The sequence below is a fragment of the Oncorhynchus kisutch genome, linkage group LG8 (genome assembly GCF_002021735.2).
Source record: "Oncorhynchus kisutch isolate 150728-3 linkage group LG8, Okis_V2, whole genome shotgun sequence".
NCBI lineage: Eukaryota > Metazoa > Chordata > Actinopteri > Salmoniformes > Salmonidae > Oncorhynchus > Oncorhynchus kisutch.
In genome coordinates, this window is record NC_034181.2 from 39,364,632 (window position 1) to 39,436,514 (window position 71,883).

At 43.7% G+C, this 71,883-nt stretch overlaps 2 protein-coding genes and 2 long non-coding RNA genes across 14 annotated transcripts; 2 read left to right on the forward strand and 2 right to left on the reverse strand.

Annotated features, from left to right (window-relative positions):
* Nucleotides 1-814: 814 nt before the first annotated feature.
* LOC109895699 (uncharacterized) lies at nt 815-5,952 on the reverse strand. Of its 2 annotated transcripts, XR_004210814.1 has the most exons (5): nt 4,958-5,935; nt 4,628-4,733; nt 3,248-3,291; nt 2,792-2,902; nt 815-2,642 (listed from the first exon to the last, which is right to left on the reverse strand). It is a non-coding gene; the product is annotated as an uncharacterized LOC109895699 (long non-coding RNA). The 2 variants fall into 2 exon arrangements; XR_002256019.2 differs by lacking the exon at nt 4,628-4,733 and having other exon boundaries at nt 5,460-5,952.
* A 3,059-nt stretch (nt 5,953-9,011) lies between these two features.
* LOC109895697 (annexin A1-like) lies at nt 9,012-17,810 on the forward strand. Its single transcript, XM_020489609.2, has 13 exons — nt 9,012-9,439; nt 10,120-10,205; nt 10,708-10,798; nt 11,606-11,700; nt 11,866-11,979; nt 13,115-13,205; nt 13,292-13,371; nt 13,462-13,518; nt 13,636-13,729; nt 14,436-14,531; nt 16,548-16,606; nt 16,931-17,053; nt 17,416-17,810. Exons 2-13 carry the CDS (start codon nt 10,146-10,148, stop codon nt 17,473-17,475), a joined length of 1,020 nt encoding a protein of 339 aa, XP_020345198.2. The 5' UTR covers nt 9,012-9,439; nt 10,120-10,145; the 3' UTR covers nt 17,476-17,810.
* A 2,743-nt stretch (nt 17,811-20,553) lies between these two features.
* mfsd3 (major facilitator superfamily domain containing 3) lies at nt 20,554-58,193 on the forward strand. Of its 10 annotated transcripts, none has more exons than XM_020489608.2 (6): nt 20,554-20,656; nt 23,360-24,125; nt 40,618-40,765; nt 46,683-46,783; nt 48,375-48,484; nt 56,678-58,193. In XM_020489608.2, exons 2-6 carry the CDS (start codon nt 23,435-23,437, stop codon nt 56,945-56,947), a joined length of 1,320 nt encoding a protein of 439 aa, XP_020345197.1. In that variant the 5' UTR covers nt 20,554-20,656; nt 23,360-23,434; the 3' UTR covers nt 56,948-58,193. The 10 variants fall into 10 exon arrangements, with proteins under 10 accessions (XP_020345197.1, XP_031686162.1, XP_031686164.1 ...); XM_031830302.1 differs by lacking the exon at nt 20,554-20,656 and adding an exon at nt 20,682-21,082; XM_020489606.2 differs by lacking the exon at nt 20,554-20,656 and adding an exon at nt 20,949-21,078.
* Nucleotides 30,785-31,962, reverse strand: LOC116374848 (uncharacterized). Its single transcript, XR_004210815.1, has 3 exons — nt 31,826-31,962; nt 31,310-31,400; nt 30,785-30,819 (listed from the first exon to the last, which is right to left on the reverse strand). It is a non-coding gene; the product is annotated as an uncharacterized LOC116374848 (long non-coding RNA).
* Nucleotides 58,194-71,883: the final 13,690 nt, after the last annotated feature.

Consider the following 71,883-nt stretch of genomic DNA (forward strand, 5'->3'; position numbering starts at 1 on the left):
CTCAAACTAGACACGTTAATGTACTTGTCCTCTTGCTCAGTTGTGCACCAGGGCCTCCCTCTCCTTTCTATTCTGGATAGAGACAGTTTGCGCTGTTCTGTGAAGGGAGTAGTACACAGCGTTGTACGAGATCTTCAGTTTCTTGGCAATTTCTCGCATGGAATAGACTTCATTTCTCAGAACAAGAATAGACTGACGAGTTTTAGAAGAAAGTTATTTGTTTCTGGCCATTTTGAGCCTGTAATCGAACCTACAAATGCTGATTCTCCAGATACTCAACTAGTCTAAAGGAAGCCAGTTTTATTGCTTATTAACCACAACATAATTGCAAAAGGGTTTTCTAATGATCAATTAGCCTTTTAACATGATAAACTTGGATTAGCTAACACAACGTGCCATTGGAACACTGGAGGGATGGTTGCTGATAATGGGCCTCTAGATATTCCATAAATAAAATCTGCCGTTTCCAGCTACGATAGTAATTCACAACATTAACAATGTCTACACTGTATTTCTGATCAAAATGATGTCATTTTAATGGCCCAAAAAAAACAAGGACATTTAAGTCACCCCAAACTTTTGAACGGTAGTGTATAGACACACCCCTCAAGTATGGAAACACTTCTGAAAGAAGTCAAATGCTCTACGCATTTGACTGGTTTGTGCCCAATTGACACCGCCCCCAGTTAGAGGGGAATAAAGCAGCCTTAGTGTTACAAAGGAACTTTATTTAAACACACAAGGAAGATGAGTATGGGAATGTATACTGAACAAAAATATAAACACAACATAAGGTGTAACGTAGACGCAGGAAGCAGGTGCAGTTAGTGAGTTTAATATCAATTAACCTGGAATGATGCAAAACAAGAGAAGCATCTGACACAGAAACAAACAACACTACCTGAAAACTAGTAACAAAAGAGTGCTATTAGAAGGGTAAACAAGCAGGGAGCAATGAGGTCCAGTTGTGACTGATGAGATGCAGGTGTGCGTGAAGATGGGTTGCCAGGACCAGTAGTTAGTAGACCGGTGATGTCGAAGGGGAGGAGACGTGATCGTGTACAACACCCCCCCCCCCCCCCCCCAGGTGAAAACAGCAATTTACACAACCAGTGTACATAACTACCATGTTACTATCATTTAAAGTAATACACCCCCCCCCGTTAGCATGCACAATTTGTGGGGCTTCCTCGATGTCCAGGCGAAGTGGAGTGTTGTGCGGGACATCGTCAGCCAGGAGACCAGGAACCACTGGCCTTAAGAGGGAAATGTGAAAAGAGGGTGAACTCTGGTAGTTGGAGGAGAGTTATAATCTGTATGTTTAGTTGTTGACCCTCCGGAGGACCCCGAATGGCCCCATAAACAGAGGACTCCGCCTCTTACAGGGAAGACTGAGTGGGAGGTTCCTGGTGGAGAGCCAGATGCGATCACCAGGATCGAACATGGGCGCCTGTGTGGGGGCGGGGGGGGTATTACTTTAAATGATAGTAACATGATAGTTATGTACACTGGTTGTGTAAATTGCTGTTTTCACCTAAGTCTGTACCGAATCCACTACGGCTGTGCACAGCTCATGTTCTTAACCCCACCCTCTACACTAAAACTTGCATGTTCGAAATGAGGCATCTCCGTTCTGAACAAAGTCTCTCCTTATCCTCTATTCTAAGACCAACCCGTTCTTAACTCACAAGAGAACACAGAGGACTCAGAATATTTGGCCACCTCATCCAGTAGAGATCAGTTGGTTCGACACATTGAGACAGTTGTGGTGGATTAAGGAGAAGTAACAAGGTTAAACTTTATAAAGCAAGCCCCAAATCAGAATCTCTGAGCTCGCTCTAGTAACGCTGTGTGTATGGTGACTTGCTCCCTTATTAATACTTTTTGAATAAAGAATATCTGATTGTTAATGGTTCATGTCTCTCCTCATTATGGATTAGAATAACCACGACACACCTCACTGCTGTGATGAACCGACTGCTCCTTCTGAGGCGGATGGCGCTTCGGTCTGGCTTGGAGTCCATGGGGCCAGGGCTGGCTGGTAACCCAGAATACACTGGAAGGTAGTCAGCCCGGTGGATGAATGACAACTAATTCTGGGCATACTCCACCCAAGGAAGGAATCGGGCCTGTCATGACAAATAGTGTCCTCTGCGTCACAATGGAATTCTATAAACTATTAGCGTCCGTTGCTGTATCAACGGTGTGATGACCCAATGATTAGAGTTTGAGATTACCGCCTAAATGACATTCTTTTCATCGTCGCTATGCAAACAAGGCAGAGTTCCGACCACAATTTCACTGTTTGAACAAGTTGCTTAACTAAACAAATGAAAACATGAATTCAAACGACTTTTGGGTACCTTGTTAACATTACAACATGAAATCCATGTCTTAAACATCGCTACGTTACTGGCAAACAAAGTGTAATCTGCGTGACACATTAAAGTTACTTACTCTACGAAGTAAGTAAGTCTCCACTCCATTCATATGCAAATCCGTTTGATTTTTTATCTGGGTCTCACATTATGATAAAGCAAGAAAACTTAACAGATAATGACACCAGTATCTGATGTTATGTAGTTGGTAATGGAGGACATCAGGTGTATCCAGGTCTGGGTGTTAGGCAGAACCCCTAGCTCCTGGAGAACATGAGCAGAATTTAGAGGGAACAGGTAGGAGGACCGAGACAAACACACAGGTTACACTTTACTGTGAGAAAATGTGATGATTAGTGCAGTGTTAGAAATGGGAGATATGTACGTTAACACTTTTGGAAGGTATAGCTTACCTCAAGCTGGTCCCCCTCTGACTCAGAGCACAAAGACTCAGAGTGATCTGAACTCACTGGTTCCGGTGGATGGGACACCTCCCCTCCCCTCTGTCTGTCTAGCGAAGACACCTAGTTAAGGTTATTTGGAGTTACCATGATTGCTTACACCTAGCCATTTGATTAATCAGGTTTACCTTCTAGCTAGACACCTCAATATGACAGACATAACTACATCAGTTGAGGCTGCTGAGGGGGAGGACGGCTTATAATAATGATTCGAATGGAGTCAATTGAATGATATCAACCACATGGAAACCACGTGTTGGATACCATTCCATTCACGCCATTCCAGACATTATTTTGAGCCATCCTCCCCTCAGCAGCCGCCACTGAACAATAGGTATAACTAGCAAGATGGAAAATGGTTGTACATAGCTACATACGTCCAGTTATCTAATAGAAGCTTAACGTTACCCTGAATGGTTGTCGAGATCAGTGGTTTCTTCATAGTACTTCGCCTGTTTGGAAAGATAAAAGAAAAATCTGAGGGATGCCATTGAAGTGCAAGCTACAATAACAGTAGTTAGCTAGAGTTAGATAAATAAAACAGCCACTGTAAATGGCTAGGCAGGCTGAGGTAAATAAGTACAGTAGCTAGTAACGTCAATCTAAAAACAGATTAAATTATTATATAAAGACATGGTAAAGAAAGTGTGTTCTCTTTCCAGTCATCTGAAGCAGCAGGTAGTCAGGTTGTCACCATCAAAAACACCATCCATGGAGAGCAATTCTGAGGAAATAATTTTGCGTGGACTGCGCGAGTGTTTATGCGGTGAAATAGAACTGCCTGCAATCTCCTTCCTTCACGAGCCCTATGAAGTAAAATAGAGCCAAGCAACCAGCATAGCAATGGACGCTCTGGTTCATTTTGTAATCCGGTCAGAATGTTCTCGCAACAGCCCTAGCAACAGAAGCTAGAACTCGTCGAATCCCATTGTGGCGCAGAGGGGACACTATTTGGCATGACAGGCCCACTCCACCTGCCGGTCCTGGCAATGACTCCTCAGGAACCTCCCCAGCTCCAGGTTCTCTCTCCACCTGCCTGTTCGACTGAGGCCAGTACCTGGAGGTGAGGCTGACTGTGACCCCCAGCTTCTCCATGAAGGCTTTCCATACCTGTGATGTGAATTGTGGGCCTCCAGAAGGCCACAGTGCCAGAAGACCTGCTGGAACAGTGCCTCAGTGACCTGGAGAGCGGTAGGGAGCCCAGACAGGGATGAAACGGCATGATTTAGAGAATCTGTCCACTATCAGCAAAATTATGGTAAAACCATCAAAAGAGGGGAGATCAGTACCAAAGTCAATGGACTGACGAGACCACGGACGCTGAGGCACAGGAAGGAGTTGTACTGTTGGAGCGTTGCGGGGGGATTTGGATTGTCAATTCAGGTTCAGATTGTGCTCAGTGGGCTACGTCCTGCGCCAAAGTGGGCCACTAGTATTTATCAGAAAGGGATTGATAGTGTGGGTGATAGAGTGTCCAGTGGCGAGGGATGTGTGTGCCCAGGCCAACAGCCGAACGCTCACCCCTGTGGGAACATAGCTGCGCTCTGGAGGGCAGGTGGCAGGAGTGGGTTTCACTCCAGAGCCTGGCGGATGTCCACATCTACATCCCAACACACAGGGCCAAAAATATGGCAGGACCAATTGATTGGCTGGTGGACACTCACAGGGCTCTCAACCGGCATGGAACCACAGGATACGGAAAAGCAGGTCCTCCGACATCCTGATCACCAAGCGATAATTTTCCTACTTGACCATGTGATGTTGGAGCCACGGGAGATCAAGGATTACCTTGTGTACAGGTGCGGAGGGAAGGCTTTCCTGGTGCATAGGTCCCACCGTGAGGGTGCTGTGATGTGTATCACTGAGCTGAATCCCAAAGGTTCTGTGTCCAGAGCTTGGATAGGAAAAGGAGAGGAGAACAGGTATGAGGTTAAGTTCAGGGAGGAGGCGAGGACCTGGTCGATGAAGTTCCACTAGAGCTAGATACAACACTTGAGCAACAGCTAGCGAAATAGGAACCGTAAAGGGTTTGGCAGAAAACAATGAAAATGGAATACTCATGCCAACCATGGGATATGGAAGGTCACGTGGCCACCCCTCTGCACTAGTGGAACATACCGGTGGATGCCCTAACCATGGAGGTTAGGGCGTACCGGACACCACTGACGCCGGTAACCCTCCTGGCCGCAATAAGGACAGAGCCCCAGCTGTCTCTGGCGATGCCACGGAGAGGTGTTGCCCCTACCTCCATGGGGTTCAGGTTCAGAATGGTCAACAAGGAGGGAGAGAGGCAATGGGGGTACAGACACTCCCAAAGGTTATCCAGACGGATGACCATTGGATTGAGTGAGTCAAAGGTTAAAGTGTCATCTCAGCATGCCAACTGCAGCTTGACCTCTTCGCGCAACCCTCTTCTGAATAGGGTGCAGAGCACCTGTTCATTCCATCCGCTAGATGCTGCTACTGTCTGAAAGGTGAGTGCTTATGCCACCGTGGTCTGGCCTTCCTGCCGTAGTTGGAGTAGGCGCTCACCCCCCTCTGGTGGATGGTCGAAGACCCCGCTGAACCCCTCATAGGAACCAAGATCCGCCAGACAACCGTAGCCCACTCCAACGCTCACCTGGTCTGCAGGGAAATAACCGTGGCAACCTTAGACCTCTCAGTGGTGTGGGCTCTCATCTGATGAGTGAAAGAGGGAGCACTGGAGTAGGAAGCCACGTGATTTGGATGGAGACCCGTCATATTTGTCTGGGAGGGACAAACGGTCATCGTTGACATGGGCGGACTATTGGACAGGCTGGGGTGCTGGCTCGACCGGTGGTGGAGAATCCTCCGGTGGTTGGAGGTGACACCCCTCTGGAAATGTCGAAGAACCCGGAGGACCTCTTCCATAGCCATCCCCAGTTGTGCCAGCTGGTCGTGGTGTTGGAGAAGTAAGTGTCTCTATTTGCTGACCATCTGGGAGATGTCCTGCGTAACTTAACCGCTGATTCCATTTGGTGAGGTAGTATTTTGTAACGTAGACACAGGTAATCAGGACGCAGTTAGTGAGTTCAATAACATGGACCAAAACAAGAGCAGCGCCTGACATGAAAACACAAGCAATACTACCTGAAAACAAATGATAAAAGAGTGATATAAGAAGGGTAAGTAATCAGGGAGTAATGAGGTCCAGGTGTGAGTGATGATGAGACGCAGGTGTGCGTAATGGTGGTTGCCAGGTGTGTGTAAATATGGGTTGCCAGGACCAGTGGTTAGTTGAGCGGTGACGTCGAATGTCGGAGGGGAGGAGTGGGACTAGACATGACAGTTGGTCCCAGGTTTCATGAGCTGAAGTAAAAGATCCCAGAAATGTTCTATATGCACAAAAAGCTTATTTCTCTCAAATGTTGGGCACAAATTTGTTTACATCTTTGTTAGTGAGCATTTCTCCTTTGTCAAGATAATCCATCCACTTGACAAGTGTGTCATATAAATTAGCAGATTAAACAGCATTATCATTACACAGGTACACCCTGTGCTGAGGACAATAAAAGGCAACTCTAAAATGTGCAGTTTTGTCACACAACACAATGCCGCAGATGTCTCAAGATTTGAGGGAGCGTGCAATTGACATGCTGACTGAAGGAATGTCCACCAGAGCTGTTACCATAGAATTGAATGTTCAATTCTCTACCATAAGCCGCCTCCAATGTCGTTCTAGAGAATTTGGCAGTATGCCCAACTGGCCTCACAACTGCAGACCACGTGTAACCATGTAGCCCAGGACCCCCGCTTCTTCTACCTGCACATATTGCAATACAGCTATACACCAAGGCAGCATAAAACATTAGTAACAACTAACTGTTAAGAACAATCTACACTTCACACAACTCACTTTGGGCACGCACACCATCCTAGAAGTCCAGCGATATGAGTGAGTCCAGTTGTTGATGGGCAGAGACAAAGATGTTGCTCTCTACCACTGCTTGAGGGAGACTGCAAGTATTGTGTGACCTGTATGGTCAAGAGGATGAGCAGATGTCCGGCCCCCTAACAACCTTCCTAGCAACCTATCCGGAAACAGCTCCCACAGGTCAGGGGGAGTTTGTGCTAACCTGCTGTTTTTGACTCTCTCTCTCTCTCTCTCTCTCTACGGCAGCTGCTGTTTCGACCTCTGAAAGCTGCAATATGTAACTTTTTGGGCGATCTGACCAAATTCACATAGAAATGTGTGTTATAGATATGTCATTTTCATTGAAAGCAAGTCTAAGAAGCAGTAGATATGTTCAACTGTATGTGCGTAATTTCTATGCTTCCCATTCTTATGTTTCGTTTTTTGCGTCTTTTACTTTCAGTTTTGTACACCAGCTTTAAATAGCTGAAAATGCAATATTTTTGGTTATTGAAAATATATTTCACAGTGGTTTGGATGGGACAATGATTACTTACACTATATATTGCTTGTTTTGTGAAATAAACGGAAAGTAGACTAAATATGTTAGCAACCAGGAAATGGTGTAGTGATTTCTGCATATTGCACCTTTAAGGGAACCCCTTTTGGCTCAATTACACTCCCAGAGGCAAAACTTTCATAGCCTAATGACTCGATCACACCAACATTGGCTTCGCAGATAGAACAATGAGACAGTTATTTCACCGGATGTATAAATTTGAAGCATCCACTTTGCGTTTCCACTCACTACCAAATATACCAAATATGGTAGTGAGAGGAAGCCTACTGGCCAGCTGTGGGAGTGGATTTGGGCAGACATTCTGCATATTTTCTCACTGATGACACATTTGATCTCAATACAGTTATCAACAAACTGGACTACGTTTTGTAGACTTTACCCTTTGCAAAATCTTTTAAAAAGCACGTTGTTTAGAAGGAGTACAAAGGCGAATGGAGTTATTGCACACGTGCACTTCACAGAGGTGGCGTTCCCTGACGGAAATATGAGGATGCACGCTAGAACGCGTCAATTGGATCTTGCTAGTTCGTGCTTGGCTATGCCCACTTCCTTGCTTGTTCTGCCCACTATGACTCATTTATTTCCATTGGAAACGACAGGTTGTGGTCTATCTTGGTTTAGTTATAAAAATCTTTGTAGTTATTTCATTTTGGTACACCTGGGACCAGATTCACAAAACCTTCTTAAGAAGAAATGTCTTAACTGCCATTTTTCCTAAAGACGAAAGTTAAGCAAATGTCTTATGTTTCTTCTTAAGCAAAAAATTAAGAAGAAATTAGATTCTTGAAAATAAAGTTATTGGAAATGTTCTAATTCCAAGACAGCTAAAACGTTGTCTTAAACTCAGGTCAGTGAGAGAAAAAGCAATTGAAAGCAATTGAACATGTTTAGCTAGATAGCTAGCAAAAACGGTTGCCTGGCAACAAACATCTTAATAATATTTGTAATAAGATTTTTGAGAAGAAAATCATTACATCTTGAGATATTGTTGAGTAATTGGACTTACGAAGCATTTTATGAACTTCTTAATTTTTTTCTTAAGAAGCTTTTTACATTTTTGCGTAAGAAGTGTTTTGTGAATCTGGGCCCCGAAGTACATACATTTCCAATAGAACGCTGGGTTTGCCTTGCTGCATTGTGTTGCAGTGCGTCCTGTGTAGTGCGTATGGGGTAGACTAGTCTAGATGATGAGATTATTATTGATAAGAGCGATAATACTTGTATTTCTCAAACAGCAGTCAAGCATCATGTCACCAGAATAAGACCCTTGATGTTTATTAGAAAGGCGCATCAAGATCACTCTGCACTTTCACCAGGAGGTTGGTGTCACCTTAATTGGGGAGGACGGGCTCATGGTAACGGCTTGAGCGGAATAAGTGGAATGGTATCACATACATCAAACACATTATTTCCACGTGTTGGATGCCATTCAATTTGCTGCATTCAAGCCATTATTATCCTCCCACCAGCAGCCTCCAATGTTCATCATAACTTGTTTCATTTGTAGCCTAATAAACTTCATGGTTTCTCGAGTCCTCGTGGAAGGACCACACACCATATCATCTCGTGACTCCAAGTTTATTTTGATATTATTTATAGTTGCGCATCAAGTCCTTTCCACCGACATTACTCGCATAATTCATTTTACTGACACAAACAGACCCCACCATGTTGAACATTTCTAACATTTTACCTAAACTTCCTGTTTCCATCAGAGCTGTTTTGATTTACTCACATACAAAACTGGAATGGAAACGTGGTTTAAGAAATCTATTTTTACCTCTCAATTTGTAGTGTATATATTAAATATGTAATTTGTTAACATCAACTCAAGAGGGTAATTGAACATTCCACATAACCAAATTGTGTCAGGATTTTCCGTATTTTTTTCAATTTTCCTTATTGGACTGCATGGAAACTTTTCCGTAGTACCAGTCATGGCAGTGAAGCGCGATTGTGGGATGCACATTGCTAGGTGGGGTTTATCGTGTGGCTGTATAAATACATGAGCGCAACTTCACAACGCCTCTGCAAGCTCAGTCTGAGAAAGTTTTCCAGTCCCTTTCGTTGGGCAGCCGGTAAAATATCATATTTTTGATTCAATAGACCTACTCCAGGAAATTGAACACCGCGACATCGAGCCCAGGTAACAGTAATTTGTTTGAACCGTGTTAAACTGGGAAACTAACTTGCCCGCTAGCCTACATTCTAAATACGGCTACGTTGTCAAGGAACTTTACTGTACTTAGCCTACATCCTTGTTTGTTTGTCGTTTAGGTAGGCGTGGCTGGCGTAGTAACTTTTTCATAATTATTTTTGATGAATACTTTTATATAGGGGATCCTGTTATGTCTTGAAAACCATTGAACTGAGTAAAATTGACGAAACGGTTAAAGTTTTGGGCGAGTTCTACATGATTCTAATTCTAGGCGTGGTCATCACACGACATTTGCCATACCATTGTGAAATAGATGGGGGCAATTTGTTCTGCGGTGACAAATGCATAATTTGTGCATAAACACAAATTATATCCACATGTTATAGGCATGTTTAATTTTACTCTATGTAATGATGATTATCCTATGTAAGTGGCAGTCATAGCCAAATACTTTTTTTGTACCAGATTCAATGAGGCATAAAGTGTACGAGGTTGTTGGCTGAGTCCACTGAAATTTAATTTGACCAAATTGGTCTTGTACTGTAGCATACTCTGGAAACAAAGAAAGAGCCTTTCATCCCTCCATTTAACACTCAGAAATGCAAAAGGCCTTGGTGTTCAATACAAAGGATGTTATTAATACTGTGGTTATTATTGAATCCCCCTAGTCCTTTCTCTTCAAACCCGTGCCACCATGTCCTTCATCGCAGCCTTCTTGCAGCAGACTGTCTATCTGGGCCTGCCCGATGACTCGGTAAGGTTCTGCTCCACTTTCTAGAGGGAACTTCCCAAATCTGCTCCCCCCCCCCCCCCCCCCCCCCTTCTTGTGGTATGCATGTGTGGAAAGTTACCAGGCAGTGTTTGTACATTTGTAGCTGGATATTAAGGAGGGGGACCGGGGAGGTAGGACAGAAGTGAGACCAAAAGGGATGGCTGTTAAAGATAAAGAAAGGGGGTCCGTCTGAGATGCAAAATAATGGGAGGAGCATACTTGTGACTCATAAAAGGAATTTAGGAGCCCTTCCCTTCCCTTCAGAAACAGTTGAAACCTGGGGAAAACTGCACAATTCCTGCGCTTTCCCCTGTTAGTAACATATTCTTTGTATGATTGTTAACATACTCTATGTGGTATGGGCTGTTCATTTCTTTGCTTCTATATCATATATATCTATATATCTATATTGTTCTGTATTTTGTGAAGATGTACATTAATTCACTGCATGGAAACTAAGTGTTCTCTCTCGAATCTCTCTCAGACCTTACCCAATCAGGGCACTGTGACTCCTGACCCGCATTTCAGTGTCGATGGGGATGTAGGCATCTTGGATAAGGCCATCAAGGCCAAAGGTGAGATTGACATACTCTATATGTCTGTGTGTTACATATCTACTTTCACCCCTAGCTAGGTCCCCGTACCACAAAATGTCTCTGCATGCACTTTTTGTTTTCAATTGAAAGTTTTATTACCTTTTTGTTTCAGTCAACAAACAAAACAATTCACATGTGGCAGACATAAATAATATAATTAAACACATTTCCAGCAGCACTATCATTAATTGTTAGATATTTCCAGCTTTGGCTGAGACGAGCCCATTGATATACATCAATCACACACAATTCCTTAATCACCCCATTCACTCTGTTAAGTTGGAAATATGTGACTCTTGTTAGGACACTAAGTGTATGTCTCGTGTACCTACTTCACAGGAGAGCCATTTGAATGTAAACTATTTTCTTTTTAAATAAAATGTTTTTTTTGGCAGAAATGCCTTCTGGAACATGTGAACTTTCGTGTGCCTTAACAAATGTGTATGCCCTCTGTAAATAAGAACTTACAGTAGTGACATACATTTTCAAACCCACAACCCTGGCGTTGCAAGCGCCATGCTCTACCAACTGAGCCATACGAGTATCGTTTCTGTATTGAATATCGTGATACTAACCCTGGTAGCAAAGTACAAAATTGACTCATGACAACACTAGTGTGAGCATGTCCGGGTCAGTGTTCATTGTTTCTTGCTGGTGAGTAGTCAGGGTTGCTTCAACATTTGGCCGGGGCCATTCAGAGATTTTGTATTAGTAAAAAAAGGGCTCATGGATTAGGCAACATACGCAACAGCCTTATTGAACAAGGTCCTCCATCTTGTGATGTAGGTGTGGATGAGAACACCATCATTGATGTGCTGGTGAGGAGGAGCAATGCCCAGAGACAGCAGATCAAAGCTACCTATGAGAAGGCTAGCGGCAAGGTAAGCTGTGACACACTTACCAACACTGTAGTTTGGTTTAGGATATGCAGCGGGTGGGTGGAGTTTGCACTTTAGAACCGATGGAATGATACAAATTGTGCAAACTCCAGCCTAACACACACACTTGTGTATGACTGTGGAAGAGTGTCACCCCTCTCTCTGCAGCCTCTGGAGACTGCCCTGAAGTCGGCCCTAAAGGGAGACCTGGAGGATGTGGTTCTGGCTCTGCTCAAGACCCCAGCCCAATATGACGCCCAACAGCTCAAACTGGCCATGAAGGTAGTCACTCACTAACTCTGAATATACTACTACTTAGATTACAAACAACTGTGCAGATTCCCTCTTGTTTGGGTAAGCCTAGAGACGGTAACCGAATACAAATATTTAAAGAGTAATCAGTGGTGGGGAAAAGTACCCAATTTTCAACTTGAGTAACCGTAAAGATACCTCAATAGAAAAGGACTCAAGTAAGACACCCAGTGAAATTCTACTTGAGTGAAAGTATTTGGTTTAAAATATATTTAAGTATCGAAAGTATAAATAATTTTATTAATCAAACCAGATGGCACTCTTTTATTTTTTTTATTTACAGATAGCCAGGGCACACTCCAACATTCAGACATAATTTACAAACGAAGCCTGTGTTTAGTGAGTCCGCCAGACCAAAGGCAGTAGGGATGACCAGGGTCAAGTGTTCTGTTGATAAGTGTGTGAATTGGACCATTTTCCTGCCCTGCTAAGCATTCAAAATGTAACGAGTACTTTTGGGTGTCAGGGAAAATGTATGGATTAAAACTTTTTTTTTTTTTCTTTAGGAATTTAGGGAAGTAATGGTACAAGTTGTCAAATATAAATACCCCAAAAAACTACTTCGGTACAAGTTGTCAAATATAAATACCCCAAAAAACTACTTCAGTAAAAGTACTTCAAAGTAATACTTAAGTACTTTACACCACTGAGTAATGAATCAGTTCTAAAGAAGGAGATGCGATGTCGTCATTCTGTATTCTTGGTCTGCTGCTTAGTCACACCCACCCACTTCCTCACATTCAGCCCAGAGTGACTCATTCTGATGTATTATTACACTGTTGTGAGAGGCAAAAAGATGGGACTTTTACAACTGGTGGGACTGTTTTAATATGTGAGGAGACAGTGCTGACGAGTATCTACTGTACTTTAGTTTTCATGATGTGCAGTGGGTGTGGTGTCTGATATAGCGGTAGACTCGAATGAGCTATTATTGAACAAGTGCAGGTAGTCCCTCAATGTTTTGTGTTTGGGGCATAATTAACACTGCCCTGCACTTTCTGTTTGTGTTATCCGATCCTGAACTTTTCTTAGCTTTACGACTGTGACCTGACCCTTTTGTCCTTGTTGACTGTTCACACCCCTCCCCTCTCGACTTCTCTCTCAGGGATTGGGCACAGATGAGGATACTCTGGTTGAGATTCTGGCCTCCAGGACCAATAAGGAGATCAGAGAGATAAAGAAAGTCTATAAGGGAGGTGTGTCTGCAATATGTAAATATGTCTATGTAAATGTCCTGTGTGTGATATTTACAATTAACCAATCATGGCATTTTCATTGCTAGAATACAAAAAGGAGCTAGAGGATGACATCAAATCTGACACAGGCGCAGACTTCAGGAATGCTCTGCTCTCGCTCTGCAAGGTGTTTTTTATTCTTTGTTTATAGTTGGTTTAAAGCTAAATAGTTTGGCACAATTAACATCACTCACCCTCTCTCACTCGCTTACTGTAGGCTACTAGGAATGAGGACACCATGGTGAACCAGGAACTTGCTGACAGTGATGCCAGGGTATGTAGGAGAGGAAGAGAGTGAATGTGTGTCAGAATCAAGGTTGGGCACCGCAAAGAGTCGATGTGTAATGTGAACCCTGTGTGTGTGATGCCCGTGCCTACTGTATCTGTCTAGGCCCTGTATGAGGCTGGAGAGAAGAGGAAGGGAACAGACTGCTCTGTCTTCATTGACATTCTGACCTCCAGAAGTGCTCCTCAGCTCCGCCAAGGTGAATATACACACAAACTGCACATGTATACATACATTTGGTAAAGAAGACATTGCCCAATAAGCTTACACTATTTATTTTCTCACCACCTGTTCATTATGTCGTAGCCCTATAGTGTGATTTGTTTCTGTCATCAGTTAGACCAGGGGTGTCAAACATGTGGCCCAGGAGCACATTCAATCTGGCCTGTGGGTGCTTTGGTAGGGGTGGGGGGGGGGGTTATTTTATATATTCAGTCAACATTTTAAATGACAAATGAAATAGTAAGCTGGCCAGAGTGACAAAAGCGAACAGTCATTGAAACTAAAGCTAACAGTCAGGGAGCATTGGAAGTGACATAGGACCTTATTTTTACTGCGAAGATGTATAGTACATTTGAAGTGTGGCCCTCCGAACCTCAGTAAAGACCGAATGCAGCCCGCAAAATTAGTCTGACACCCTTCCGTTGAAGTCAGGCAACACATTTGTCCAGAATTTATTTTAGACACTTCATACATTTCTTTTCACTGCAAATACCTGCGTGTGGACTTCAATGATAAAAAAAAAAAAATGTAAATGTTAATTTTGGTAAACACACCACAAATACTAATAGAATCTAGATGTGTTTTTTTTCTCCCCTTTTCATACACTGCATGTACAAGCACATGGTTGATACTGTATAATAATTTCACGTACATAATCCTTTCCCACTCTCTCTTTCTCTCAGCGTTTGAGAGGTACTCCAAGTACAGTAAGGTGGATGTGGCAAAGGCTATTGACCTGGAACTGAAGGGGGACATTGAGAACTGTCTGACTGCCGTAGGTGAGCGAACACAGCCAGGACCAAGCCTAGTAATATTCCAATACACAGATTATTTGAGGACATCACCCTCAAGCCATGTATTCTGCTGCATCACACCCTTGACTAGGCCTTAGTCCTGTAACATTACATCATGGGCTCCATTTTCTTCATTCAAATAAGGCCACACTGAGCAAAATAAGTCTTGAGACTAAAATAATCGTCCCTTTTTTATATATAAATGTGGTGGCATATTCATATTATCCAATTACTGATTGCAAATGCCTGTCATTTCATTCCTCTTCTGTTTTGTGAGGACAATGGAGCTCTGTCTGACTTAAGAAAAGACCATAGGAACAGCTGGAAAGTATCTTAGCTGACATTTTCAACCTCTCCCTGACCCAGTCTATAATGTCTACATGTTTCAAGCAGACCAACATAGTCACTGTGCCCAAGAATGCCAAGGTAACCTGTCTAAATGGCATCTGTAGCCATGAAATGCTTTGCAAGGCTGGTCATGGCTCACATCACCACCATCCCAGACACCCCGGACCCACTCCAATTTGCATACCACCCCAAAGGATCTATAGATGATGCAGTCTTTTTTGCACTTAACACTGCCCTTTCCCACCTGGACAAAAGGAACACCTATGTGAGAATGCTGTTCATTGACTACAGCTCAGTGTTTAACACCATAGTGCCCTCAACGGTCATCACTAATCTCAGGACCTTGGGACTAAACACCTCCCTCTGCAACTGGGTCCTGGACTTCCGGAAGGGCCGCCTCCAGGTGGTAAGGGTAGACGATACATCCGCCACACTGACCCTCAACACGGGGGCCCCTCAGGGATGCGTGCTTAGTTCCCTCCTGTACTCCCTGTTCACCCACGACTACGTGGCCACTCACGACTCCAACACCATCGTTAACTTTGCTGACAACCCAACTGTGGTAGGCCTGATCACCTACGATGACGAGACAGCCTATAGGGAGGTTAGAGGCCTGGCAGTGTGATGCCAGGACAACCTCTCCTCAACGTCAGCAAGGCAAAGGAACGGATTGTGGACTACAGGAAACCGAGGGCGGAGCACGCCTCCAGCTACATCAACGGGGCTGTAGTTGAGCGGATTGAGAGCTTCAAGTTGTTATGTCTACGTCGCTAAGGAATTGTCATTGTCCAGACACACCAAAAGTTGTTAAAAGGCACAACAACGCTTCTTCCCCCTTAGGAGGCTGAAAAGATTTGGCATGGGCCCTCAGATCCTCAAAGTTCTACAGCTGTACCATCGAATGTCTTGACTGGCTGCATCACGACTTGGTATGGCAACTGCTTGACATCTGACCGCAAGGCGCCACAGAGTAGTGTGTATGGCCCAGTACATCACTGAGGCAGAGGCCCCTGCCATCCAGGACCTCTATGCCAGGCTGTGTCAGAGGAAGGCTCTACAAATTGTTAGACATCAGACACCCAAGTCATAGACTGTTCTCTCTGCTACAACACGGAAAGCGTTTCTGATGCACAAATTCTGGAACCAACAGGATCCTCTGCAGCTTCTACCCCCTAAGCAATAAGACTGCTAGATAGTTAGTCCGGGGTAGCTATTTGGTTAACTGCATTGACCCTTTTTGCACAAACTCTTCTGACTCCTCACATAGACATTAGAGTCATATCTGTCCTGTTGCCGAGTCACTTTACCCATACTTGTATGTACATATCTACCTCAATTACCTCATACCACTGCACATCGCCGCAGTCCTTGCACCCTGTGTATATAGCCAAGTTATTGTGACTCATTGTTTATTTATTCCTTGTCTATTTTTCTCTGCATCGTTGGGAAGGACCTGCAAGTAAGCATTTCACTATGTCTACACCTGTTTACAAAGCATGTGTAATTAACATTTGATTGAATCCCCTCTACCTATCCCTCTTGTCCAGCCTTAGCCTTTTGGGGGCCTTAAGCAAGTCCCTACCTTGAGACAATTTTGGAGAATGCCCCTTCTTGTCGATGCTGTCACTTGACTGTTTTTCCTTTGTCTTTCAGTGAAGTGTGCTGGAAGCAAGCCTGCTTTCTTTGCTGAGAAGCTCAACTTGGCAATGAAGGTGTGTTAACTGTTAAACATTGTTAGGTTTTATGTACCAGATGAGAGGTTGCTCTGGGTCCTGATCATTATGGTACGTAACAGAAATGCATATTTAAAAACAAAAATTAGCATTTCTTGTTGGTAAAATCCTGGTAGTTTCTCCCTGTTTAGTACATTTTTCTACTTAAGGAATACAACCTTGTTTTAAGATGTGACATTCTACACAAGAACACTGGTTATGCACATACTGTACAAGACAGCACAAACAGATCTGGATTCAGGCTAAGGTGCTTCCACTATCCGGTTATACATCTTCAGTTTGTGTGTCTGTGCCATACCCCAGGGTAGAGGAACCAGGACCAATATTCTGACCCGGGTCATGGTGAGCAGGTCTGAAGTCGACCTGGCCCGGATTAAACAGGAGTACAAGAAGACGTTTGGGAAAACCCTCTCCCAGGAAATTCTGGTGAGCAAACATCTCCACTTTCTTTAGTGGCAATAAAAGACAAGTTACTGTTTTCCCAGATTAAGCATAGTACTGGACTAAAAATCTAATTAAACAGATTGAGAAAGTTTTATATCCAGGACTAGACTTAATCGGGGTCTGGGGAACTGACACCACCCCCTCCGAGTTAAGTAATGCATCACATTGTATAAGGCATTCTGATTACTAGGTCCAATCGGCATCTGGACAAAAGACAAACCATTTGGGAAATATGGCATCTGAAAATAATTGAACTAAAATGTTATAATGGTGTGACATGTCTAAACATGATTGACCTTTACATTTTACAGAGTAACTCTGTGCTCTGTCTCTTACCTCTTTAGGATGACACCAAGGGAGACTATGAGAAGATCCTACTGGCCCTGTGTGGAAGTGACAACTAACTTTCTCTCAGATCTCACCTGGAGCCAATTACCACAGTGCATGACTGCCAATGGAGAATAATGTACATGATTAAATGTCCCCCCCCCCCCCATGCAAAATATTATGGTTCATGACAACTGAAATGGCAGTCATGATTCATTGTTCTCTACCTGCTAACAGCAATGAGCACAGTCAACATGGTAAGCAGCATTGACAAATATTTAGCCAAGCTTCAGCAGACTTGAGGATCTATAGTGCAATATACCAGACACCATTTGTGTCTCAAGAATTTGCAGTGGCGTTGTGCCCTGGATAACTGGTCCTTTGTGCAAATAAAGTGTTTTGTGGCTCCAAATTGTCTGACTTGATCTGTGTATATTTTTAAGTCTCTGCAACATTGCATGTTTATTATTTTCAAAATGCAGCATATAGCTTAAGGTTTAATTTGAGAATCAACAACTTAAGACCATGCCGTGAGCTCAATTCACAACATTGTAAAACACAGGCAGACATGGTATGTGTGATTAATACAAATGAAGGATCTCGATTTGTAAATGGCTTTAATTGTATTAAATCTATAGTAGCTAAACTGGCTTTAGAAGGATGGTCACATGATGTTAGTGCATGTAAAGCAGAAGAGGGGGAGTTTTTGGAGGATGGGCTCATTGTACTAGAATAAAGGAAACTTTATCAAGCATACGGAAACCACATGTTTGACACCGTTCCACTTATTCTGTCCATTAAAATAAGACCATCTTATAGCTGCGCCCAACAGCTTCCTCTATAGTAAGGCCATTTTTTTTGAAGAAGGCCGGAAGAGGAACAAACAGACTTCTAAATATGTAAAGTTGGCCTAATTTCAGTAAAACTTGACTGTCGCGCTCACCTCGGTCATCATGGAGTTCTTTGAAAGCCTTCATGGTCCACATTAAGGCCAGCAGGCCAGGCACACTGGACCCACTCCAACAGATCCATGGAAGATACCATTTACATTGATTTTCACACAGCCGTAACACATCTGGACAAGAGGACCATCTGTGTGTATGCTGTTCAGTAACTACAGTTCAGCATTGTTCCTTTCAAGCTTGACACCAAGCTCTGGATCTGAACACCATCCGTTGCAACTGGATCCTGGAGTTCCTGACGGTAACAACACATCCTCCACATCAACCGGACTGCAGTAGAGCAAGTTAGTTTTTCACTGCTGCTACTCACCGTTTATCTATACATAGTCACTTTACCCCTACCTACATGTACAATTTACCTTGACTAATCTGTATCCCGCACATTGATTCGGTACTGGTACCCCCTGTAAATAGCCTTGTTATTTTATTGAGTTACTTCCAATTATTTTTTTATATACTTAAAAAAAAAAGTTTAAATATTTTCCTGGAATAACTTCGACAGCAACAATGAATATATTTAGTTATCAAGAGATTTCTCACAATAGCACATTGGTAGTAGTCAGTGACATATCAAAGCTAAGTAGGACTGGGCTTGATTAAAACCCTGGATGGGAGACCATGATTTTTTGAAATCCAATTTATTTTCCACATAGATTTCACATCACAATACGTTGACAAATGAAATTGAAAAAACATTGATTCAAACAGTTTGTGCCCAATGGGAAGAAACATTTGAACAGCTTTCTACTACAGCGTTTGAAGGACAGGAAAGAGCGTGGAAATGGACAGCTAGGAAGAAGGAAAGGAGCTGAGTGTAGATGGAAGCAGTGTGGTGAGGAAGATAGGCGTTAAGTACAAAAAAAAAAATAATAACGTACTCCAGTAGCTCAGAAATGTACCCTGATGAGACTGAGGATGAATTACAGTACCTGTGGTGGCAGGTGCAGTGAAGACCGTCGAGTTTGAGCCTCGTCCAGTGGGAGTGAGATTTTTGGAGAGAATGGACCCTTGCCTTCTGGCTAATCCAAATGTGGTGTCAGGTTGGGTGGAGAAGAGTTTGGGGACTGTTGAATCGGTAAAAGTCACTCGAAGTGGACTTGTGATGATTTTTTTGGTGTGTCTTCTGCCCAGAGGGACAGGGTGCTCCGTACCACACGCCTCGGGACAAGACGTGACTCGCTTTGCTCTCCGGAGCAGGGCGCCATTGAAAGGAGTGATAACTGGGGTGGAACTAAGTGTTAAGAAGGATCATCTGAAATTGAAGATTCCCAGTGTCTGTGACACCCATGGTTTGGTGCCACACAGACCTGGTGGAGAGCCTGCTGAAATAGAGAAGACACTGGGCTCGTTTGAGTGGTAAGGCGAATGCAACTGACTGTAGACAAAAGTTGAGGAGTGAAGTCGGTGGAGGTGCATCTGCGAAAACGTGGTTTTCCAACAGCAAGGCTCAGTGCAACATGCCAGTGTTGCCATTGTTTATAAAAGTTGTTCTTTATAATGTTGAAATAAAAATGTCTCCAACCTCGATATCAAAAACTGTCAATTTGATTTATAAAGCCCTTTTTACATCAGCAGATGTCACAAAGTGCTTATACAGGAACCCAGCCTAAAACACCAAACAGCAAGCAATGCAGATGTAGAAGTGCGCAGGCTAGGAAAACTCCCTAGAAAGGCAAGAACCTAGGAAGAAACATAGAGAGGAACCAGGCTCTGAGGGGTGGCCAAAATAAGTGTGTACATTTTACAATCATTGGGTGAGAGAGCCTCAAATATCACTTCATTTTTACATATCCACTGTATAGGCCTACGTGAATTACGGCAAAGTTGGTTCCTGTTTGGCACAAAAACACCCTAATGATTGGTTGACAATAAAGCCTCCCACAATCCAGGCAGGCGATGGCTGCAGGATGAAATTGTTGAAGAGGAACTGCTGAAACTTGCAATCGACTGCAGTCAAACTTCATTAACTTTGATCACATGATTTTTATAAAGTAATTTAGGCGCAAGTCTGACCATTTTTATCACCATGATGCAACACACTTTGAAAGGTGGTGACCAATGATGGTCACTGACTTGACAAAAGTGATCAGCTAGAACACGCCCACTATGTCCTGCTGAGTTTTGATGCAGAGTCTGAGAGCTTTTGTCCCGAACTCATTACAGTGTTTTAGGTGCCAAGCTTATGGTCATGTTGCAGCAGTGTGTAGGAAGAAGATTCCTAAATGTGAGAAGTGTGCAGGAGGGCATGAGACAAAGGAATGTGCAGTATCCCTGGAAAAAGCTGTGTTTGTTAACTGTAAGGGTACCCATAGTGTTGGAGATCAGAAGTGTCTGGTGAGAGAATGGCAGGTTGAGGTTGACAGGATCAGAGTAGTACAGAAGGTGTCGTCTGCTGAGGCAGTGAAGAGGCTGCCGGCTTGGTGTAGGATAAAATACGGCCAAGTAGTGGTTTTAATGGGTGTAGGGCTAGTTGGTAGGGCAATTTTTCTCCTCTTTTCTTTTCCCTCTTTGTGTCACAAAATGTAATGAATACACACTACAGAACAGTAGGTAGACACAGCCCACACAATGTGGCGGCATGCACCTCTAACGAATGTTTGCGGACCGCCGTAATAATATATAAGAAGAAGCGTTGTGACCGAATCGCAACTGTGGTGGTGCTTGGGAAAGATGGCGGAAGTGGATGATGAGTTCGAATCCAGCAGCGCGTCGAAAAAAGTTGGTAAAGACGAATGTTCAGAATGGGCAACAGCAGTATTGAAAACTGGAACAAAAAGGAAATAGTCTAAAATTTGAGTGGAGGATACGTGTATGAATGATAATGAATCACTTCTTATTGGGATGCATATTGTGGGAGACCTGTTTATGTGTCGAAAATGGTGAAGTATACGATGGGAAAAGTGGAGTATGTCAGAGTGACCAGGTGTGGTCTTATTTTGATTAATTGTATTTCTGAAGAACAGAGGAAGATTTCAATGAGCCTAAAAAGAATCTGGACAACATAAGTCTTGTGTTTTGAACTTTGGAGTAGAGCACCCGTCAAAGGAGTTATCTCAGGGGTGACGATGGAACCCCCTGAATATAATTCCTGGTGTGGTTGGTGCCCCGCTTGGTGAATGGGGAAAAATAAGAAAGTCTGTCGGGTTCTGTTGTTTTTTGGTAAAGAGCAAATACCAACGCACGTGAAGCTTGGTTATGTAATATATGCTGTAAGAGCTGTCCCGAAACCATTGCAGTGTAAGAATTTAAAATAATTTGGCCATGTTTCAAGTGTGTACAGATGGACAGTGTATATTGAAGAACGGTGTGTAGAAGGACGACAGTGTTACATTTGTGGTGCCGATCATGATCCCGAGTTCCTGGAGTGCCCTGTAAGGGTGACGGAGATTCAGGGTCAAAAGTTAGAGCGGTCAATCGAATCTCCTATGCGGAGTCAATTCAAATAATTGAGAAAACTAGTGAAGTGATGGTAGTGGACGCACCCTGTAGTAAATGTTTGCTCCCAGTCAAAAGAGATCCTGTGGATTTGTGGCGTTCATTGCCACAGTTATAAATTGTACGGCACAGGTCTCAAATAAATTTAAGACAATTGACATTATTGTGGCTGCGGCAGAAAAGTGTTTGTCACTTAAGGATTTTACATGTGAATACTTACAAGGGGTACTGCCGCCGGAAGACCCGCCCTCCCAGGTTCCCCTTGAGCATGTGTAGGGATCAGATCTGGTTTATTATAGTTTTTAACAGAAAAGTTGTTTGATTTAGTTTATTTATTTCGTTTTTGGTAGCTTGGTCGTTTTTTCTATATATATTTTGTTACATTTTGGGGAATCCTGTTTCCATCCCACACAGTAGATGGCGGGAATGCACACTAAATTGTGCAATCGTCAATATTCCAAAGAAGAAGAAGAAGAATCTGTGAAAAAAACATTCATTTCGCTCCCAGATTTGTATACTGCAGCTACTGCTTTTTGAGCTCAATACAATGATTATCTGTAGATAAGTAAAGTTTAAAAAAAAACATTCTCTGAAGATGGTAATTCCTCACTGCAGGGGCAATAGATAGTGAGAAGTGAGTATTAATGTAAAAGATCTAGTGGACATAGTTGTAGGCAACCTTTTAGGTTTTACGGTAGAAATGTTATATTTTGCATAGTTTTTAAGCACTACTAGCCGTTTGGGAGGCAAATGAACGGCTATTTTAGGTCAACAGAGCCAAACGCCCCGGAAGTATTTTTTCAAGGGCAGGGCGGAAGCTAATCGGCTTCGTCTAACAGATTCACCTATTCCAGTATGTAACAACACAACGTTGAAAATAGATTGCAGTGAGACAAACGTTTTATAATATTTGAAAAATTACGACCGAAATTGCTAGCTATTGGCACGCGCTGATACTTGTTCTAAATTGGATTTGGTATCACAGCGTTAGCTTGATTTTTGGCCATGCATGCGTATTGTTTGTAAGTGGTATGTCTAGCCTATTTACCGAGACATTGTTAGATTAGCTTGCTACTACCTTTAGCTTGCTACTATCTTAAGGTCAAGTTTGGGCTGTAAAGTTGTATCTAGACATTATCCCATTATGTCATACATTTAGTTCAAAAGGAAAATTAACTAGTTATTAAGTTCATTCCTGCTGGTGAAAAAGCAAACCTTCTATCAGCTGTCTGATACATCAGTCTGCAATAATTAATAATGTGTTTATTTTACTTTGCATAATAAAACCCCAAACTATGTTTCTTGCGAGTTCAATTCTGTTTGCTCATGTTAAAATATGTATTTATTTTTATTGTATTCTTTTAAGGATAGTGACAGGTAGAGAAGGAGATACAGAGAGTAGGGAACGAGGTGGGATTTGTTACCCCATTTCCAGGTGTGGTCTGCATGTGTGGTCGAGTCAGCAGTTCTACCACTACACCAGACTCCGGCACCCATTTGCTTATGTTTGTGAACTTTTTGTCAGTGAAATGATCCCCTCTCTCTCTTTCCCCATCTCTCCTAGCCTGATCGACCCATACGATCAGCTCCTGCCGGACCATCGTCATGACTTGAAGAACTGTCCTGTTCCCATTGAATCATGAATGACAAGCTGGTTTTCCTGGGCCTCCTGTACTTTGTCCAGGGAATCCCCTATGGGCTCCAGTCCTCGCTGCTCCCCGTCTACCTCCGTGGGGCGGGCCATTCCCTCACACGCATCGGCCTGACCAAAATCCTCTACTTCCCCTGGGTGCTCAAAGTCCTCTGGGCGCCACTGGTGGACCGTGTGGGCACCAAGCGGCTCTGGCTTGTGGCTACTGTCTCTGGCCTGGCGTTCACCTGCCTCTCCAGCGCCACCCTGTCCCCAGAGGCCCACATCTGGGGCGTGGCGGGGACACTACTGGCCATGAATGCCCTGGCGTCGGTTCAGGACATCGCGGTGGACGGGGCCGCTGTGGGACTGCTGAAGGGCCGTAGCGAGCTGGGCCTGGGCAACACTGCCCAGGTGGTGGGCTACAAGGCCGGCTCGGTGTTTGCCGGGGGCGGGCTCCTGGCTGTGATCGACGTGGTCGGGTGGGGCCCTATGTTCATGCTGTTGGCCTTTGTGTACTTCGGTGTGGCGCTGTTTGTGTGGGGGGCCCCCGTGCTGGATGATGAGCTGTTGAGGGGCCAGGCAGAGGGGAGGAGGGGTGTCCAGTCGGACGCTGTGCATCCCTGGAGGGTGTGGCGGAAGCTGCTGTCAGTACCTGGGACGCCCTGGACCATAATCTATGTTCTCACATACAAACTGGGTAAGTCTGCTAGTCTGTCTGACAACCATGCACACTTGCCTATTGTACCAACTGGAGAAGTAGCTAAAAGTCCTAACACTAAACCTCAACTCTCAGACTAAACCACTGTGAGGCTACTACATGCATAAGAAACCCACTATGTCATAAATGACTAGACCGTATGCCAAAACATGTTTTCTCGTAGTAGTCCAAGAGATCTAGGCTACCATCTCATTTATGTGCGGTGCCCGAGTTGAAAAGCACAGAGATAAATCTAAATTGAACAAAAATATAAACGCATCATGCAAAAATTTTTATGATTTTACTGAGTTACAGTTCATATAAGGAAATCAGTCAATTGAAATAAATTCTTTAGGCCCTGATCTTTGGATTTCACATGACTGGGAATAAAGATGCCTAAAAAGGCAGGGGTGTGGATGAGAGAACCAGTCAGTATCTGGTGTGACCACCATTTGCCTCATGCATCGCAACACATCTCCTTCACATAGAGTTGATCAGGCTGTTGATTGTGGCCTGTAGAATGTTGTCCCGCTCCTCTTCAATGGCTGTGTGAATTTGCTGGATGTTGGCAGGAACTGGAACACGCTCTTTTACATGTTGATCCAGAGCATCCTGAACATGATCAATTGGTGACACGTCTGGTGAGTATGCAGGCCATGAAAGAACTGGGACATGTTCAGCTCCCAGGAATTGTGTACAGATCCGTGTAACATGGGACCATGCATTATCATGTTGAAACATGAGGTGATGGCGGTGGATGAATGACACGACTCGTGAATGAGCCTCAGGATCAGGTCACGGTATCTCTGTGCATTAAAATTGCCATCGATAAATTGCAAATGTATTCGTTGTCCGTAACTTAAGCCTGCCCATACCATAACCCCACCACTACCATGGGGCACTCTGTTCACCACGTTGATATCTGCACACCGCTCACCCACACGCCATCTGCCCGGTACAGTTGAAACCGGTATTCATCCGTGAAGAGCACACTACTCCAGGGTGCCAGTTGCCATCGAAGGTGAGCATTTGCCCACTGAAGTCTGGTACGACGCTGAACTTCAGTCAGGTCAAGACCCTGGTGAGGACAACGAGCATGCATATGAGCTTCCCTGAGACGGTTTCTGACAGTTTGTGCAGAAATTCTTCAGTTGTGCAAACCCCCAGTTTCATCAGCTGTCCGGGTGGCTGGTCTCAGACGATCCCGCAGATGAAGAAGCCGGATGTGGAGGTCCTAGGCTGGTATGGTTACACGTGGTCTGCAGTTGTGAGGCCGGTTGGGCGTCCTGCCAAATTCTCTAAAACGATGTTGGAAGCGGCTTATGGTAGAGAAGTGAACATTCAATTCTCTGGCAACAGCTCTAGTGAAAATTCCTGCAGTCAGCATGCCAATTGCACACTCCCTCAACTTGAGTCATCTGTGACATTGTGTTGTGTGACAACATTTCAGTGGCTTTTTATTGCCCCCAGCGCAAGGTGCACATGTGTAATGATCATGCTGCTTAATCAGAGATGCTCACTTCTTGAGATGCTCACTAACAAGGATGTAAACAAATTTGTGCACAGCATTTGAGAGAGAAACTTTTTGTGCATATGGAACATTTCTGTAATATTTTATTTCAGCTCATGAAACATGGGACCAACACTTTATATGTTGTATTTATTGTTTTACTATATGTTGAATATTCCTGTCACGTCGTCATCTATCTCCACTTTGAAAAGCTTTACTAACTATAGTATAGCCAAAGTTTCATACCATTTAAGGATGACATTTTTCATTTAAATGACTTAACACATTCTCAACTCATTCTCTAGGTAAGTGGGGATTGAAGCGTATTGATCGGGCAGTATCTGGTTGAGTTCTATGAGAGAACATGACAACCTTCCGGGTTGTATTCATTAGTGCACTACGTCGCAAAGCCTTTTGCAACTGAAAACAGAACAAGCATTTCTTATTGGACAAGCTCTGATAATCCCTTCCTGTGTAGTATTTACTAAGGCAGGCAACAGAACACATTTTTAGATGGTTTGCAATGGTGAACACAATTATGCATTTTACATTGGTCCAATCCAAGTAATCCCCTCGCTGTTTCAGTCAGTTTTCTACAGTTTGGTGCCTAAATGAACACTACGCAGTCCCATAGCCGCTTTTGTGGTAAGGAAGACTTGAGAGAGGCCTTTTCTCCATTCAGCTGTGGTCTCATTTCTTACCACCAGATGTCTCTGTTTCCATACCATAGACTAGAGAGCCCTGCTCATCTTGTTGATGAATGAAGGGAATGGGGTTATAACCAGGGATTTGGTAGTGAGTCCAGAACCTACTAAAAGTCCTGTTCTTAGAAAATATGACACTTTGAGCTGTGTGAATAGCATTTATGTACAAATCAACAGGTATGTATTAGACCTAGTGAGATGTTAGGAATGTTGTCCTTTTTAAACCAGTTGTTTTGTAGTTCATATTTGCAAGATACAAATATTTATGGTAAACAGAGTTTGGTGTTTGGTAACAGAAGGAGATTATGTAAGGATTAGGCCTGGAGTGTCTTTGTGTCTGTGGCTCTTCTTTTTTTTTTCACGGAAAATGAAATGGAAGACGCAGCATCACACTGGTGTTTGTGTGGGTGGTGGGAAAACATGCTATTTTACATTTGCTTGTGTGTGCAATTTTTGTTTTTCCTGTGTGTGTGTGTGTGTGTGTATGTTTGAGAGAGCGAGAGTGTGGTAGGGTTGGCATGGTAATCAGATGTGCCCAGGCAGACCCTAGACAGGACCCTTCCATGACACTAATCCATATGAGGGTTCACCAGCATCAGTTCCATATCATTGTTATCACCACTGTCACCTTCTCCATCGCAATCATCGCCATTATCGCTAACATCATCATTAGGCCCAGGATGATACCATCATCGCAATACTCGTTAGTATCGTGTCAAAGAAACAAAACACGAAGCGTATTTAACTTCTTTAGGAGAACAGCTCTAATGTTGGAAACAAACATCATGTTGTCATCCAGAGTCACATGTATTTATTTTACAAGCTGTAGCACATATTTTAAATCACGCAGGTTCAATTGGTCTGCTTCGTATTAAAGATTTTTTGACATGGAAAAAATATTGTCATATTGGTATCGTCACAGCCCTAGTAATCATCATATTAGTTTAGTAGTTCGCTCTTTTATTCAGACTGAAAGGTCAGACTGTTTGTGTGCAACTGTCGGGTGAGACTCGACAATGCGTGTGAACGTGAGCTGGTATTATGTATGTGCAAGGGTGTGTTCGTGTGTCTAACTACATGTGTGAGATTTGGGAGTGAAAGCCCCCCCCCCCCCCCCCCCCCCCCCCGCCCAACACACACACACCACTCAGACCCCTCTCTCCCACGCACTCTTAATGAACACAGTGAGTTTTCTGTGGATGGATGTTGTAGTGTGGAGGCAGGACTGGTGCTGGGATGGCATGAGGAGATGTGAGTGATGGTGAGAGTGTTTTTTCATTTTCTTTATTTAACCAGGAAGGGCTCATTGGGATTTAAAATCTATTTTTCAAGAGCGTCCTGGCCAAGATAGGCAGCACCAAGTCATTACAAAAATTACTGACAAACAACATGAAAAGCTACAAGTAATCTAGTAAAAACCATAGAATTCACAAGAGTATAATAAAATTAAAAACAGCAAATTAAAAACATTGATAGGTCAGGGAATCAGTCTTTTGCGTGTGTCTGTGAGAAGACAGCATGGGCGATTCCTCTGGGAAGTGACCGGGTGGGATTAGATGAGACTGCCCCCGTCCCGTCCTCTCCCCGCCATACACAGCCGTAGGTTGGATTAGGAGGATCGCCTGTGTGACACAGGAGAGATGATGGCAGAGCGTGATGAGGGGGCGAGATGAGGGTTTGAGGTTGGTAAGTGGGGGGAGAGTGTAGTGCAGGGTGTGGGGTTTAATTTCCAGAGAGAAAGAGGACTGCAGGGAGGCTGGAGGGGGCGATGAATTAATGAAGAACCACCACATGGTGCCCAGAGATGCATAGAAAGGGGTGGATAAAGGCAAAGAGGCCTAAAGAGAGAGGACAGTATTAGGATGGTATAACATTACTTTTCCAATACTGTGGGTGGGGTTCCCCCAGAGGTTTTATTTGTAAAGCAAACCCACCAGTGGCCATGTTTGGTTGTCTATAACACTGCTCCCCTGGATTGCCTTTTCAGTGTACGCTTGCTTTGTCAACCCAACTTGTTGACAATACCAGTCAAAAGTTTGGACACACCTACTCATTCAAGGGTTTTTCTTTATTGTTACTATTTTCAACAGAATAATAGTGAATACATAAACTACAAAACTACGAAATAACACCCATGGAATCATGTATTAACCAATTGTGGAGGCCAGGTCATCCTATGCAGCACTCCATCAATCTCCTTCTTGGTCAAATAGCCCTTACACAGCCTGAAGGTGTGTTGGGTCATTGTCCTGTTGAAAAACAAATGATAGTCCCACTACGAGCAAACCAGATGGGATGGCTTATCGCTGCAGAATGCTGTGGTAGCCATGCTGGTTAAATATTGCTTGAATTCTAAATAAATCATAGACAGTGTCACGAGCAAAGCACCCCCGCACCACCTCCTCCATGCTTCACTGTGTGAACCACACGTGGAGATGATCTGTTCACCTACTTTGCGTCTCACAAAGACACAGCGGTTTTAACCAAAAATCACATTTGGTCTCATCAGACCAAGGACAGATTTCCACCGATCTAATGTCCATTGCTCGTGTTTCTTTGCCCAAGCAAGTCTCTTCTTATTGGTGTCCTTTAGTAGTGGTTTCTTTGCAGGAATTAGACCGCGAAGGCCTGATTCACACATTCTCCTCTGAACAGTTGATGTTGAGATGTGTTTGTTACTTGAACCCTGTGAAGCATTTATTTGGGCTGCAATATCTTAGGTGCATTTAACTCTAATGAACTTGTCCTCTGCAGCAGAGGGAACTCTGGGTCTTCCTTTCCTGTGGCAGTCCTCATGAGAGCCAGTTTCATCATAGCGCTTGATGGTTTTTGCGACTGCACCTGAAGAAAGTTCTTGAGATTTTCCACATTGACTGACCTTCATGTTTTAATGTAATGATGGACTGTCATTTCCCTTTGCTTATTTGACCTGTTCTTGCCATAATATGGACTTAGTTTTTTACTAAAGAAGTCTAACTTCTGTATACCACCCCTACCTTGTCACAACACAACTGATTGGCTCAAACGCATTAAGAAGGAAAGAAATTCCACATATTAACTTTTAACAAGGCACACCTTTTAATTGAAATTCATTCTAGGTGACGACCTCATGAAGCTGGTTGAGAGAATGCCAAGAGTGTGCAAAGCTGTCATCAAGGCAAAGGGTGGCTACTTTGAAGAATCTCAAATATAAAATATATTTTGATTTAACACTTTTTTTTTTGTGGTTACTACATCAAATCAAATGTATTTATATAGCCCTTCGTACATCAGCTGCTATCTCAAAGTGCTGTACAGAAACCCAGCCTAAAACCCCATATAGCAAGCAATGCAGGTGTAGAAGCACTGTGGCTAGGAAAAACTCCCTAGAAAGGCCAAAATCTAGGAAGGAACTGAGAGAGGAACCAGGCTATGAGGGGTGGCCAGTCCTCTTCTGGCTGTGCCGGGTGGAGATTGTAAGAGGGGGGGCGCAGGAAGATCACGTCAGTGACTCAACCCACTCAAGTGATGCACCCCTCCTAGGGACGGCATGGAAGAGCACCAGTAAGCCAGTGACTCAGCCCCTGTAATAGGGTTAGAGGCAGAGAATCCCAGTGGAGAGAGGGGAACTGGCCAGGCAGAGACAGCAACGGCAGTTTGTTGCTCCAGAGCCATTCCGTTCACCTTCACACTCCTGGGCCAGACTACACTCAATCATATGACCCACTGAAGAGATGAGTCTTCAGTAAAGACTTAAAGGTTGAGACCGAGTCTGCGTCTCTCACATGGGTAGGCAGACCATTCCATAAAAATTGAGCTCTAGGAGAAAGCCCTGCCTCCAGCTGTTTGCTTAGAAATTCTAGGGACATAGATTCCATGTGTGTTACTTCATAGTTTTGATGTGTTCATTATTATTCTACAATGTTGAAAATAGTAAACTTTAAAATAAAAAAACTTGACTGGTACTGTACATCATTGGTCAGTACATTTAGTAGGGCTACCAAACAAAAACCATTGATTTCAAAGTTTAACAAACCATACAACTCTATGCACAAAGATTACATTGAACAATTTACACAAATTTCACAAACACATTTACTGTAAGCACTTTGCAGATGCAATGTTTGATTACCGAATTACGGTAATGCCTCCCTTCGTTTATGCGACCACGTTTCCAGAAAACTGTTATCCATCTGCTCTGAATTAAGATTTAAAAAATGCTTGCAGAAAGAATGGGGTGTAAGCTATGACACTTCGAATTTGATATTTTTTTGTTTTGGTTATTGAACTGCAGTAGGTGAAGTGGATTTACATCCGGTAACAGAATTACATCATGGGTCTCTGATCTGTACATTATAGAAATACTTAATTATGAATATCATTCTCTTCATGGTGATGTATCCTGAATAGGTACACAAAGGTAGAATTCGGCAATATCTTTATTTTGCATATTTGACTTATTATACTCACTGGCTTTTGGTTGGTCCGGACCAGATCAAATCTGAAACAATCATAGAAGTACTGTGTTTCACAAGTTTGGACATCACAGTGGAGTTCAGTACAGTAAAGTAGATGTGTACTTTACAGTACAATACAGTACATTATACTACGGGATGGGCACAGTTAGTCAAATATCAAACAGGCATTTGTGTTACAATACTTATGAGTTCATTTTTGCTCCATTTACATTTTTTTTAAATATTTTTTTATTTAAAAAATCAGTAGCCGACCAGTGGATGTGTGTAGCTTGTTGCTTATGTTGGCCAATCAAAGGGATAAATAGGTACAATGTGTAGGAAGTGGAGTGAGAGTTCACTAATGCAATGCAAGGTGGAATAAAATGACTGTTTTATATGAAGAGGGTTTGAGAGAGAGCGCAGCATGTGGCCTCAATTAGCTTCTCTAGGCTACTCCAGTCAAGACGGGCACTGGGATGATAAACAACATTGTGGCTGCTAAAAGTTAGCTCGTCTCGGCTGTAGCCAAGTTACCTTGGCGTCTCTCCCCGTCTGCTCACTCCCATCTCTCACACACCGCAGCTGCAGCAATAGAGCGCCAGCCTCTAGCCCTCGCGCAGCAGTGCTTAGGTTAATAGGTTAAAAACATACGTTTCAAACTACATGCGTTTCGGATATCCAACAAAAATTCATGATACTATTCGAATAGTGAAATTATTTCAAACTCCCTTCCCTACATTGTTATATACTCAATGCCTCACTGTACAGTACTGTACTTTTATTTACTGTGCTCTACTTCAGCCCCCCCGCAGTACTGTACTGTTCTCGACTGTGCTCTGCTTAAGTGATAATGCCCGAGAAGCTGGTGTTTGGAGGATATATTGGCAATGGTGTTGTCTCGGGTCGGCAAACCTTGCCAATATCTCCTCCAAACACCGGCTTGGAGGCTATTATCACTGTTATACAACGGGTTATCAACATGTTCAAATAATGATTTGACATTTTAATGAACGTTTATTTGATAGTATGAATAAATATATTTCATCCTACCACAAGGTATAGTCCCGACACATCTAGGGTTGCTTCCTAAGCCTACTGGTCGTTTGTCCGTTTGCCACAGACGTGACGTTTTCTTTTTGTTCTGTATCTATGGACGCGACCCAGTCGTTTGTTCTAAATGTTCCATTGCCACACTGGCTGGCAACGTTCTTATCCCTTGGTTGCTAGCTAGCCAACTACGGCTAACTTACAGGCACGTCAAACAGTGCAGACAGAATGACAACAGTAGCTGCATTTGTATTTGTTTAAGCTGTTTTCTAGTGACATTTATTTGGATACATCCATAATAATGAGCTAGTTAGGCACGATTTCGCCCGGCATAGAAAATGTGCTTACTCGTCAGGACACTTTTGTTAAGAGGAACTTGCTAACAACACAACGAACACAATCGCATCAAACGGAAGCTGGAAAGACCGCAAACTAGCTGCGCTGATTCATGATTTCGACTGGCTGAGAAAAGCGGCCTGCCTGTCTCGTCCCGACTCCCGAAACATTCATTACTATGGGACACCTGGAGATCCATCTAGACAGACCGACAGCAACGTTTATACAAATCTCCACTTTTGAAAGCCAAATGTTAGTCTAAAAGAAATGAGATAATGTCTTGATGCTTTTTATAGTGGAGACCAATTTTATAAAGTGCCTGGCTGGCCTGATGAGACAATGGATTGCGCAGTCAGATGAAACCGAGTAAATAGGCTTTTTAATGTAATCGATTTAGCTGGTATTAACTTGTGGAATAGACACCGGCTGGAATGCGGTTTTTACCCATCGGCATTCAGGATTAGAACCACCCATTGTATAATACTGTACATTACTGTGCTGTCCAAACTTGTGAAACATAGACGTCTATGATTGGTTCAGATTTGGACGTCCATGGCCGTCCGTGTCAGTCGCTACTCAGTGGGTGATGATGCTTGTTACAAGAAATGGAAAGAGGATGGGTGGTAGGTGTCATGGTATCAGTAAGAGCCAGGAGAGGTGACATGCTTTGACCACCAGATGACAAAAAGCGAAAAGAAACCGGTAATGAGCCCAACATAGCAGTATGCCAGTGGACGGGAGGACAGTAGCAGGTGACCCAACTGTGGTTTGTGACTACTCTGTCCCATTGTAGCCAATTCAATTGCAGTAATTCCATTACTGGTTTGTTTTTTATTAAGAATTATTACTTTTGAATCACTTCATAAACTTGTTATCAGTAAAAACACAACTCATCGGTAGGTTTACCTTGTTTACTTCTGTGAACTTTCATTTACTTCCTCCTCATGAGGGAGAGAAATAGGAAAAATGTCTTTAAACAGAATTACAAGGCACATAGCAATGTTAACTAAACTTACCAGAAGCAAATAATTTCTACAAAACTAAATCTAAGTGTTGATATTAGTTGGCAGGGGTTCTAAACATTATTATGTATTTATAATACCCTTTATGACTTTTTCTGGTAGATGTTGTCCAAGACCCCTTTTCCATCTGTTTTACCATAAATCAAAGCTGTTGCTTATTTCTAATTTCTGGGTATGAAAATGGTTGAAAAATGTATATACTATATGCCTTCATTTCTCAAAAATATAGTCTCTTAGCTTTCATTTGACACCCAATTTGACATTGGAGTAGGGTTCTATTGCATCGACAGGCATGACAGACCCGTACTCTACACAGACCTGTACGCCATAACCAATCAGAGCTCAAGTAAGCCTATATGCAAATAACCATTGCCATATATACAGTGCATTTGGAAAGTATTCAGACCCCTTCACTTTTTCCACATTTTGTTGCGTGCAGCCTTACTCTAAAATTGACGTTTTTTAATATTTTTTATAAATCCATCTACACACAATACCCCATAATAATTTTTGCAAATGTATTAAAAACCAATACCTTATTTGCATAAGTATTCAGATCCTTTGCTGTGAGACTCGAAATTTAGTGCATCCTGTTTCCTTTGATCATCCTTGAGATGTTTCTACAACTTGATTTGAGTTCACCTGTGGTAAATTCAATTGATTGGACATGATTTGGAAAGGCACACACCTGTCTATATAAAGTCCTACAGTTGACAATGCATGTCAGAGTAAAAACCAAGCCATGGGGATTGACGGAATTGTTCACGGAGCTCCGAGACAGGATTGGGTCGAGGCAAAGATCTGGGGAATTATACCAAAATATTTCTGCAGTATTTAAGGTCCCCAAGAACACAGTGCCCTCCTCATTCTTAAAGGGAAGAAGTTTGGAAGCACCAAGACTTCCTAGAGCTGGCCGCCCGGCCAAACTGAGCAATCGGGGGAGAAGGGCCTGGTCAGGGAGGTGACAGCCTGTTGGTCACCTTGACAGAGCTCCAGAGTTCCTCTGTGGAGATGGGATAACCTTCCAGAAGGACAACCATTTCTGCAGCACTCCACCAATGAGGCCTTTAATTGTAGAGTGGCCCGACAGAAGCCACTCCTCAGTAAAATGCACATGACAGCCCACTTGGAGTTTGCAAAACTCCACCTAAAGTACTCTGACTATGAGAAAAATATTTTCTGGTCAGGATTGAACTCTTTGGCCTGAATGCCAAGCGTCACATCTGGAGGAAACCTGACACCATCTCTACGGTGAAGCATGGTGGTGGCAGCATCATGCTGTGGGATGTTTTTCAGTGGCAGGGACTGGGAGACTAGTCAGGATTGAGGGAAAGATGAATGGAGCAAAGTACAGAGAGATCTTTGATGAAAACATGCTCCAGAGCGCTCAGGACCTCACACTGGGGCGAAGGTTCAACTTTCAACAGGACAACGACCATAAGCACACAGCCAAAACAACACAGGAGTGACTTCGGGACAAGTCTCTGAATGTCCTTGAGTGGCCCAGCCAGAGCCCGGACTTGAATCCAATCTGAAAATAGCTGTGCAGCAACAATCCCCATCCAACCTGATAGCGCTTGGGAGGATCTGCAGAGAAGAATGGGAGAAACTCCCCAAATACAGGTGTGCCAGGCTTGTAGCGTCACACCCAAGAAGACCCGAGGCTTTAATCACTGCCAAATGTACTTCAATAAAGTACTGAGTCAAGGGTCTGAATACTTATGTAAATGTGATATTTTTTATTTAATACATTTTCAAAAATGCTAAAAACCTGTTTTCTTTGTCATTATGGGGTAAAAGTGTGTAGATTGATGAGGGGGGGGGGGAAACAATGTAATCAATTTTAGAATAAGGCTGTAACATAACAAAATATGGGAAAAGTAAAGGTGTCTGAATACTTTCCGAATGCACGGTACATCTGTGCCATTCACTTTGAACTGGGCTGTGTTTAGGCTACAGTATGAGGGGTTGAGAGTAGATGTGCTTTTTTTTTTTTTTTTTTTACCTTTTAACTAGGCAAGTCAGTTAAGAACAAATTCTTATTTTCAATGATGGCCTAGGAGCAGTGCCTTGTTCAGGGACAGAATGACAGATTTTTACCTTGTCAGTTCATGGATTCGATCTTGCAATCTTTCGGTTACAAGTCCAACGCTCTAACCACTAGGCTAACTGAGATCAAAGCGAGAGATGCATGTAGAGGCACCTGCACATTTATTCATATTCTTTGCTAGTTAGTGAGATATTAGCTCACTTATAGCCAATTTCTAGTCAATAACGAGTGAGTGGTTGCTTCTAACAAGAGCACAAAATTTGTGCATTTCTAGTCGTCGTTGAAAAGCGATTTATTTTTTATTTTTATTTTTTTTGGTCTCTTAAAGGGCCAATATTGTATTTTGAGACCTTGAAAAAGCTAAGTAGCCAATAGGCGGAGCTTTGCGTCATTTGTCTGATTCTCTAATATTGGTATGGGAATAATAATGCATTTTATTTTGTAAAGTGGTGTCTTGCATCAAACACATTTCCAGTCACCTTGTCTGAAACACAAGTGGATAAACAGGTTATTTAAAATATATATATATATTTTTTTAACCTTTATTTAACCAGGTAGGCTAGTTGAGAACAAGTTCTCATTTACAACTGCGACCTGGCAATTGTCAAGCCCTAAGTAGATTGTAGGCCTACATTGAACAACACACATTGGCTGCTACTTTAGGCTGAATGATATAACAGCTATTTCCAGGTTAAAATGTTACGGGATGCTTTTCTCCATTGTTTTTTGATGGTAGGCCTCTCTGGTCGGTCTACATTATGATCAAATGGCCTACTTGGCCACTGTTAAAACGTATAACTTAAAGCGGGTACAGCCTCTGTGTTCACAGTAAATGCCCACCGGAAGTGGCACAACATTTTCATGAAGTTCAAGTTTGCTTTCAGCAGACCTGAAATTTGCCCCCGTGCTGAAGAAAATGAGAGGGAACATTTGGTTATAGTTAATGTGGTTATGGGAGTAAAATGTAGTTGGTAACATAACAGCATTTGTAGCAAAGTGACCCATCTGGGGGTTGGGGTTCAAGTTGCCTTGCTTTTACCCTTGGTCAATAGCCACACACACAGTATTTTTCCCATGCTTCACCCTAGTCCTTTAGTGGGTCAACAAACTCTGTGACACCCTGCACACCTGTAGGGATAGCTGTTAGTGTGTCAGTATGGCTGGTCATGTGAGTGTGTGGGGTCTCTATTCCCTATGGATGGTTTATGTACTGTAGATTTGTGTTTTACTGCTTCTCTGTATCGTGTCCCCAGGGTGGGTTGTGTCTTGTTGTTTTCTCCCAAGTGTCCGTGATCCCCTCTGATCCTGGCCACTTCTGTCTGAGCTTCATGTGACCACTCTGATCCTTCTGTGTCCTCATTGACCCTTCAACCCCCCCCTCCCCTCTCATGCTGATTCCCCCCCCCCCCCCCTCCTCTTCTCTCAATTCAATTCAAGGGGTTTTATTGGCATGGGAAACGTGTTAATATTGCCAAAGCAAGTGAGGAAGATAATATACAAAAGTGAAATAAACAATAAAAATGAACAGTAAACATTACACATACAGAAGTTTCAAAACAATAAAGACATTACAAATGTCGTGTGTGTGTGTGTGTGTGTGTGTGTGTGTGTGTGTTACAAGGGAAAATAAATATGGGTTGTATTTACAATGGTGTTTGTTCTTCACTGGTTGCTCTTTTCTTGTGGCAACAGGTCACAAATTTTGCTGCTGTGATGGCGCACTGGAATTTCACCCAGTAGATATGGGAGTTGATCAAAATTGGATTTGTTTTCGAATTCTTTGTGGATCTGTGTAATCTGAGGGAAATATGTCTCTCTAATATGGTCATACATTGGGCAGGAGGTCAGGAAGTACAGCTCAGTTTCCTCTCCTCTCTCTCTCTCGCTCGTACACACACAAACACCTCTCATTTTCCATCAGCAACCTGTCAGCCCTCCTCTGCCCGCCCCCCTGCACCAAATTCCTCACCCTCTCTCGCTTGAATCTCTCGCTCTTTATTTCTCCCTTTCCTTTCTCAAACCATGTCTGTTTCTCTCCCTTACCCCTTCTCTCTGTTTTGTCTTTCTCTCCCTTACCCCCTTTCTCCCTTACCCTCTCTCTCGCTCTCTGTCTGTCTGTCTGGTCTCGTCCGTCCGTCTGTCTGTTTCTCCCCCTCTCAACTAGTTTCTTCTTTGTGGATGCCTAATGAAATATCCTCTGAAAATGACAATTGTTGCTTTGAGAGTATTTATATAAATGAATAATCAGCCTTGTTGTGTTTGTCTGCGTGGATTTTCAGCACTGAACACTGTGAAGACCGAACCACAGAATCAAGACATGGGTGTAGGAAGTATGAACTGCAACAGTAGTCTGTGGTTTATTAGACATTTATAAAGGCTTATAGTGCTTATAATGGGTTTTTAAACCATTATACCTGCAGGCTCTTGAAGGGCAATCTGCAGTTCCATTAACAGTAAAGCGTTCACCCCGTCAGTGTTTTGTTAAATAGTTGAGCGATGGGGTTGGAGAAATGTAGTCACTCTCAAATGTATAGAATTACAAGGACTGACCATCCATGAGCTCCACATTTATAATTATAACCATATTTTGAGGCTAAACAGTGTTGAAGACCTACATTGCCTACAAACAAAGAAGTCAATCAAGCTTATATTTTGGGATCTGATGGGGTACGACAATTGAACTAAGCCCATGAGTTATAAGTTATATTCTTCAGGAATCAATGGGTGTATATCTATCATTTACAAGTCAAAAAATGGATGTGGAAATCACAGACCGACCATTTATGTAAAGTCTTGCCGTAATTACAAATGGTCCGTTGGATGTTAAAACGTTTCCAAGGTTTAAACTGATGATGGTGAGTAGTAGAGTAGATGAATAGCTGTTGATGTTAGAGCTGCCTCGTAGAGACAGACATAGGAGATGTAGATGAATAGCTGTTGATGTTAGAGCTGCCTCGTAGAGACAGACATAGGAGATGTAGATGAATAGCTGTTAGAGCTGCCTCGTAGAGACAGACATAGGAGATGTAGATGAATAGCTGTTGATGTTAGATCTGCATCGTAGAGACAGACATAGGAGATGTAGGTTTTTTAAAATTGTATTTATTTATTTTACCTTTATTTAACCAGGTACGCTAGTTGAGAACAAGTTCTCATTTACAACTGCGACCTGGCCAAGATAAAGCATAGCAGTGTGAACAGACAACACAGAGTTACACATGGAGTAAACCATAAACAAGTCAATAACACAGTAGAAAAAGATCAAATAGTCTATATACATTGTGTGCAAAAGGCATGAGGAGGTAGGCGAATAATGACAATTTAGCAAATTAACACTGGAGTGAAATTATCAAATGGTCATGTGCAGGTAGAGATATTGGTGAGCAGAAAAGTAAATAAATAAAAACAGTATGGGGAGGAGGTAGGTGAAAAGGGTGGGCTATTTACCAATAGACTATGTACAGCTGCAGCGATCGGTTAGCTGCTCAGATAGCAGATGTTTAAAGTTGGTGAGGGAGATAAGTCTCCAACTTGAGAGATTTTTGCAATTTGTTCCAGTCACAGGCAGCAGAGAACTGGAAGGAAAGGCGGCCAAATGAGGTGTTGGCTTTAGGGATGGTCAGTGAGATACACCTGCTGGAGCACGTGCTACGGGTGGGTGTTGCCATCGTGATCAGTGAACTGAGATAAGGCGGAGCTTTACCTAGCATGGACTTGTACATGACCTGTAGCCAGTGGGTCTGGCGACGAATATGTAGCGAGGACCAGCCGACTAGAGCATACAGGTCATCAGTGGTGGGTGGTATAAGGTGCTTTAGTAACAAAACGGATGGCACTGTGATAAACTGCATCCAGTTTGCTGAGTAGAGTGTTGGAAGCAATTTTGTAGATGACATCGCCAAAGTCGAGGATCGGTAGGATAGTCAGTTTTACTAGGGTAAGTTTGGCGGCGTGAGTGAAGGAGGCTTTGTTGCGGAATAGAAAGCCGACTCTAGATTTGATTTTAGATTGGAGATGTTTGATATGAGTCTGGAAGAAGAGTTTACAGTCTAGCCAGACACCTAGGTACCTATAGATGTCCACATATTCTAGGTCGGCACCATCCAGGGTGGTGATGCTAGTCGGGCGTGCGGGTGCAGGCAGCGAACGGTTGAAAAGGATGCATTTGGTTTTACTAGCGTTTTAAGAGCAGTTTGAGGCCACGGAAGGAGTGTTGTATGGCAATAAAGCTCGTTTGGAGGTTAGATAGCACAGTGTCCAAGGAAGGGCCAGAAGTATACAGAATGGTGTCGTCTGCGTAGAGGTGGAGGGGAATAGCTGTTGATGTTAGATCTGCCTCGTAGAGACAGACACAGGAGATGTAGATGAATAGCTGTTGATGTTAGATCTGCCTCGTAGAGACAGACACAGGAGATGTAGATGCTGAATGTGATGAATATGTCATCATCGCAACCTCTGTTTATCCCACTCATTCTCCTGACACACATTTAGCTGGGCTGTCACACAGCATTGTCAGAACGTTTACGCGTGCGTCGTCGCAGCGTTCCCGCGCGCCGGGAGGTTTTCAGCAGCTTCTCTGAACTCTTTGATTTCCTTCTCCATTTCATGTCAAGGGCTTTCTCTTTCTCTCTCTCTCTCTCTCTCTCTCTCTCCATCTATTTTTGTTTTTCTCCTGGCCAAGTTGTGGCTGTGTGTGTCGTCTCTTTGACAGTAGTCTCTGAGCTGTCACTCAGCGCTCAGTCTTCCTGTCTCTGTGAAGTCACTCTCCATTAATAATGGCGGTGTTGCTGAATATTTTACGCTGTCGCTCGGCAGTACATTATCCTGTCTTTGACGCCACACAGCGACAGAAAGACAATTGTCTGCCTGGCAAAACTTTTATTTCAACCGAGAGCTCTTGTGACTGAGACTTGTGTTGTGTGAGGAAGTTTTGCGTTTTTCTGTCGTCGTCGTCGTCCCCCCCCTTTGGCAGAGGATATAATTTTTCCTGTTGAACATCTATTATTGACACTATCTAGGAATAGTGTGTGCTGTTTCATTTAGAAAATACATTAGCACTACTATAAGTGTCCAGTCAGTCTATTAAGCAGGTTAACTACTTTGTGCACTGTCACCGTGTTCAAGAACATTGGAGTTGTCTTACATTCACATGGAAGGAATACACCATTGTCTTCTTCCTCTTATCGTTTGAATAGCTCTATCACAGGAAGGTGGATTGTAGATGTTTGTGTGTGTGTTTTTTTCCCCCCCCTACAATGGCTAATCCATTGTAGTTGACACAGGACTGTGTTGTAGATAGAATTACAGTTGAACTGATTTGCGACAAGCCTCTCGCTTGTCTAACCTTAACTGGTGTCCCCTCTCTCTTTCTCTCTCTCCACCCATAGGTGAGCAGGGAGCGGTGACCATGTTCCCTCTTTTCCTGTTAGACAATCACATGACAGCACGCGAGCTGGGGTTCTGGAACGGTGTGATCGCCATGGGCTTCTCCATCTGTGGCTCCTCCCTCGGCGGCCTGCTGCTCTCCCAGTTCAGGTAGTGTTCAGGGGCAACACGCCCCTGGTAGCGTTTCCAGTTCAGGTAGCGTTCAGAGGCAACACTCTGATTTCAGCTTTACCTAACTCACATGCTTCCATGACTTGTTTTGTAACTCATTTGAAATACTCACCAGCTGTTTTCAAATAATCTGTCTGTTATCTACAGTACCCATTTCAGCTTCACATGTCTCAGAAGCATCCCTTTCTGTGGCACAGATATCACATCACCTCCACTTCACACACTGGGATGTATATGTGTTTTTTAATGGAAGGGAACACAGCCCTCAGAGCTGTGTAGCCCCTCTCTCTCGCTCTCTTTCTCTCTCTGTCTCTGTGTGTGGCCCCCCAATGTGAGATGTGTGGTATGATAGCAGCATGGGGAGATGCTGTGTACCCTCCAATATTTCTTAGAGAGGTAAGGAGACAGGCCCCAACAGAAACACTAGGCCCTGTAACTTTTATATCTGATAATGCAAAACCATCCACCAATAATCAACAACTTCTGTTTAGGTCAATAGAAATGGTCTTTTTTTACTTTTTTTTTAAAGAGATCATAGATCAAAAACTCAGATTTTTTTTTATACTGTGCAAAATGTCACTCAGTGTAAGTTGAACTCTCTTTGACCTCATCTTTTTTTCTCCCAATAGCCTGAAGTTCAGTCACAAGTTTGGACACCTACTCATTCAAGGATTTATTAGTATTTATTTATTTATTTTATTTTATCTACATTGTAGAATAATAGTGAAGACATCAAAACTATGAAATAAATCAAAATATATTTGAGATTCTTCAAAGTAGCAACCATTTGCCTTGAGTTAACTGCACCTCAGAAATTGCAGCCCAAATAAATGCTTCACAGAGTTCAAGTAACAGACACATCTCAACATGAACTATTCAGAGAAGACTGCATGCATCAGGCAGAATGCCCTGTATAGCAGTCCACATATCGCAGGACCTAAGGTTCTGATTCCACACAAGCAGATCTGACTAGACTACAAAGCTTTCCAGGATTCTGATCAAATTCCTGCAAAGAAACCACTACTAAAGGACACCAATAATAAGAAGAGACTTGCTTAGGCCAAGAAACACAAGCAAATGGACATTAGACCGGTGGAAATCTGTCCTTTGTTCTGATGAGTCCAAATGTGAGATTTTTGGTTCCAGATGTGTGGTTCCCACTGTGAAGCATGGAGGAGAGGTGCTTTGCTTTTGACACGGTCAGTGATTTATTTAGTATTCAAGGCACACTTAACCAGCATGGCTACCACATTATTCTGCAGCGATACGCCACCCCATCTGGTTTGCTCTTAGTGGGACTATCATTTGTTTTTCAAGAGGACGATGACTCAACACATCTCCAGGCTGTGTAAGGGCTATTTGACCAAGAAGGAGAGTGATGGAGTGCTGCATCAGATGACCTTGCCTCCACAATCACCCAACCTCAACCCATTTGAGATGGTTTGGGATGAGTTGGATCGCGGAGTGAAGGAAAAGCAGCCAACAAGTGCTCAGCATATGTGGGAACTCCTTCAAGACTATTGGAGAAGCATTCCAGGTGAAGCTGGTTGAGAGAATGCCAAGAGTGTGCAAAGCTGTCATCAAGGCAAAAAATCTAAAAAATAAGATATATTTGGAAATGTTTAGCACTTTCTTTTGGTTACTACATTATTCCATATGTGTTATTTCATCGTTGTGATGTCTTCACTATCATTCTACATCTGGGAAGGCTTTCTACTAGATGTTGGAACATTGCTGCTGGGACTTGTTTCCATTCAGCCGCAACAGCATTAGTGAGGTCGGGCACTGATGTTGCGAGCTTAGGCTTGGGTCGCAGTCGGTGCTCCAATTAATCTCAAAGGTGTCCGATGGGGTTGAGGTCAGGGCTCTGTGCAGGCCAGAGTTCTTCCACACTGATCTCAACAAACTATTTCTATACAGACCTCACTTTGTGCACGGGGGCATTGTCATGCTGAAACAAGAAAGGGATTTCCCAAAACTGTTGCCACAAAGTTGAAAGCACAGAATCATCTAGAATGTCATTGTATGCTGTAGTTTTTAAGATTTTCCTTCATTGGAACTAAAGGGCCTCCCCTGAACTATGAAAAACAGACCCAGACCAATATACCTCCTCCACCAAACCTTACAGTTGGCACTATGCATTGGGGCAGGTAGCGTTGTCCTGGCATCTGCCAAACCTAGATTTGTCCGTCGGACGGCCAGATGGTGAAGCGTGATTCATCACTCCAGTGAACATGTTTCCACTGCTCCAAAGTCCAATGGCGGTAAGCTTTACACCACTCCAGCCGACAATTGGCATTGTTGCATGGTGATCTTAGGCTTTTGTGCGGCTGCTTTGCCATGGAAACCAATTTCATGAAGCTCAGTGTGGAACTCGGGAGTGAGTGTTTGCAACCCAGGACTGACCATTTTTACGCGCTTCAGTACTCTGTGGTCTTGTTTTGTAAGCTTGTGTGGCCTATCACTTCGCAACTGAGCTGTTACTGCTCCTAGACATTTCCACTTCACAATAACAGCACTTACAGTTGACCGGGGCATCTCTAGCAGGGCAGAAATAGCCAAATTCACTCATTTGAAGGGTCGTCCACATACTTTTGGCCATGTGGTGTGCGTTTTGAAATAAAGCACCTGCACATCAAAGCCGGGCTGAAGTCATTAAGCAGTTATCACTGTACACACAATATCACTACCGTGCCTCGGCTGTAGCGCTTTGAGTACTCCTTTCAATTGCTACTTAACCTTACAGTTTCAGCAATTACCATTACAGCGCATACAGTACCCTAACTCATCCTGCATTACATAAGACCATACATCTGCCCATAGCTTCACTTTATAGCTTCCGCCCTCGGCACATGAGATGTAATGCAATCTATAAATAACATTGCGTATGTATTTTCCCACACAAGGCTTTAGCGTGGATCACACAGCACCATGTCCATCTATAGCACTCACAAAGCTAGATGGGTTAATGATAATTATCAACTGGGTGGTTTGAGCCCTGATTTTTGATTGGCTGAAGGCCATGGTGTTTCAGATCGTATACCACGGGTATGACAAAACATTTCCTTTAATTACGTTATTAGTGTCCGCGTCGCGTCGTGCCTAAGAACAGCCCTTGGCCGTGGTATATTGGCCCTATACCACACCTCCTCTGGCCTTATTGCTTAATACTACAATTAGCGTCAATCTGAAATATGCCCTATATGAAGAGAATACCAATATATTGTCTTTGTATTAAGAAGTCTGCACAGCTTGCTCTGAGGATTTTTACCTTTACTACCTGTAAAATAAGTCCAAATACTTCTTTCACCAAAGTTCTCTCATATTTTTGAGGGTACTTCTTTATTTTCTGTCTGTCTTTCTCCCTCTGTCTTTCTTTCTTGTAAAGGACTCCGGTAGAATTGTCACATTTTCACACACGGAGGTGCGTTCACCTGACACTGTACACTCAGTCCAGATTCCCACAGAGTGATTCCCATCCCTCTTCCCCCATGTCCCAACACGCATGCACGCACACACACACACACACACACACACACGGAGGTGCGTTCACCTGACACTGTACACTCAGTCCAGATTCCCACAGAGTGATTCCCATCCCTCTCCCCCCATGTCCCAACACGCATACACACACACGCACACACACACACACGGAGGTGCGTTCACCTGACACTGTACACTCAGTCCAGATTCCCACAGAGTGATTCCCATCCCTCTCCCCCCATGTCCCAACACACACACACACACACACACACACACGGAGGTGCGTTCACCTGACACTGTACACTCAGTCCAGATTCCCACAGAGTGATTCCCATCCCTCTTCCCCCATGTCCCAACACACACACACACACACACACACACACACACACACACACACACACATTACACAAAGCCTATCCACCAGGCCGTTTCAATGCTCTAAAAGCTCATTTGGACGCTTATCCTGGGCCCCATCAGAAACGCTTGAGTGGCCAGAGACTGACCCCCTTACACAGATCGCCATCGGCAACCTGAGAGCCTATATGGTATCGGGGCCTAGCCAGTGTGAGGTGTCAGTGGCGAGGCAGGTTCTCCTCTCTCGCCCCATCACTACGGCAACTCCCAAGAGAGCCAGATTTCAAAGAGTGTCATTGAGAAGGGAGGGAATAATGAACGAAGGGAAAGAATGTCTTTAGCATGTGAATGATAGCAGATTGTTTTTCAGGTTGGAAGGCTTACAGACTGAGAATGGGCAGAAGGAGACAGATTCTATTTTAAATACCATTTTGGGATAGTTTGTAGATCTGTCCCTTTTTTTTCTTAACATTTTGTTGCATTACGAAGTGGTATAGAAATGTATTTAATTGTGCTTTTTTCCCACCGTTGATTTACACAAAATACTCCATGATGTCAAAGTGAAAAGAGAATTCTACAAATGTTTACAAATGTAATAAAAATGAAATAACTGTAATATAGTATAATTATTCATACCCTTTGTTTAGGCAAGCCTAAACTAGTTCAGGAGTAACATTTTGCCTAACTAATCACATAAGTTACATGGACTCACTTTGTGTGAAATAACAGGGATTGACATGATTTTGAATGACTACCCCTTCCTCTGCACAGATTCAACTAAAAAGACCAGGGAGCATATCGGAAGCCTCATGAAGAAGGATAGTGATTGGTAGATGCAAGACAAAAATAAACCAAGATGGCGCTAAGCACAGGCAAGATCCTCAAGGAAAACCTACTTTTAATCAAACATTGGTAGAGGAATACACCTTTCAGCAGGACAATAACCTATAACATAACAAATGTTCCTGAGTGGCCAAGTTACAGTTTTGACGTAAATCTGCTTGAAGATCCATGGCTTGACATGAAAGTGACTTTCTAGCCGTGACACCCAACACCTTGACAGAGCTTGAAGAGTTTTGCAAATAATAATAGTCTAATATTGCACAGTCCAGGTGTGGACAGCTCTTAGAGGCTTACCCAAGAAGACTCACAGCTGCCAAAGGTGATTCTAACTTGTATTGACGCATGGGTGTGAATACTTATCTAATCAAACTATATTAGTGTTTCATTTTACATACATTTTTACGACATGATAGTTACAAAGTATTTTTGTAGATGACACAAAAAAAAGACATTTTTAAATCCATTTTAATCCCACTTTGTAACACAATAAAATGTGAAGAAATCCAAGGGGGGTGAATTCTTATGAAAACGACTGTATGCTCACATTAGCCTGAGTTCAAACTAAGCTGTGGTAAGGTCAATGTCAGATGGGTTGTATAGATTTCAGATATCAGACAGTGACACGGGCCAGGTTCGTCTGATTGACAGGGACCTTTTTGGAGAATGATTGCCACAGTGGTAATCCCTAGGTGACACACACACACACACAATGCACACTGCTCTAAGAGGGTGAGTGTCCTGATGGTCATTAATTCACTTCCACGCTGGGGAGGTCCCTAGGTTATTGATTACCACATGAGCCATGCCCATTGGGAGACAAAGCTCTTAGACTATCAGGGAATCGATTAGCGTCTGGCGACACGTCGTGTGTGTGCATGCGCTCACTTGTGTGAGCAACTGTAGAGGGGAAATATTGTGTTTGTTTTTGTTAGCATGCACATACTTCACAGTATTCTTTATCAGTGTGTGTGTGTGTGTCAAATTGCATTTGTCTCTTAGCACAATGTTTTCTATCTAGAACCTAAAAGGGTTCTCCAGCTGTCCCCATAGGAGACCCCTTGTTGGTTCCAAGTAGAACCGTTTTGGGTTCCATGTACAACCCTTTCCACACACAGGAAACAAAAAGGTTTCCTCTTTGGGGACATCCAAATAACCCTTTTGGAACCTTTTTATTTCTAAGAGTGTGACTCGTTGTTTGTCTTGTGTGTCTCCACAGTATTGGCTCTCTAATGAGGCGGGTGTTTGTAATGCGGACGGTCAGCATGGTGTTCCAGAGTTCCCTCCTGACTGTGCTGGAACCCTCCCCACTCATGAAAGGTGAGAGAAGACCCGGCCGCACTCTTGACTAGGCAGAATAGGCATCAGTTCACCCACTTAACCATGGACATACAAGTACATCATTGACTCTAACCAGCCTGTCCTTAGCCACTGATCTCGACTTACACGCGCGTCCCTAGTCCCCCTCCAGCCACATCTATTTGTCCATCCGTAGATCGATATCTTTTTTCCTTTTACCATGTGGGAGCAGGTGACTTTGGGACTGATGAATGAAGGCAGGCACCTCACTGACTCATACAGGTAGCTATGAATATTAGACCCACAGAATATACAGACCCACAGGGCTCCCAGATCGATCCGCTTTTGGACATGAAAGCTGCACTGGATGGACTTTACCGGATACCCATACATGCATCCTCACTCTAACACACTGGGGTATACAGAACTGGGGACTGCGTCCAAGATGTCTGACCGTTGTTTTCAAGGTAATCTACTCACGTTCGCATATGTCGATTCATGGATGTCCAGGCTGCGTCCTCTAACCCCTTGTCCCCATGGCGAAACAAATAACACGTTGTGTCATGTGCAACCATCCACATTTAGGTCTATACATTAAATTTGATACTCCATTTTTTTATATATTCTTTTTTATTGAACCTTTATTTAACTAGGCAAGTCAGTTAAGAACAAATTCTTATTTACAATGCCGGACTATCGGGGAACAGGATGGTGTTCCAGAGCTCTGCCTTGTTCAGGGGCAGAACAACAGATTTTTACCTTGTCAGCTCGGGGATTCGATCCAGCAACCTGGCCCAACGCTCTAACCACTAGGCTACCTGCCATCCCAAAGTCCATTCAGTATGTTGCATAAGCCATGCGTGCTCCCCAGCCAAGCAGAAAGGGGTTCAAATAATTATTGTTGTCAAAAAAGAATGAAAGGGATTCACTGCTAGGATACACTAGAATATCTTTGTAGATCTACAAATCTCAGATCCCCCCCCCTCTCTGCTCTCTCCGTTTTAATCTCATGCAAATGAAGGAAAGCTGAATGAAGAACAGAAGCTGTCTGTGTGACCTGTTTGAACCTTTGTTGAGCTGTTCACTCTGGAAACCTCGAAGTGGAGGCCTCCCTCTTGTGATGTCAAAGATCCAAAAATTTGACAATGTTTTGCCGCAAAATTCTTAATATTACATGAGTGCCCCCTTCTCTCACTCCGATGAGCTGAGTTAGTGTCTCGCTCTCTGAATCTTATGAAATGGAGAAGTCTTATTCAGCAAAACTCGACATCTCTGGTGAATAATTCACCGTCAGTGGGAGCTGAGAGATGCTCTGTGTTGCCTGTGTTCTGCTCTCTTCTCCTGAGAGGGAACGACTTGGTTGGGGGAACGCAAGGAGACGCCCACCCCCCACACTTCTACCTTTGTTCAGCAACAAATCAGTCGTCTCTGATGCACGTTGTGCCACAGAGCTCTCCTCACACCATCCATCCAGTAGGAATTTCTGAGCGAAAAGGGAGGTTTAAAATGGCGCTAACGTAGAACCGGATGTGCCGTAATGTCTCGCAGCATTGTGCTACGGTGTTCACATTGAGACGTGTCAAGTTTCTCAGGCTGTGTTTGTGCCTCTCAGTTATGGCTGTGTTGAGTTTGAGCGTTCAGCACTTCCTGGGCGGCCTCATCACCACGCTCACCTTCACGACCATGATGCACTGCACACAGAGAGCGGAGGAGAGTGTACAGGTAAGAGCCACTCTCTTACACACCTGTCAATACAGTACCTACAGTGCCTTCAGAAAGCATTCATCATACCCCCATACCCCTTATTCCACAGTTTGTTGTTAGATTGAATTCAAAATGGATAGGTAAAAATATATATATATATAATCTATTCTATCTACACACAATACCCCATGACAAAGTGTAAACAAGTTTTTATTAGTTTTTTTGCAAATTTATTGAAAAATGTCATACAGAAATATCTCATTTACATAAGTATTCACATCCCTGAGTCAATACATGGCAGCGATTACAGCTGTGAGTCTTTCTGGGTAAATCTCTTAAGAGATTTTCTAACCTGGATTGTACAATATGGTAATTTCACATCAAGTTGGTTGTTGATCACTGGTAGACAGCCATTTTCAAATTTTGCCATAGATTTTCAAGACACTTTTAGTCAAAACTGTAACTAGGCCACTCCGGAACATTCAATGTCATCTTGGTAAGCAACTCCAGTGTATATTTGGCCTTGTGTTTTAGGTTATTGTCCTGTTGAAAGGTAATTTTGTCTTCCAGTGTCTGTTGGAAAGCCAACTGAACCAGGTTTTCCTCTAGGATTTTTGCCTGTGCTTGGCTGTTTCCTTTTATCCTAAAAACTCCCGTCCTTGCCGATGACAAGCATACCCATAACATGATGCAGCCCCCACCATGCTTGGAAGTATGAAGAGTGGTATTCGGTGATTTAGTTCTGTTGGATTTGCCCCAAACATAATGCTTTGTATTCAGGACATAAATTTCATTTTTTTGCCACATTTTCTGCAGTTTTACATTAGTGCCTTATTGCAAACGGGATGCATGTTTTGGAATATTTTATTCTGTACAGGCTTCCTTCTTTTCACTGTTATTTAGGTTAGTATTGTGGAGTAACAACAATGTTGTTGATCCAGTCTCAGTTTTCTCCTATCACAGACATTAAACTCTGTAACTGTATTAAAGTTACCATTGGCCTCATGATGAAATCCCGGCGCGGTTTCCTTCCTCTCTGGCAACTGAGTTAGGAAGGACGCCTGCATCTTTGTAGAGACTGGGTGTATTGAGACACCATCCAAAGTGTAATAACTTCACCATGCTCAAAGGGATATTCAGATCTATTGACTTCCACATTTTGTTACGTTACAGCCTTTTTCTAAAATGGAATACATTTTTTAAAATCCTCAATCTACACACAATACCCCATAATAACAAAGCGAAAACAGGTTTTTAGAGATGTTAGCAAATGTATTAAAAACAGATACCTTTTTTTTTTTTAAGTATTCAGACCCATTGCTTTGAGACATTGAACATCCTTGATGTTTCTACAACTGGATTGGAGTCTACCTGTGGTCAATTCAATTGATTGGACATGATTTCGAAAGACATCTACCTGTCTATGTAAGGCCCCACAGTGAACAGTGCATGTCAGAGTGAAAACCAAGCCGTGAGGTCGAAGGAATTCTCTGAGACAGGATTGTACCATGGCACAGATCTAGGGAAGGGTACAAAAAATGTCTGCAGCATTGAAAGTCCCCAAGAACACAGTGGCTTCCATAATCCTTAAATGGAAGAAGTTTGGAACGACAAAGACTTTTCCTAGAGCTAGCTCCCCAGCCAAACTGAGCAATCGTGGCAGAAGGGCCTTGGTCAGGGAGGTGACCAGGAAACTTCCAGAAGGACAACCATCACTGCAGCAGTTCACCAATCAGGCCTTTATGGTATGGTGGCCAGACAGAAGCCACTCCTCAATAAAAGGCACATGACAGCCCGCTTGGATTTTGCCAAAGAGCACCTAAAGGATTCTCAGACCATGAGAAACAAGATTATCTGGTCTGATGAAACCAAGATTGAACTCTTTGGACTGAATGCCAAGCGTCACGTCTGGAGGAAACCAGGCACTGCTCATCACCTGGCCAATACCGTCCTTACAGTGAAGCATGGACTGGGAGACTAGTCAGGATCAAGGGAAAGATGAACAGAGCAAAGTACAGCGATCCTTGATGAAAACCTGCTCCAGAGCGCTCAGGATCTCATACTGGGGCAATGGTTAACCTTCCAACAGGACAATGACCCTAAGCACCGAACCAAGACAATGCAGGAGTGGCTTTGGGACATGTCTCTGAATGTCCTTGAGTGGCCCAGCCAAAGCCTGGACTTGAACGCGATCAAACATCTCTGGAGAGACTTAAAATAGCTGTGCAGCGACGCTCCTCATCCAACCTGACAGAGCTTGAAAGGATCTGCAGAGAAGAATGGGAGAAACTCCCCAAATACACGTGTGCCACGTTTGTAGCGTCATACCCAAGAAGACTCAAGGCATTAATCACTGCCAAAGATGCTTCAACAAAGTAGTGAGTAAAGGGTCAGAATATTTATGTAAATGTAATATTTGTTGTACATTTACAAATATTTCTTAACCAGTTTTTTGCTTTGTCATTATGGAATATTGTGTGTGGATTCATAAGGGTGAATTTAAAAAGAATCCATTTTAGAATAAGGCTGTAAAGTAACAAAATGTGGAAAAGTCAACGGGTCTGAATGCTTTCCCGAATGCACTGTAATTTTCTCCTGAATGTATTTAGGATTGCCATAACAAAGGGTTTGAATACTTCTTGACTCAAGACATTTCATCTTTTTTTATATATATATATATATATTTGTAAGAAATGCCTAAACACTTTGACGTTGTCCGGTATTGTGTGTAGACCAGTGGCACAAAATCGCATTTTAATCCATTTAATCCGAACCAAAACATTGTCTAGATAGAAAGTTGCATAAAATGTAGTAGGGACATCAAAGGTTCTGGCTGCTGCACAGATCCTATGGATGCTCTAGTCTAGAGCGCCTGGTTTAGTTGTGAGTATTTTATTTTTTCTCTCAATGGTTAAACTAGTGAGAAATATTTGATCAGTGAACAAATGTGAATTTGCTTCATTTACGATCTTAAATTAAGGCATTGAAATATTTTGCCATGTCTAATTCATGTAAATGACGCTGCTTTCCATGTGGACAGTATGTGTTACTACATTACACAAGCTGACGTCTTAACCACATCCTTTTTACCTCAGATTGGTAATGTTAGTATAAAAGTTTATAGTCAACACGATGACACAAGTTCAGTAGCTTAAAACAGACCAATAATCTTTGGTTTTGTAATGCTGATTTCTGTCATATTAGCTGGGGGTCGCAGGACTTTTCCTTTTCTTTCACAAACGGTACGTGTAATTTGGGACGATCTCTCTATAAAAGTCGCTGACCACACACCAATAAGCGGACTTGACAGTTAAACTCTCACTTAAATAGCAGCCAACCGTTGACACTGGTGATATCCTATGGCGGGTCCTGATTTGTTGAAGTTAACTAAGAAAAAGAGATTTGTATCCCTTTCCTTGATGGCAGCTTCATGGAATCATCGTTTATTAATGGCTTATTAATTTGGACACATTAAAACTGTTTTTACATTATCAATATGTCTTATCAACAGGAAGCAGCAACGTCATAATTTTCAACTGAAGTTTTAGGAATATAAATTGAACTTTCAACAGCAATTTCCAATGGTATTGTAGTTAGAGTTTTTTTTTAAATGATATACACTATACATACAAAGGTATTTTTTAAATATATTTTTTTACCTTTATTTAACTAGTCAAGTCAGTTAAGAACAAATTCTTATTTTCAATGACTGCCTAGTAGGTTAACTGCCTGTTCAGGGGCAGAACGACCTTGTCAGCTCAGGGGTTTGAACTTGCAACCTTCCGGTTACTAGTCCAACGCTCTAACCACTAGGCTACCCTGCCGCATTTTAATCCATTTTAATCCGAACCAAAACATTGTCTAGATAGAAAGTTGCTTAAAATGTATTAGGGACATCAAATGAGTGGATTCAGCTATTTCAGCCACACCCCATTGCTGACAGGTGTATAAAATTGAACACACAGCCATGCAAATCTCCATAGACAAACATTGGCATTAGAATGGCCTTACTGAAGAGCTCAGTGACTTTCAATGTGGCACCGTAATAGGATGCTACCTTTCCAACAGGTCAGTTTGTCAAATTTCTGCCCTGCTAGAGCTGCCCCGGTCAAATGTAAGTGCTGTTATTGTGAAGTGGCAACAACCATACAGCTGCGAAGTGATATGCCACACAAACTCACAGAACGGGACCACCGAGTACTGAAACACGTGTAACAATCGTCTGTCCTCGGTTGCAACACTCACTACAGAGTTCCAAACTGTCTCGAGAAGCAACGTCAGCACAAGAACTGTAAGATCACCATGCGCAATGCCGAGCAACGCTGGAGTGGTGTAAAGCTTGCCGCCATTGGACTCTGGAGCAGTGGCAGTCTGACGGACTAATCTGGGTTCTGGCGGATGCCACAGAACACAATCTGCCCCAATGCGTAGTGCCAACTGTAGAGTTTGGTGGAGGAGGAATAATGCTCTGGGACTGCTTTTCATGGTTCTGGCTAGGTCCCTTAGTTCCAGTGAAGGAAAATTTTAACGCTACAGCATACAATGACATTCTCGAAGATTCTGTGCTTCCAACTTTGTGGCAACCATTTGGGGAAGGACCTTTCTTGTTTCAGCATGACAATACTCCCATGTGCAAGGTTCATACAGAAATGGTTGGTCGAGATCGGTGTGGAAGAACTTGACTGGCCTGCACAGAGCCCTGACCTCCACCCCATCAAACACCTTTCGGATGAATTGGAATGCCGACTGCGAACCAAGCATAATGTTCTTGTGGCTATATAGAAGCAAGTCCCCGCTACAGTTTTCCAACATCTAGTGGAAAGCCTTCCCAGATGAGTGGAGGCTGTTATAGCAACAAGGGGGGACCAACTCCATATTAATGCCAATGATTTTGCAATGAGATGTTCAACAAGCAAGTGTCTACATGCTTTTGGTCATATAGTGTACCAGAAATAACCAAAACAGGTTTGCTCTGCCTATTTTTAGTTGCCTTGCTTGGTAGATTGCCATTTTTGAACTCAAGTTTTTTTTTGGGGGGGGGGGTGAAAAGATGGAGCAGGTAGCTATGCTATTTGGACCAGGCTGCTGCGATGTCATGCAGACTTAGACTGTCGTTTTTGTGTTTATACTTTTTCATAACGACAAGGACAAGTTTGGTGTTGGACAACAATAGAATATTCATGCTTTAGTCCTTGCCAAAGCTGGTTTAGATGAAAGGCGACATTTTCACAGAGGCGTAGGTGGAATCTTTAAAGAAAATACATAAAAGATACCTAGTTCCAGAAATGAATGTAACGCGTTTGTTCCCAGCTACACCGTTCAGATGTAAAGAAAAGTAACACCTAGAACATAATTTCCCATGGCCAAGTCAGGTCCTAGGTGTGAGAAACAAATTATATTCAGCTTGACATCATGTTTTAATACATAAAGATATTCTCATGGAATTTTAAAATGTCGTAGGGATGCATTTGCTCCATTGTTTACATTTTTGTTGGTGCCCCACATTTTGAAGGTCATGCACACATTTACAGAGTGGAGCTCTCAGCCATTTACCTCAGCTTGGAGGAGAGGCTTCTACCTAAGAAGACGAGGGTTTATCCGAACCCCGTCGCGGCCACAGGGGTGCTCTGTTATGTAAGCCATCGAAACAGAAACTCCTGGCTGTGAACAAACGCAACAAAGAGAGCAGGCTAACCTGCTCTGTTCTGTTCCCTCTCTGCTTTCCCCACTGTTCTCTTTTTAAAGTGCTCCTTCTATGGAGTTAGGTCATATCCTGTGTTGTCAACAGGCAGGACAGGTAGCCCTCCTCAAAGCAACAACACCCACCTGTCATCTGGGACTGACAAGCCCTTTTTCTTTTTCACTCCCTCTCTCCCTTTTTCTGTCTTTCTCATTCTCTCCTTTTTCCATCTCTCTCTCTCTCCCCCTCTTCTTTGACATAACTTTTTTTTTTGTCCCACTCAAACTGGGCCATCGCTGCCTGGAGGTGATCCGTTTGCAGCCTCTCAAACATCACTCAATCAATTCTGAAGGTGATGAGTTGCCTCGGTTCTACCAAGGAGTCGGCGACTAGGAAAGCTACACCAAGGAGGATACAGGGCTGTGTCTGAGCAATTAAGGAAGAAAAAGCTAATGAAACAAAGCTCATCACAAATCCTTGATGATAAAGACAGTCGATAACCTCCGGGGTTAATTTGAAATGTTCTCATGACACATATAGCTGCCTGTTATTTTAAGGTCATATCCAGTGACGGAAAGCTGATACCATGAGTGCTTGTCGAGGGCCCAGGAGAGAGAAACGGAATCCCTTAAACAAGTTCGCTCGAATAAAAGCACTTCACTTAACTCGGGTCTACAGGCGCTCCGGCTGTGTGAACCCGGTTCAACCCAGCACTGGACTCTACTGAGACCCAGCAAAGATGCCTGGGAAATGTCTCCTTTACAGCTCGCCCATTTTGCCACCAGTGACATTTGTCCGAGTCGGGTAACTGGCTAATTTTCTCATAGCCACACAGGAGCTATATTACACAGCGTCAAAGGCACAACGAACGAAGGCCTTTTCACCGCACAAAGTTTGAATAATCTAAGTCATCTGCTCACCGTAATCATTCAACAATGTTTTCCACGGCAACCTACTCCTCTTATTGAGTTAGGTTCCTTTCACTTTGATCATGTGGATTTAGGCGTAGCCAGCACTGCATGCCACAGCAGATGCTTTAGTGTTTTGTGCTGAAATAAATCAATTTTGTTAAGTGGTTAGTAGTTTGCATAGTTTCGTTTGTGGAGGTGGTTTAAGGCCAGGCACCACACTCATAGGGTACTTGTTTACCCTTAATGATATCACAATCAACTTTTACCAGTTGAATGTACAAACACCAATAGTTTTTTTGTATTTGCATTTTTTCTGAAATATTTTATTAAGATATGCAAATGAGGCAATGTCTCATTAAATATGCACATATTTGCATATCGCGCAAAAGAAAACATCTGGACACTGGATGAAGTATGCCTAAATATTTTTGTTTCATTCTGTTAACACTCCAGGACCTGACCTGTCCATAAATACTTTTTTCATCTTTCTATCTGTTTAATGCTGAAGTGCATTTTTTCAAAGAAAATGTTATCTAGAATAAAAAATTGACAAAATATCAACAATTACGGAGAATAAATCTAAGGATAACCACACTAAATGTGGTGAATGCAGATGTATCTGAGAAAATTGTCTTTGTATGCGAAAAGAGTCTGACTTTTGGGAGAAATTACACTGAATTTACTGAATTTATATTGTAGTACACACTCTTATCCAGAGCGACTTACAGGAGTAATTAGGATTTAAGTGCCTTGCTCAAGGGCAGATCAACAGATTTTTCACCTAGTCTGCTAGGTATTCGAACCGTCGACCTTTTGGTTACTGGCCCAATGCTCTTAACCTCTAGACTACCAAACACCATACCCAATCAACATCTCCAAGTAAGTTGCTAAAGATAGTCCAGTTTGTGACATTCTCAATGAAATGGGCTTTTTAAATTGTGTAATTTAATGTAGTAAGCTTTGCAATTGTTGCTGTATGTCCACTTTTAAAGTGGTTAAAAATCTTTTTTTTAACACTTTTTGAAAATACTAATAATGGTTTGAAATACCAACATTGGCACACTTGAAGTCTGTATGTCTGTTGGTGTAAACACATGAGTGTATGGTGTATGGAATAGGGTTGCACCGTGTGTAGGTGTCAGTAGAGGGTGGAGACCCACGAATCTGCATTAGTGGGCCTGAGAGGTAGAGTCTGGGATGTTAGGTAATCTGTGTTGGTCTTGTCTCTCTCTCTTGCTCTTTCTCTCACTATTTCTCTCTTTCTCCTCTTTCTAAGAGCCTGCAGGCCTGAACCCAGATACCCCTCACCAGCTGGCTTCCATCCACACATTAGAGACACAAATCTCAAGCTTTATCATTCTGGCTCCCTCTTCAATTCTTCTTTTGGTTCCTTTCTTCTTCTGTAGTATTTCCTTAATTTTCTCTGTTTCCTGTCCCTCCCTTTTTTTGTGGGAGTTTGTCTCCCCACTGATTTTTCTTGCAAACACCAGTTAAAAGACAAGCGATGACCACATACCCGAGACAGAAATGTCACCCGAGTCCAGTTTTTTTTTTCTCTCTCTCTCTGCCCTCGCCCCTACTTAACCCTCTCCTCTCTCCCCTCTCCTCTTCTCCCTACAGGCCACCCACTACAGTTTCTTGTCCACCCTGGAAGTACTGGGGAAGCTGATGTTCAGTGCCCTGGCGGGGGGTCTGGTGGACTGGGTGGGTTATCCCACCGCCTTCCTCCTCTTCCTGGTTCTCTCGGCCGGCACAGCCCTCCACGTCTGGAGGGCCACGGATACCGGGGCCCTCAGGGAACAGCTGAAAGAACAGCCCAAGCTCTTCCCCAACAGCTCAACCATCCCTTATGTAACTGCTTTAGCACCCCCCCATCCAAACCAGCAATGATCCATGCCAACACCATCCCTCTCACTCAGTGGTCCCCAACCCCCTGGTCTTTGAGAGTAATACTGTGTGCATGCAGTTTTTAATTGCCCAGTGCTAACATGTCTGATCAAGCTATTCGAGGTGTCCATCAGTTGAGTCGTTTAAAAAGGTGGGTGTGGTGTTGGAGATTTTTCCAGGACACCGATGAGTAGTTGTATGGAGTTAGGATTGGATCAGTAGCATAAGGGATAGGGAGAGCAATATAGGGGAAAGCTGTTCAGGGGTTATTGGAGGACATACCATCTGAGACATTTTCATATATGCCAAGCCACCAATAAAACTTAAGCCAGCAGTAATACTTATCCAGGGATGAACCAGCGATGAAGGTTCTATATGTCTTATCAGTTTGCCATTGCACTAGTTCTGTGGCGACGTTTACCAATCCCTACTACCTCTGTTTAACACTGTAAGACATGCAGAAGCCTAGTGAGCTGTATAGTACAACATTTGCTAGCTCGAGTACGATTTTGATTAGAGATAGCTAGCTTAAACCATTACACAGCGTCATCTAGTCTAGGTTTGTTAGCGCAATTAGGGAACTAAAGCCTTACATAATGCATGGTGGCAAGTTATCAAGGACTGGATGGATTTTTTTTTTTTTTTTATGGATTCAGGTATTGTTTTTATGGATTCTGTAGGGGGAAATACACTTATTTTTTTTATGTTACATAGACTACTGCTTCTTGTTGTTCAACTACCAGCTGATATTACTTGTTTCTGTTATGTGTAAAGTTATTAAAAATTACACACACCTTATCATTCACTTTTTAGTGGGCTTGAAACCTACACCTGCTGAAGCAACTTACATTGTGGTGCCTGCTTTTTGTTTACGAACGGTTCATTGGACTGGCGAGAGGCATCTACTGGGAAAGCAACGCAAATACTCAGCCAATGCCTCACACCGATCGAATACCGTCTGTCTTCTGATGACCATATCTCTCATTGTGATGGCTGAATGATAATATAACAGATAGTCACAGGGATGACTGGTCAGGGAGGTGACACGGGACCTAGGCAGTTTCAGATAGGGACAGCCAGGGGGACATAGAACCAGAGCAGCCATGTTATGAATTGCCATGAATAGCGGGGTCACTGTGACCAATGCAGCCAAGCCCACTCTAATGTAAAGCATTTGTTGCAAAGCACACCCCCGTCTCTGACACGTGCTGAGAGACTTGCACAAAAATAAAGCTGCTACCCAAATGTCTACGTGCCGCCGTGTATGTCTGCTTGTCACTGTAGTAAAATGTAATATCCTGTATAAAAATATATATTCTACCTGAACCTACCCATTTTTAAGACCATTACTTTGGCAACAGTCTAAAAAGAAATCAGTCAATACCTGTAAACTGTAAAGATGGAATCATAACATTAAAGGTAGACTATGCCGTTTAGATGACCGCCATGTGCATGGGTGTGCTTCACGCTGCTACAACGTAGCTGTGCGGCCAAAACAACTGCGGTGCTTAGCTCTGCTTCAACATTCTTAGTTGTTGCGGAAATTGACACTTATTTCGCGAGTGCGAAGCTTTAATATCAACGTAACACCGGTATATCATACCCATTTATATCCAGTGACTGAATGGGATTTAGGCTAACCATTTCAACATGCCAAATCTTGGGACACAATTATGAGTTCCTCACACACGCCTCACATATATCCACCCTATATCACTTTGGATCACGATCTCATTACATCTGGGCCCTCCTGATAACCATAGCTCTGGTGTGTGTGTTCGAGAGAGAGAGACCCCATCGTCTCCCATTAGCACATCTGCCCTAAGGGTGAATCCTCAGCCAAGTCAACCTGCATCTCTCTCCTATACCGCTCCCCTTGTTTCATGAAACACACTCATCACATTCTAGCTACAGCATTGATATTTCTCAGAAAGCACAGGTGGTATAGACATTCTCAACCCACATTGATTATGTTGGGCTCTCGCTGTCGAAGAATGAAAACACAGGTGTTGAGAACAAGAACTAAGCGAATGACCATCTAAACAAAAGACCCTTTTAAATTCAAACTCAACTTTAAGCAATGGTATCACTACATGTGCCGTGTTCAGGTTTCCTGCAGGATTACAACACTGTTGGAGCATTACAATGCCTAATTTGGCTGTTTCAAACCAGTTGTAATCCTTGTATTTCCTACAGGTGTTATTTACCAGATATGGGGGAAACCCAACACTTGTCTGCCTCTGCATTGTAGGTAAGCAGGCAGAAAGTCCAGACAAAACAGTCCTACCAGCCAAGAAATGTTGTTTCCTTGCCAGCTAAAAGGGCATGGCATAACACGATCAAATATTAGATTTTCTGGGAAGTATTGAAACTGAAACGGATACATCAAAGTTGCACAACACAAAGACACGACTCACAGACGCTTATTCATTTGACTCCCTTGAGCTTTATCAATGTGAGGCTGAGTTTCCTGGTGAATCACTTAAGTTCAATCACTCGTGCAAATGCAGCTAACCCCTTCAAATTCCTGGTGTGTCTTCAGTAGAGCTGTGGAGCTGCTACCGCGCTGGCTGATGGACAGACATGTAATCATGACATTGTCAGGGAGGGCTTTTCACAACACACCCTAAACACGTTGCGTGGTGCAGTTAACCCTCAGCCAACGTGTCATGGCAGGTTGTCTATAAGATGCAGAGAGGGTGAAGGGATGGAGTAGCAGAGGGAAGAGGCGGGTGGGGGTTTGGGCGAGTGGAGCGGTGGGTTGAAACATGGGGCGTCTTCTGCCATGGCCCTAATGGCTCAAACGAGGCTGTGAGCGAAGTGGGGTGAGGCCAGGGATGGGGGCGAGAGGGACCCGCGACCCACAGTGAAGTGACTCAACCACAACAGCATATGAGCTGGCAGCTTGTCACATCTCCACCCATCAGCAAGGACTCTATAGGCCCCTCTTTATTGGATTTGTCCCTACAGACCAGCTTCCATCACTTTTTACAGTAGTACTTCACTATACGTACTAGCTCCCAGTACTGAACACATCACCATAGACCAAGCATGTCTCCCTTTTGTATTGTTTCGTAAGTGCATTGGTGGAATCACGAGTCGCACACAAACGCACACTTGCTATATTTTGTCTCTCAATGGGATATTCATGCAGATTAGAGTCAGCCTCTAAAAACAGTTTACTGATTATGTTGTCAGGGAGTACAGATTATTTATGAAAATTACTACTGTTCAAGTGGAATGACTATGGAATTTAGGATTCTACTTGAATGCATATGTTCAGCTGTTCTTACTACACACTGGACAGATACCGGGGTCTGTACAATCTGATTTCAACTCATTGAAACCAATATGGGTAAATTCCCATTTGTGAATTGAAGATTAAACTGAAACTCAGCGTGATGATGTTGCAACAATCATCAGGAGGAACCGAAGATATTGCAGGTGAGCGCGATGCACGACGATGCACTCACACTAGTGAAGGCTGGTGGGAGGAGCTATAGGAGGACAGGCTCATTGTAGTGGCTGGAATGGAATTAATGGAACGATATCAAACCACGTTTCACTCCGTTCCATTTATTGCATTCCAGCCACTACAATGAGCCCGTCCTGCTATAGCTCCTCCCACCAGCCTCCACTGACTCACACAGAGTATTTGCGCGTGTGCATAGGTTCACCTCTGCTGCAACGTGATAACTGCAAGTCAACAAAAGTTTAGTTTTGTGCTCTTAGGGCTGGATTCAGTCCGTGTCTCTGAAATGCATTCAAATGTAAAGGTCATTTCCCATTGAGCCAACATATGCAGCATTTGCCGTGAATCCAGTCTCCATGGAACGCAGGGACATTGCCTTTATTTTTCAATCGAGGTATAACCCGGATCTTCCGCAATACTTCTGCGATACCGATTGAATCCATCCCTTAGTTGTTGCGGATGTCGGACCGATACTGCTGTTTAAAGTAGCAGAGTTGAAATGGAACATAGTCAGATATAATAAGAAGAAAGCGCTAGCTAGGCCTGCACTACCTAAATGAGGGTGAGCAGTGAACAGTAGGACTAGACCATCCTGTGATGCTCCCAATTCTGAATTCTCTGTCTTCGATGACCTCCATGGACCACTTGTCTCTCACCAGAAGAGATATCACCCTAGCTGGAGAGGCTAGTAACAGAATGTACATGATGTTGAGATCGGCGCTACAGTCATGTGATCTGTGCTGCATACTGTATGCACTGTCATCCACATGGTAAGAGAGCCAACTCAGAGGGAAGGGAAGACACCACTGCTGCTACAGTATTTATCCATCCACACGGCTAGGGTTACTCCTCAGGCCTTAGCTAATGAGAATCTGAGCCCTGCTGTGGCTCCTGCCTCTGTTCTGCAAGGCAGGCTCCAACCCTATTACATCCCGATCAGCCATTGTGATTCTGGTTCTCACAGTCACAGTATCTGCTGTCTCAGCTCTATACACAGTCAAGGTTTCCTGAGTGCATGGGTTCCACTGATTAGCGCATAGGAGTGCAGTGATTGTTCGTCAAGATAAGGTAACAGCCACGGTGGCATTCTGCATTCTTAAAATGGTAGCACTTTACGTTACAGCACGATACTAACTTGGTAATAGTGTGGTAACAAGTTATTGTTACTCACTTTGCAGACATTGTTTTGTCCAGGTCCGTCTTCATTTCAGTATAACTATTGTTTTTCAAATGAATACACCATAAAAGGTAAATGTGAAACTTTTCTCGCTTTCGAAAGTCAACAGCAGGGTCCATAAAATGTGTTATATAAAGCAGGGGTATTTAAGTCTTATAATGATTTGGTGGGTGCTTATATTTGGACTATTTCACAAGTGTGTTTTCTACACATGTGAATTTGAATTGTGGGGTGGCAGGTAGCCCAGTGGTTAGAGCGTTGGACTAGTAACCGAAAGGTTGATAGATCGAATCCCTGAGCTGACAAGGTAAAGATCTGTCGTTCTGTCCCTGAACATGGCAGTTAACCCACTGTTCCTAGGCTGTCCTTGAAAATAAGAATTTGTTCTTATTAACTGACTTAAATAGTTAAATAAAGGTAAAAAGAGAGAGTGGGGTCACTGCCAGCCATTATCAACAGCAACCCTGGAGCAATTAGGGTTAAGTGCTTTCCTCAAGGGCACATCAACATATTTTTCACCTAGTCAGCTCAGGGATTTGAACTAGAGACCTTTCTGTTATTGGCCCAACTCTCTAAACGCTATGCTACCTGCCGCCCTTTTTACACTATGATGTCCGGAGTACTGGTTTTCTATTTTACCTGATAATTAATTGCACCCACCTGGTGTCCCAGGTCTGCCGAGGTCCAGATTTGAATTTGAGGGATATAAAAGGTTTATCCAGGCACCTCAAGCCCCCACTCATTGTAATGATGTGTACAGTAGCCGTGATCTTGTTCATGATGAATGGGAAACAAATACAACCAGTGGTTGCAGCGTTCTGGCCATCATCTGCCCTGGTGTGCTCACATTCTCTGTATGCTGTACTTCAAGTTTGTGGCGGACCTGTCACGAGGTGGAAAAGTGATCTGGGTTGAGAAGGCTTAGTGAAGTAGACGAAGACAACACTTTCAACAAACAACATATTTTAATAGGGGATGAATTTATGGTGGGTACATTTGTAACTTTAAAAACCATCATAGTTCAAATGAAAGAAACGTGGCACAGGAAGTGGTGCAGCCCAGGGGGCAGGCTTCCATTTTTTCAAGATCTCCATTTAGCACAAATGCCATTTGCTCTCACCAAACGAAGCCGCTGCATGCTCAGAAAAAAGGATGCCTTCCTGTGCCCAGGCGTTGCTGACACATGCCAGATCTTACAACGCCTGGATAGGTATTTATGCACATCATATGTTATCAATCCGGCGGCACTGTCGATGACATGGCACGCAACCATTAGTTGATGCACGCAACGTCCGAGCAGAGGACCGCCACCACAACCTGGGTTCCACCATGCCTCCGGACTGCATTCACTTCCTGTGGGCGGCTGCCTAGAAGACAAAAATGAACCAATAGGACTGTTAGATAGGTTAAACATGAAAATAAGTCACACCTGTGACAGTCCTGTCTCTGGATTTTTAGGGGCTCTATTCAATCATATCCTCTTTAGCCGCAGTGTCGGGTGGGAACTGGGTTAGAGCTGTCAAATCCACAAGCGGCTCCTGGAATTATACCTAAAGAGTACAATGCCATTGGCGACACGGAGTTGCATTAAGGTTCCTATTCAATCCGCATCGCAGAAGTTCATGTTTACAGTGTGATTGAAATTTAAAGGCAATGTTCCCGCTTTGGCGTAGACTGCATTTCCGGTAATATGTCGGCTCAATCAGAAATGACCTTTAAACGTTCTATAACGGAATCTGGATCTCTTCAGCGTTACAGACTGAATAGCGCCCTAAGAGAAATCCCATGCAGCCTTGTTTACAAGTTCAAAGACTGGAATGTGAGACTTAATCTACACCTCGATTAGGCTGACAGAAATCCTCATTCATTTATTCAATCATTTTGAATTTGAGCATCATTATTTCTATATAGCCTACACTTTCTTTTTATGGACTTCTAACACAAGTGTTACGGGTGTGGCTCTGCGACAATGGTCAAGAATACTTGCTCACCAATTTGACAGCTCCAACTCAGTAATACATCCAACATCGCCAAAACATCAGCTATGTGGGAGTCGGCTATCGAGTCGGCTATCGCTTGATCTGATTGAATCTAGGCCTGAATCTGTACATCTAGATTCTGTAGGAGACAGCAGTCAGGGCAACTGGACCCAGAAGAAACTGATGTGAAATAGAGATGGGCTTTATAACCAGTTGTTATGCTTTTAGTATATACAGTGCATTCAGAAAGTATTCAGACACCTTCAGTTTTTCCACATTTTGTTACATTACAGCCTTATTCTAAAATTGCTTAAATTGTTTTTTTTCCCTCATCAATATACACACAATATCCCAGAATGACAAAGCAAAAACATATTTAGAACCGAAATATCACATTTACATAAGTATTTTGACCCTTTACTCAGTACTTTGTTGAAACACCTTTAGCAGCGTTTACAGCCTCGAGTCTACTTGGTATGACGCTATAAGCTTGGCACACCTGTATTTGGGGAGTTTTTCGAATTCTTCTCTGCAGATCCTCTCAAGCTCTGTCAAGTTGGATGGGGAGTGTTGCAGCACAAATATTTTCAGGTCTCTATCGAGGTATTAGATCGGGTTCAAGTCCGGGCTCTGGCTGGGCCACTCAAGGACATTCTGAGACTTGTCCAGAAGCCAATCCTGTGTTGTTTTGGCTGTGTGCTTAGGATCATTGTCCTGTTGGAAGGTGAACCTTCACACCAGTCTGAGGTCCTGAGCTCTCTGGAGCAGGTTTTCATCAAGGATCTCTCTGTACTTTGCTGCGTTCATCTTTCCCTCAAACCTGACTAGTCTCCCAGTCCCTGCAGCTGAAAAACATCCCCACAGCATGATATTGTCCACATAAGGTTTCCCAGTGTAGGTTCACAAGGAAGGGACACCCGTGATTCTTTTATAACTTGAAGCTAATTCTTTTCACACAGTAACAATCGAGATGGGACACAGAGGTGGTCATAACACCAACCTTATACCTGTATTACATAGACATGCAGGGAAAGGACAGGCTACCCCATTCAGCCTGAGCCAAGCTACTAAGGCACTAAGCCGCTAAGCGTACCGTCGCGAGACACACGGACACAATAACACCCCAAAACAAAAGTAAAAGGGACAAAAAAAAAAAACCCACATTGATATAAAAAAAAAGCATGAACAGAAAGAGAGAGAGCGAGTTCACTGACTGTTTTTCATCTCTCGCCAGATCCAGTTACCACCGGGGAAAGAACAGGGAGGTAGAGACTGCGACATGTTTTAATCTCCGCAAACAATAGTGTTGCTTCTTCTTTTTTTGGCGCCTCGGAACACCCAGAGGGGGAAGAGGTGTCGTCTTTTTGCGCGGCTATTGTCTCGCGGACAGCAGAATGGCCTGCTGGGTAACCTAAGCTGGGAGGTAAGGGACGAGCCGGAGCATCAGGTGTTGGAGTGTTTCCTCTCCCGGTGATGACTTTATGTTTGTTTGTAGAATAATAAGAGACATGGATACCTCTCTCTCGATCTGATACGTCTTCCACACGCTATAGCTACTGTACTACTGTATCCTGTACTCTGTCTCCTGCTTTGTTTTACTCCTCTTCCCCCTCATCCTCACCATCATCTTCTTCCTCCTTCCCAAGCTGAGATGTATTCTTCTGATTAATAAAGGAAAAGCTTTCCCAATGGGAACATTCTATCTTTTAGGTTTCCCTTTAGGAACTACGAAAGGTGTTAGGACATACACGTCGGTGCCGATCCATGTCCTTTATATTAAAAGGAGTTACTCCGCTTTGGATTGCATTGCCGGTTCATTTCTCTATTATTTATGCGACAGGCTTGGTTAAGGTTATGTCAAGGAGGCTCAGCTGGGATGGTGGGGGACTATTTAATAACTCTTAGCAGGAGATGGTAATGACTTGAGGAAGTCAATGACGTGGAGGCCATGTGATTGTATGATACATTTTCTTTGTGTTTGTGTGTGTGCAAGTACTGTATGTGTGTGCGGGCTCAGGGTGACCTGGAGGCCATGATGCCGTTCTCTATCTGAAGTACTGTATGTGTGTGGGGGCTCAGGGTGACCTGGAGACCATGATGCCGTTCTCTATCTGAAGTACTGTATGTGTGTGCGGGCTCAGGGTGACCTGGAGGCCATGATGCCGTTCTCTATCTGAAGTACTGTATGTGTGTGGGGGCTCAGGGTGACCTGGAGGCCATGATGCCGTTCTCTATCTGAAGTACTGTATGTGTGTGCGGGCTCAGGGTGACCTGGAGGCCATGATGCCGTTCTCTATCTGAAGTACTGTATGTGTGTGCGGGCTCAGGGTGAACTGGAGGCCATGATGTCATTCTCTATCTGAAGTACTGTATGTGTGTGCGGGCTCAGGGTGACCTGGAGGCCATGATGCCGTTCTCTATCTGAAGTACTGTATGTGTGTGGAGGCTCAGGGTGACCTGGAGGCCATGATGCCGTTCTCTATCTGAAGTACTGTATGTGTGTGCGGGCTCAGGGTGACCTGGAGGCCATGATGCCGTTCTCTATCTGAAGTACTGTATGTGTGTGGGGGCTCAGGGTGACCTGGAGGCCATGATGCCGTTCTCTATCTGAAGTACTGTATGTGTGTGGAGGCTCAGGGTGACCTGGAGGCCATGATGCCGTTCTCTATCTGAAGTACTGTATGTGTGTGGAGGCTCAGGGTGACCTGGAGGCCATGATGCCGTTCTCTATCTGAAGTACTGTATGTGTGTGGGGGCTCAGGGTGACCTGGAGGCCATGATGCCGTTCTCTATCTGAAGTACTGTATGTGTGTGGGGGCTCAGGGTGACCTGGAGGCCATGATGTCATTCTCTATCTGAAGTACTGTATGTGTGTGGAGGCTCAGGGTGACCTGGAGGCCATGATGCCGTTCTCTATCTGAAGTACTGTATGTGTGTGCGGGCTCAGGGTGAACTGGAGGCCATGATGTCATTCTCTATCTGAAGTACTGTATGTGTGTGCGGGCTCAGGGTGACCTGGAGGCCATGATGCCGTTCTCTATCTGAAGTACTGTATGTGTGTGCGGGCTCAGGGTGACCTGGAGGCCATGATGCCGTTCTCTATCTGAAGTACTGTATGTGTGTGCGGGCTCAGGGTGACCTGGAGGCCATGATGCCGTTCTCTATCTGAAGTACTGTATGTGTGTGCGGGCTCAGGGTGACCTGGAGGCCATGATGCCGTTCTCTATCTGAAGTACTGTATGTGTGTGCGGGCTCAGGGTGACCTGGAGGCCATGATGCCATTCTCTATCTGAAGTACTGTATGTGTGTGGGGGCTCAGGGTGACCTGGAGGCCATGATGCCGTTCTCTATCTGAAGTACTGTATGTGTGTGGAGGCTCAGGGTGACCTGGAGGCCATGATGCCGTTCTCTATCTGAAGTACTGTATGTGTGTGGGGGCTCAGGGTGACCTGGAGGCCATGATGCCGTTCTCTATCTGAAGTACTGTATGTGTGTGCGGGCTCAGGGTGACCTGGAGGCCATGATGCCGTTCTCTATCTGAAGTACTGTATGTGTGTGGAGGCTCAGGGTGACCTGGAGGCCATGATGCCGTTCTCTATCTGAAGTACTGTATGTGTGTGCGGGCTCAGGGTGACCTGGAGGCCATGATGCCGTTCTCTATCTGAAGTACTGTATGTGTGTGGAGGCTCAGGGTGACCTGGAGGCCATGATGCCGTTCTCTATCTGAAGTACTGTATGTGTGTGCGGGCTCAGGGTGACCTGGAGGCCATGATGCCGTTCTCTATCTGAAGTACTGTATGTGTGTGCGGGCTCAGGGTGACCTGGAGGCCATGATGCCGTTCTCTATCTGAAGTACTGTATGTGTGTGGAGGCTCAGGGTGACCTGGAGGCCATGATGCCGTACTCTATCTGAAGTACTGTATGTGTGTGGAGGCTCAGGGTGACCTGGAGGCCATGATGCCGTACTCTATCTGAAGTACTGTATGTGTGTGGAGGCTCAGGGTGACCTGGAGGCCATGATGCCGTTCTCTATCTGAAGTACTGTATGTGTGTGCGGGCTCAGGGTGACCTGGAGGCCATGATGCCATTCTCTATCTGAAGTACTGTATGTGTGTGGAGGCTCAGGGTGACCTGGAGACCATGATGTCATGTTTCTCATGGTCTGAGAGTCCTTTAGGTGCCTTTTGGCTAACTCCAAGCGGGCTGTCATGTGCCTTTTACTGAGGAGTGGTTTCCGTCTGGCCACCACCATAAAGGCCTGATTGGTGGAGTGCTGCAGAGATGGTTGTCTTTCTGCAAGGTTCCCCCATCTCCACAGAGGAACTCTGGAGTGTCTTTATGGGGTATTGTGTGTAGATTGATGAGTTGTTTTAAAAAAATCCATTTTAGAATAAGGCTGTAATGTAACAAAATGTGGAGAAGGGGTATGAATACTTTCCGAATGCACTGTATTTAAGTGTGACTAAGTGTGTCAGGACAAGGAGATATAGATCCATACATTAGTCACAACAATGGTAACCGTGGCAGGAGTGTCTCTCCGTAGAGGCACTCCCCTCTGCAGGGAATATCCTGCCAATCTGGCGCCCGCAGTGGGAGGTCTCTCTCTCAACAGCACTGGAGGGTGCAGACCACTCGTCCATACTTTTTTTTCTCTCCTTCCCTCCTCTGCTTCTCTCACCACATTCCCTCCCTCTCACTTCAGGCTGAAAATCAAAACATTCTTTCTGAGAAAGCCTGGGAGGCTTGTGTGTGTGTGTGCCGTGTTCTGCCTAATGAAAAGTAAGTTGTGTCATCTTGGATACGCCTACTAGTCATGTGACGTAAACAACAACACAGTAAGAGAGAAAACAAACTACCAAAATACATTTCCAGCAGAGAAATGCATATGCTGCCTTACATAGGGCTGTGTTTTGTTCATGTCGTCGTCTTTTCAATGGGCTCAACCTACACAGACCTGTCGCTCTGCACTCTGTCACTCTCTGAGGAGCGGAGCGTGGGGCCTATAAGCTTCCCTCCTCCCCCATCTCTTCACCTGCTATACATACAGGCAGATAACGACAGGGGGGGGGGGGGGGGGGGGGGTGCAAGTGGAGGTCTATTGAGTGCCCATGTACTATAAGCACCTCTAATCCCCCTTTAGAGCGCTTGTTGTGCCATTAGAACTCTATGGAGGAGGGGTACTGTGACAAAGGTTTAAGCAAGGGGGATTCGCTCCATTTACTAGAATAGCCCTCAGCCATCACACACTTCCCTGACAGGGGGGATCTGTTTCATTCACCAGCACAGACGGCAGCCTTTTTGGCTTTTGACAGGAGGCTCATTCCCATTCGGCAGTCCCTGAGGATAGTAACCTGTAAAATCTTCTTTAATTCTGGCTCCAACGGGGAAGTGGTCTTATGTAAACAGAAACAAGCAGAGATAATTAGATATTTATGGTACATTTACAGTTTGTGGGTTGGGAAAAACGTTTTATTATAGGCAAGCATGAGGCATACACCAACACACACATACTGACACAAACATGCTCAGGTACATGCATAAGCACACACACACACACACACACACACACACACACACACACACACACACACACACACACACACACACACACACACAGATGCACAAACGTTGTTATTTACCATAACAGGGAAATAGGTTTAGATCATCAATCTCTCTCTCTCTATACATGAAAAACGGTATGTGTTCTTCAATGCTTTTTGAAAGAGGAAAAAAGGCTTACACAGCCGTGCAACAGAAAAACCTACTGATCTCTGGGAGTCCCTTCATCTAATTCAGCAGCAAAATCCTCTCTGACAGCAGTCGACAAACATCCAGCACCAAATTACATTCTTATTGTAAAGCCAACACAAATAAAGACAGGATGTGATGACAGAGAGCGAAAGAGAGGGAGACAGAGAGAAAGGGTCGTATCGGGTTAAAAGATCACAGAGGCAATGTTTTGCTGATGTAGACAGCTGGACGTGGGTTCTCTAATCTGGCTAAACTTGATCTGCCCAGAGAGGGCTTGTCTGACTGAGCAGCAGGCCCAGCCATGGGGTTGTGACAGCCAGACGACAGGACGGACTAGAGGAGCACGCTGTATGTGTGTGTGTGTGTATGTGTGTGTCCTCACGGTTACTGTATAGGCTATGTGTTTTACGATGTCCTTCAGACAAAACGACAGGCCTGGTGCATTAAATCAATACCTCTAATGAGTTGGGTTGCTTCATGGGAGGAGTAACAGGGTTGGGCGTGTTTGTGTGAGCTTTAGGGAGGCGGCGGGGGTGAGGGGGCGAGTGTATGTTCTGTATCTATTGGAGGGTGGGGGTTGCAATGGAACTAGGGTGTGTGTCTGTGGGGGAATGTGTATGTACATGTGTGAAGGTGCGGGGTATCTATGTTGGGAGGGGGGGGGTGATGTGATGTGCAGTGGGCGTGTCAGTGTGGGCCTAGTAAACTGAATCAGACACGGCTTAATTAGGGTAATCGGCGGGCCTTCAGGGACCTGCTCGTTAGGGGCACCCAGTCTCGCCCTTCTCGCTTCCCTCGCAAGGGACAGACAAACAGCTGAAGCGACAGCCTCGTCTCTCCCCGCGCCTCTCAGTGTCCAACGAGACTCCATCCTGGAGTCTCACGCGTCTGGCTTGAGTTTGGCAGGGATGTCCTATAGTAACATTAACGATGTTTCACAAAGCTTAATGTCTCCCACTCCAAATGATATTCATCCGGTGACTTTGAGTGCTACCAATCTCTCTGTGATGGAAAGAACTGGCTTCTTTATCATGCTGTCGTTTGGTTAAGTGATAGTGCGGAGACATGGGTTGGGTTTTAAATCCCTGGCTCCAGCCTTCGTTGGCTGCTTTTCCTTCACTCTGCGGTCCAACTCATCCTAAACCGTCTCAAATGGGTTGAGGTCGGGTGATTGTGGAGGCCGGGTCATCCGAATGCAGCACTCCATCACTCTCCTTATTGGTCAAATAGCCCTAACACAGCCTGGAGGTGTAGCCCTTACACGGCTTGTTGAAAAACAAATGATAGTGGGACTAAGTGCAAACCAGATGTGATGGAGAATCGCTGAAGAATGCTGTGGTAGCCATGCTGGTTAAATGTGCCTTGAATTCTAAATAAATCACTGACATTGTCACCAGCAAAGCAACCTCACACCATCACACCACCTCCTCCATGTTTCACGGTGGGAACCACACATGCAGAGATAATCCGTTCACCTACTCTGCGTCTCACAAAGACACCGTGGTTGGAACCAACCACCAACCATCTCACATTTGGATTTATCAGACCAAAGGACAGATTTCCACCGGTCTAATGTCCGTTGCTCGTGTTCCTTGGCCCAAGCAAGTCTCTTCTTATTATTTGTGCCCTTTAGTAGTGGTTTCTTTGCAGCAATTCGACCATGATTCAAGCAGTCTCCTCTGAACACTTGATGTTGAGATGTCTGTTACTTGAACTATGTGAAGCATTTATTTGGGCTGCAATCTGAGGTGCAGTAACTCTAATGAACTTATCCTCTGCAGCAGAGGTAACTCTGGGTCTTACTTTCCTCTGGCGGTCCTCATGAGAGCCAGTTTCATCATAGCTCTTGATGTTTTTTGTGACTGCACTTGAAGAAACTTTCAAAATTCTTGAAATGTTCCACATTGACTGACCTTCATGTCTTAAAGTAATGATGAACTGTTGCTTCTCTTTGCTTATTTGAGCTGTTATTGCCATTAATATGGACTTGGTCTTTTACCAAATAGGGCTATCTTCTGTATACCACCCCTACATTGTCACAACTCAACTGACTGGCTCAAACGCATTAAGAAGGAAAGAAATTCCACAAATGAACTTTTAACAAGGCACACCTGTTAATTGAAATGCATTGCAGGTGACTACCCCATGAAGCTGGTTGAGAGAATGCCAAGAGTGTGCAAAGCTGTCAAGGCAAAGGGTGGCTACTTTGAAGAATCATTTTGTTTAGCAGTTTTTTGGTTTCTACATGATTCATAGATGTTATTTCATAGTTTTGATATATTCGCTCTTATTCTACAATGTAGAAAAAAATTTAAAATAAAGAAAAACCCTTGAATGAGTACGTGTGTCCAAACTTTTGACAGGTACTGTATTTTTATGCGTTCTTTCAAAAGCCATGATTGAAGTCAATGTTACACATGTTATGAAAACGTCTAATTAAGCACGAGCGGAGCTGTGCAAGAGTTTCTCTCAATCACATCACCACATTGGGGGAACCAGGAAATGGCTGTGCTGTTCCTCCCTGTAGTCTGGGATTGCTGCAGTGTTGTCATTTCACAGA

What these genes read in the sequence shown, in the direction of transcription:
- LOC109895697 (XM_020489609.2), top strand. Translation starts at nt 10,146, where the DNA reads ATGTCCTTCATCGCAGCCTTCTTGCAGCAGACTGTCTATCTGGGCCTG. An exon ending in AGCTCAAACTGGCCATGAAG is followed by an intron (nt 11,980 to 13,114) that starts GTAGTCACTCAC and finishes CTTCTCTCTCAG; the next exon opens with GGATTGGGCACAGATGAGGA. An exon ending in TTGCTGACAGTGATGCCAGG is followed by an intron (nt 13,519 to 13,635) that starts GTATGTAGGAGA and finishes GTATCTGTCTAG; the next exon opens with GCCCTGTATGAGGCTGGAGA.
- mfsd3 (XM_020489608.2), top strand. Translation starts at nt 23,435, where the DNA reads ATGAATGACAAGCTGGTTTTCCTGGGCCTCCTGTACTTTGTCCAGGGA. An exon ending in CTGCTGCTCTCCCAGTTCAG is followed by an intron (nt 40,766 to 46,682) that starts GTAGTGTTCAGG and finishes GTGTCTCCACAG; the next exon opens with TATTGGCTCTCTAATGAGGC. An exon ending in GAGCGGAGGAGAGTGTACAG is followed by an intron (nt 48,485 to 56,677) that starts GTAAGAGCCACT and finishes TTCTCCCTACAG; the next exon opens with GCCACCCACTACAGTTTCTT.